Consider the following 72,089-nt stretch of genomic DNA (forward strand, 5'->3'; position numbering starts at 1 on the left):
CTAGTGTTTTAGACATTCCTTTCTTCTGAAGAAGAGAAACTATCTCGACCCACAAAAACTCACCTGAAAGAAAGAAGTCTAAGGAACAATAGCCACAAAGGACTCTTTTCCACATCCAGACACCAGTCACATCCCCCCTCAGGGAAATGAGCCAGAACTGAGAATTGTAATGAATGGTCACACTTTTAAACTGATTTCTGATGACTTGCCATTATGACAATAGACTGTTGTGTTTGTCTGCCCTCAACAGGGAAGTATCCTTCTGCACTAGGCAATGATTAACACAAAGTCACACAAACTCTGTAGCTGCAGAAAATAAGGCAGTATGAAATGCTCAGCACTAAAGAAGGCGTCTATGTAAAACCCCTTCTCTGAAGGCTGAGGAATTATAACAGAAGATAGGATGAAAAGATTTTAAGAGCCATAGGGAGTGAATGAGTAGAGGAATTGGTATTTTCTGAACACAGCAGGACAGTTGCACATATTAATTTAAAGCAAGAGACAGCATGCACAAGAACTGTAAAGCTCAAGGCAGACAAAATCTCAGCAGAGAAAGAGGAGATGTGTTTCAAGTCCTACCCTAACTAAGGAGCTATTGGCAATTGACAGCTGCTCAGAGAGGAAACATCAGTTGTCTTTAAGGGGCCATGGTAGTGTGACCGCTCCCAGCAAACGCTAGAAATCCAAGAGTAAATGGACAGCACAAATTGAATTTCATGATTATGAAGAAAAAAAGGTCTGTATAAAAAAAATAACCAGAAATAAAGGCATAAATACAAAAGTGAAACAACAATTTTATAGTTTTCCTCTAAAAGCTTCCTAGGATATCTTGTTTTAGATGTATTGTTACCTGGTCAGTGTGAACACAGGAAGAACCCTAGTATATTCTTGCTACAAAATCTAGAATTTTTTTTTCACTTAACCTCTTATTTCTTCCTTTTTGTGTCAGTCGGTATGTTTCTATGCGTGTTTGAGTCAGCTGAAAATCTTGGATGCTTTTCTTAGAAACACTATCCACCTCCTTTGAGGCAATGTCTCTCACTGGTCTGCAGCTCATTAGCAATCCAGACTAGCTGCCAGGAAGCCTCAGGAACTGGCCCATCTCCACCTCCTCAGCAGGGTCATAAGCTCTGGGCACCACATCTGGCAATTTTACATGCATTCTGAGGGCTGAACTCAGGCTTTCATGTTTGGGAAGCAAGCACTTTGCACACAGAACTATATCCTTAGTCTCGTTTTCTCCATTCTCCTCCTGCCTCATATATTTTTAAGTTTTTTGGCCTTTTACCTAGAACCATTTCCATCTGAAATTTTAATGTGAGTATAAGTAAATAATAAGAGGGTTGACCTTCTCGACTCTAGGAGTGTTTATAATAGTCCCGGTATAGATGAATGGGAGAAAAATAAATGCATTGACCTCTGACTCAGAAGCTGGGATGGGCGTTCTGTGATTTGTCTGTTTTATCATTATAATTTTTATATGCTGGGTTTACTTAAGGTGAGTAGTTTAAAAAATAACTAAATGGAATGTTTGTTACTTGCAAATGTGAATCAATGGCTACTTGCTGGTAGAGGCTTCAGGGAATAAGGAAAAATACTGACTCTAATTCACGTCTGATCTGCATTGGCTCCACATAATACCATTGATCTCCACTCTGCATGGACATAATTATCTTCCTTCACATTCCTCTCAAAAGCTTTTCATTGACACATATGGGTAACTTAGAGAAAATTAAGCACTCATAACTACTTATCCAAATTGCGTGTTAGTTATAATTGTGACCCACAATTAGAAGAGTCAAGAAAAGGGATTTTAAAACTCTCTTGGGAAAATTCAAAGTCTGTTTGTTATGTTCTCTGAATTCTAAAATATAAGCTAGTCACCCCTTAACCATGTGCCAAGATAGCTACAAGACACTGTACTGAAGAAATTAGACTCCAAATATGGGTGAAATGAGAACTGGGAAGAGGAGAAGAGAGGTGAGAGTTTAGAGAGGAATGTTTATACCAGTGGATACTGAAACAAATTTGAGCAAAAAGCCCTGAAGAGTAGTCCGGGATCTATGTATGCTTTGTTACTTATAACTGAGGCACTCTCAAACTGATGCTAAAGGTCATGGTCCATTGAAGGACTCCGGATTCTCAGTCCTGTCCAACAAACATCTACTCATCTCATGTCCTATATAGAAATTTCAAAGAAAGTGGCATGGAAAATGCAATACTGTCGGGTTTAGAAAATGTATGTATGGGAAACACACAGAACAAACAGAGGCAACTTTCAGTAGACTTTAAGGGACTGAAATGTACTAGGAGGCTAGAGTTTCAAAAAAACTTATCATTGTAACATTAATGAAAGTAAAAACTATCATGTCAAACTTCACAGTCTAAAATTGTAGCACCTATTCTCTGAAGAAAATCATAGCAAACCCAGTTGAAGTAGACAGACATGTTGGACACGAAAGATTAGGTTAACTATACACATGAGGAGAAATATTCAACTGGGTTTCATCGAAGAAAAATTGATTATTAACCATTCATAGCAGGTAAATTTGAGTAGTTTAAAGTGTTTAGCCTAGTATATCCATTTATTCATTCATGCAGTAAGCATGTCCCTTGTGTTCTTTGTAACTAGAGCAATGGGTTATATTCTTAAGATAAAAAAGAAAAGAAAAAGATTTCATAATTTCCTTAGGTTCAAAACTAGAAATAAAAATACTTCATAGAATCATTTTAACATGCATATAAAATGAAATCATTGGAAAAAATGTAGAAAAAAAGGTAGTTGAAGTAGTCAGAAAAGACATTTGTGTGACAAATGATAATATATGATACAATAAAGCAAGATTAACTTGAGCTGGAGCAAGAAAAGCAAAAATTTGTTTTAGAAAAGCCTAAATTGATTTGAATAACATGGTTGGAATGGACATGGAGGAGACCATTACAACCAGTGAGGCAAACCGGATGTCAACGAGATATAGATTTTGTAACACATGAAAAAGAAACATATACTTGCATCGTAATAGAGAATAGCTGTGTGGAAAGATGAGATTTAAGATACATCTTTTATACATGTATTCACCTCAGAACAGCCTGATTAAAATCTACAAGCATTGAGAAATTACTAGGTCAAATAAGTGATGTTCAGTGAGAAGAAAAAAGGAGAATTGCAAGTATTAAAGGTAATTTATATTTCATGATTAAAATGATGGACAACAGTCAAAACTGGATTAACAGGAGAATGAAAATTTAAAGTATGGTGACCCATATACAAGAGTCAATATGTCAGTTAAATAAAAACCCCAGTGATATAAAAGAATTACTAAAATGGTGAGCTAAAACCATATAGATTAGTGGTTAAAGAATGGGATGTTTGATATTAAAGTTTCACATATGGAATCATAGGTGATATTATGATGCAAACTCAGAGAGTTTTAATGGGAGGAATATGATGACTGGAGGTTGATGACACCTTTGTGTGTGTGTGTGTGTGTGTGTGTGTGTGTGTGTGTGTGTGCGTGTGCTAAAGAAGTTGAGAAATGTGGACCGGTGAACTGACTTAAGTAGCTCTTCAGGATCCTCCATGCCTTGAGCATACCAGCTCAGAATTACTGAGATGTTCAGTCTCATGACAAACAGCTACCAGGTTCTTAGAATCTCTAGTATCCAAACAGGGATTATTTGGCTAACTATTGTGTATGCCAATCTAAAAATTCCTTTTAAATATATCCATTTTATCAGTTCTTTTATTTTAGAGAAACTGACTACTACAAGCAGCATCTCAGTTTGTTTGTTCTGCATTTTCATTAACAGTTATAACGTTTAGGGAGAAATTCCCCCACTCTTATCTAGTCCACCTACTTAAGTGAATTAATTCAGCAATTATAGTTCAAGTGTTAAATAGTTGCTTATTCTGTATTTCTTTGAATGAGTTTAAGTTTATTGGCAGCATTCTTATCGAACACAATACCTCAGGAATTCTCAATGTGTATTTCTTTCTTGTGTTGCCAATAACTGCATGTCAATTCCTATGGTGATGTTCCACATGAGTTAACAATCCATTTCCCAGAATGAGAAGAGCAGGCTTCTGCAATATGAAGAAAATATGGATCCGCACTGGAAAAATAGCTCAGAAGTTAAGACCACTTGCTGCTTTCACAGAAGCCCTTTTCAAATATCATAGTATTAATTTTAATAGCTATGTATTGTGTGAAAATTAGTATTCCCCGAAGAAGATAGAAATAACTTTTAAAAATTGCAAACCCATGTTTCATGTAAATATTTTACCTTTTGTGATTTGAGAATAATACTGTTCAATTTAGAGATTGTCTAAGCTAGAGTTTTGATTAGACACTGACCACAGCAGCTCTTATAAGAAAAAGCATTTAATTGGGGCTGGCTTACAATTCAGAGGTTTATTCATCATTATGGCAGGAGGCATGGTAGCATGAAGACTGAGAGGTAGCTGAGAGTTCTACACCCAGATTAGCAGGCAGCAGGAACAGAGGGAGAAATTGAGCCTGGCTTGATCATCTGAGTCATCAAAGCCCACCTACCAGTGACACTTTCCCTAACAAAACCTTACCTACTCCAAGAAGGCCACACATCCTGTTAGATCCATTCCTTATGGGCTTATGGGCGCCATTTTCATTCAAGCCACCCCATGCCACTCCCTGACCCCCATAGGCTTGTAGCCATAACATAATATAAGATGCATTTAATCCGACTCCAAATGTCTCTATAGTCTGTCATAGTATAAGCACTATTTAAAATTCCAATATTTAAAGTCTCTTCTGAAACTCATACAAAGTCTTAAAGTCCCTTTAAAACCAGATCGAAAATTTCCAACATATAATGAATGACACATGATATAGATTATTGTAACAAAGTGAGGGAAGGGGGCATGAATAGTAAACACAAGTCCATTGAAAGACTGGCAAACAGCTGGGCAAATTCCAGACTCTCTATCTCCATGTCTAATGTCAAAGCGTTCTTCAGATCTCCAACTTCTTTTAGCTTTGTTGACTGCAACACACTCTTTTTTCTTGTGCTGGGTCAGTTCCCTAGTAGCAGCTCTCCTCAGCAGGTATGCCATTGCTCTGGCATCTCCAATAATTTGAGGCCTCCTAGGCAACCCAGACTTGGCTTTCATAGCTTCCCACATGGCCTTTTGAATCCTCTCTGCAGGGATACCCTAACACATGCATGGCTTCACCTGCTTTCCTTAGTAATAGAGGAAAATTGCATAACCCCTTTCTTGGATCCACTGCCAAAATCACATGGTTGAGGCTGCCAAGTTCCATTACTTGCTGGTTCTGGAACATGGCAGCCCTTATTTAATTACATAATCACCAACTTTCTGGTTCAATGGGTTTCTTCACTGCCCAAGCTTAGCTTTCCTGTCACTGACTCTGCAGACCAGGCTGTCCTTAAATTCAGACATCCAACAGCTTCCGCCTTCCCAGTGATGAGACTGAGGGTGTGTATGCCAAATCTTGGCCCTAAGCTTTCCTTTAATTCCTTTTCACAAGTTGGGAGCTTTGCCAGGTGAGACTTGCTCTGAGGTCACCATTCCTTTATTCCACTGAGCATTAGGCTTTTAAAAACTCTTCTTACACTTCCTGGTGCTCCTTTTCCCCTCCAAGTGTACATTTTGCATTTAAAAAAATTTTTTTCTGACTTAGCTTGCTCCTTTTCATTGCAAATCTGTATACGCTTGGCCAACATAGTCAATACCAGGTTGGTTTGAAATGTCCTCTGCTAATACTGTTAATCTATACTTCTTCAATTTAGCCTCAGACATTTTTTTTGGACAAGTGCAGAAAGCAGCCATGTTCTTCATCAAAATATAACAACAACAGTCTCTTGGCCACATACTAATATTCCTCTCCTCTGACTCTTCTTGAGCCAGGCCCCCACTGTTTAAATCACCCTCATACTACTGTCTTCCACGCTCCTACTATTATGGCCCATTAAATTCTGTTGCAAGCATGCAGCTGCTTTTGTAATCCAAAGGCCACGTTGCTCCAAACAAAATCATAGGCCAGTCTATCAAGCAGTAATCCAGTCCCTGCTACCAACTTTAGCCTTAGAGTTTATATTGCAGCGAACAGACACCATGACCATGACAACTTTTTTTAAAGGAGAATATTTAATTGGGGCTGGCTAAAAGTTCAGAGGTATAGTTCATTATCATCATGGTGGGAAGCATGGGGGCATGCAGACAAACATTGTGCTGGAAAAGTACCTGAGAGCTTTAGATCTCTAGATCAGCAGGCAACAAAAAGAAAGAGTGAGACACTGGTCCTGGCTTAAGCATCCAATACCTCAAATCCTACCCAAAGGGACACACTTCCTCCAACAAAACCATATCTACTACAAATAAGGGCCACATCTCCTAAGATTGTCACTTTTTAAGGGTCTATGAATGCCATTTTCATTCAAACCACCAACAGAGATGCTTAATTATTTGTGTTTAAAACTTTCAAGTTAAGCTTAAATCCACTAATGTAGTCTTACTGAAATAAGCATCTCCACTCTGCTATTTCTTTGTAGGAAGATAATAAAATTTGGACCACTAAACTAGGCACCATTATGCAGTGACACCCTGTGGCCTACCATGTACTATCCAAAAGATGATACGTATAGACTTTACTGACATATTTAAAATTTTATAGGAAGTTGTTGAAAATGATAATAAAACAGGAATGGTTTATTCTGATACATTGCACATTCACATGTACTGATTTTGCAAAGCAACATTTACTCGGAAGGCTAACGGAAGACTTAAAGAATTGTTCACAAATGACCACACCATTGCACATTAGGTTGATAAATATGTACCCAGATGGTTTTGTATATCTATGAACTGCATTAATATGTAAATCTCTGAACATGGATTGAAATTCTGAGTCCATAAACAATAATCTACTATGTATTATTCTAAGCATCATCTATCTACAGTTCTTACTGCATTGTGGCATCCTTCTATGGTTTTCAAATGTAAGAAGAACCATGGAATTTTTTTTTTTGTAAAAATAATTACAGGCATACTAAAAGGAACATGAAAAGGAAGTTGTATCAGATACCATTATACTCAGTCATTCACAGATTAAAATAACTTAATAGGAACACTTACAAACTGCATCTTCAGAGACACACTGGCTTCTGTTTAAGAACATGGAAGCCTTCCAATTATGGGCTGTTTTTTCATTCAAAGGGACAAAATTCTACTATCTGTCTGTTCTATTTTTTTACACTCTGTTTACTTTAACTGAATATGGCCAAAAACTGTCTCTACACATATTCTAATTTTGGACAAAATCTTTCTCTTTGTGCATTGAGAATCCTAAATCATTCTTACAGTAACTACCCTAGTTCTCAGCAAATCACAATAGCCATCTATATTTATTCTCATTCAGTTGACTGGTTGTATCTGGTTAAATGGGATGACTAACAAATTGTGGCCAGTACAGATGCCTTTGTATATCAATTTCATTTTCTCTATACCACTTCTAAAAATGTTACCCAGCCATATGGAAATCTGCTTCCTGGCCTATCTTGTTCTCAAAACATTTCTTGCTCAATTTTATACATCTATGATGGCATGAATAAGAAATGTCTCCTATGGGTTTAAGATTTTGAACCCCATTTCTCCAGTTGGTGACACTGCTTGGGGAGCGTGTAGAGCCTTGTTGGAGATGTACATTTCTGAGATGGGCTTGAAGAGTCCATAACCTTGTTTCATACACAAATCTTTCTCTCCTCTTATGTTTATACTTAAAGATAGAATATTTCAGATTCCCTCCCAGAACTTCTGTTGGCATGTCCCCTTTGACATTCTGGGCTCTTCATCTGGAATATAAGCCCAAATAAATGCTTCCTTCTTATGGAAGATATTATAACCACAATAACTCATATAAAGGAAAATATTCGAGGGAGGCTTGAATACAGGCTCAAAAGTTTAGTCTCAGAGCAACAGAAAAGTAAATAATAGAATCTCATTTCATTTTCTCCGAAAGTTTTAGTACTTAGTGGAACAACAAAATTAAAAGACTATTCCCTAATCACAATAATTTGTTGTATGAGACAGAGATGAAAACATTAAGAAGTAGAGAAGGAAACCTATGAGGATGCTCAGACAAATCTGAAAGAAAAAATACCTTATATATTGAAATGAAAGTCAGGTTTATAAAATGCAAAACACATTTTTTTTCAGACTAAAGCTGGTTAAATGCAGCTGGATTTTTTGTTTCCTTTAGAAGTGTGCACAGCTCTAGGTGAGGATATAAGAAGTGCATATATCTTGAATGCTTGGGGCTAGAGAATACTCACGCTAATAATAAAGTAACTTAGTTATAATATGGTAAAAGTTACAAAAAAATCAGTCTTCAAGTCATCACAGTGATTATTTTGGATTCCTTTCTTGTGATTTCCTTGTTTCAAAAAAAAAAAAAAAAAAAAAAAAAAAAAAAAAACAAATCAAAAACCAAAGAAAAACACTACAATACACAAACCTAAAGAAACTGAATAAGATGAAGGACTCTAGGGAGAATGCTTAATTCTCATTCAGAAGGAAAAATTGAGTAGACACCACTAGAAGCAGTTTAAGAGAAGGAACAGGAAGGGAGTCTACCATAGAGGTCTTCTGAAAGACTTCACCTTACAGGAGATTGAAGCAGATGCTGAGACTCACTGCCAAACTCCAGGGTAGAGCACAGAGAGTCTTATGGGAGAGTTGTGGAACAGAAGGACCTGGAGGGGCCAAGAGCTCCACAAAGAGACCAATGGAACCAACAAAACCCTGCGGGGGGGGGGGGTGCTACAGAGACTGATGCACCAACCAAGAATCATGCCTAGGGAGAACCTAGACCCTCTGCTCAAATGCAGTAGCTGGCATCACAGTCTCTTTATGGCTCTCATAATATGGGGAGTAGGGGCTAACTACGTCATGGACTCTGACCCTCACACATCGATCACTTCCCCCTGGCAGGGCAGCCTTGCCAGGCCATGGAGGAAGAGGATACAGGCAGTCCAGATAAGAGTTGACAGTTTGAGGTCAGATTTTAGGGAAGAAGGGCTCCTCTTTCTGAGTACTTGGGGAGGGAGGCAGAGCGTATGAGAGAGGAGGCTACAATCAGAATGCAAAGTGAACAAATAAAAAATATTAAGAGGCATTAGAGAAGTCCTTTATAAGATCACTTTCCAAATGAATAATTGGCATTTCACCACATTTTTCCTACATCGTTCTATTTTTTCCTTTCCACTCCAACTTCCCATCAAATATATTAATCATGTAGATAACTGTAAATCTCTCAGTTCCTTTCTGTTTAAGCTCTTTTGCTTTTCCTTGATTTTATTTTATCAAGGTCTAACAGGTGATTATCTTTCAGAACTTTTTTTGCAGTAAAACCATATATATTTAGCTGCACAAAGTAAGTCAAGGTATATTTGATAAAGTTAAACATTGTCAATTTATTTTATTGTGTTCCTCTTTCTATGAATAAATCTTGGCCTATAAAACACTTTTTTCCCTCTAGTTCAAGCAAACCCACAGATGTCAAAAAATAAATAGTGTCAATTATTTTCAAGAGAAGAGCAACAGTTGTCAGTCTCTCCTCTTCTAATCAAAAACAGAGTAATGAGCTTTGGGAAGAGTAGTAAGAGAGAAAGGCAATAGAAAAATTTCAGAAAGATTATCTCACAGATAATGTTTTATATTAAGGGGATATTAGTATGTACTCGCTATGAACCTTCAACAGATAAATCTAATATCTTGTTCACTGGGTCTGTTTTGAATGTCATGGTTTTCTGTTTTTCATACTCAGAGGAATAGGACTGAGTTATAACTGCACAGGTAATGAGTAGGTAATTACCATACCATACCACACTAAATAAACTATATCATAGTATGCTGCATTATTCTATATTATAGTATATTACTATGTTATGATATATTATAATGTACTGAGCTGTGCCACACTATACTGTATAATTATATATATATTAAATTCAGTATTCACCTAACCATATGAGATATGTCAGTGAAACAACAAAAGGTGCTGTGTAACGAGCTTACAATTTTGCTTTACACTTAAAACCAAGCAGCAGACTCCCATGGTGAAAACTAACAGTGAACAAAAAGCATAGCCTGTGTATCAAGTCATGGTAACTGTCAGCCATACAGCAGAGTGCCTATATCTCCCTCCCCCGAAGTCATGATGACGGGCTAGACAGAATTTGCCTAGGAAGAAGACATGGGAGCTAGCATAGGTCATTGGCTTGATCTCAGTGTTGAGTGATGATGGTCACGCTCAGGTCACACTCAACAGGGAAATCTGGGTGTGTTGCAGGTGTACAGACAAGTATGACTGACAACATTTCTCACTTTCATTGGACCTAGGGCAGCCCTTCCTCCAAAGACTGAGGTTCACGTGCCTGTAAGACTGTGGTGTAAGCCAGCTTACCTTCAGTGTTAGTGTGCAAGGAACTGTCTCTAACACCTTTCTCTCAGCTTGGAAAGCAAGTCTTTATACTAGCACAGAGATAATCACAGTGAGCCCTGTCCCTGGTGGGATGGTCTATGGGTTCATCCTGAAACACTGTCACCTAACTATGGGCCAGCATACATTTCTGAGACCATGAGAGACCATGTGACGGTGATACTTGGCTACAATTCCAGAAGAATGTAAGCCGCCGTGCTTCGGGGCCTCTTCTCAGCCATAATAATCAGTCTAGGGCAGCTATTACGAACAAACATTCATTCAGTGTAGGTAGACTGTAGAGTTAGCACAAGATTTTGTCATAGAACTCAGACTGTTGCCATTTAACAGTGCACAGGTCCCAATGACCCTCACCATTATCAGATCTGTCCTAAATGACAGAACATCTGGGACAACCCTGGTGCTAAATGGAGACACACATCTCCTTATATAAGAGATTTACAGTGCTATCATTTGTGACCACCTAACATGTTTTTATTAGTTACTTTTTATTGTTCTAATAAAACTATGACCAAAAGTAACTTAAGGAAGAAAATAATTTTGGCTTACTGTTCTGGAAAAAAAAATCCATAATGAAATGGAGGCATAGCAGGAGGTGGCACAGAGAAGGATGGAAGTGGGTCAGTGGGTCCTCAAGGCTGTAAACTCCCAAATCCTACATCCAGTGTCATATTTCCTCTACCAAAACTCCACACCTAAACTTTCTAAAACAGAGAGTAAATAATCATATTCATGAGATTTTGAGGACATTTCTCATTCAAATATCACAATGGTCTTGAGCCACAAATAAGCATCTCACAGTTACAGTGTGGACCTCAGTTTTACCCCAGTTAGCATTGGGGAGCTCTATCCTCCAATGTGTCCTATGCTTCTTATGTTGGGTGCCATGGACATAGAAACCTAATTTTCCTCAGAGTAAAGTAGAACCCTATGATGTCTTGATTACTTTTAGGTTCTTCTGTGGTTAATGCTGTAACGTACCTTGTAAATTGGGACAAATTTAGGATTGGGTTTGCATCTAGTGCTGAAACTATGGCATGACCCAGGAGCAGACTTTAAACAAACTGGGATTTAATAAGCCATCTAGAGCAAAGTCTCAGAAGTGGTTCTAGGATAGCAGAAGGTAAGGAGCCTGCTGAGAATGTACTGTAAAACAAGCACAAAGCAAGCTAGTTTGCAAAGAGTAGAAGGAATACATGTCTCCACAGTAAATAGATGATGTCACGTACCAACGCCAAAAGTGATTACAACCCCAGGATGTTAGCATCTAAAATCAGTAGTGGAACCTAATTGTATAATAATTAGTATAAGAAAATTATGCAAAGACAATTTAAAATGTCTATTTTAAAATTATCCAGTGAGTTTGGAATAAAAATCATTCAATCGTCTTGTACCATAAAAGAAAATGTATGAGATCATCATTGTTTAGATTGTATGTGAGAAAATCCATGCCTTTCGCTGGATGATTCATTCTGCTTAACAGAATAATGGCTAGCTTCACACATTTTAATTTATAAGTGATAAAATATTGTCAGAACAACTTTTATGTAGAAAAGCATATCTAGATCTGAACAAAAATAGAAATATAATGTCATTTCCAACATTGATTTTTGTCATTCCACAATATATACTTATACATGGACAATGCACTGTACTTCATAAATACATACAATCAATACTTTTCAATCAAAAACACCACTTTAGAAAAAATATTAAGGTCTTATTACATTTCCTTCATTCAAGACCTTAAAATGTACTGCTAATTTTCTTTAAAGTATCTAAATTAAGAAGCATTCTTATGACTTAATGCTTAATTTAACTCATAGGTAGAAGAAAATCTAGAACCTAAAATAGGTAAGAGAGAAGAAATATTTTTTATGTTATCCAGTATGACTGTGAAAGTTGAAAGAAAAGCTGAAGTCAATTTAATCTAAAAATAGCTTAAACAATGAAATAAAATCTATCTAAGTTTTCCAAGAAGTCAGTGTTGGCAGATAAAATTAAAAAAAAAAAAAAAAAAAAAAAAAAAAAAAAAAAAAAAAAAACACTGTATTTGTATTAGAATATCTCAGTTGGCAGTTTAAGCCTGTGGGAATGTTAGCCAGTCTTGCTGAGCTGCCTTTTGTCATTTCTGCAATAATAAATGAAATGAGCCTGGAGAAACTTGTAATGTGTTTGCAAATTCAAATAATGTCCCGATGGTAAACACACTTCTTGTAGTTCAAGTCAGTTGTCAGTTTAACACAATGAGAGTTTAGCTAAAAGTTTTGTAAATGAAAGCACCTTTATATTTCTAGAAGAAAAAACACAAAAGTGGTAGAGTGAAAAGAGCCTGCTGTTGAGACATAAAGGACAAATAAGATTTTTAATTGGATCACCAGGCTATGCTGTGGGTGGAACTATCCCTCCTTAAAATGAAAGAAAGAAATCATTGAAATTTAAAGGAAAGTTACAAAATTCTTAATTGCTGGACTTAATCAACCAGAACTGTATTCCCAACACAAACTAAAAATGATCAACAACACAAAATATATTAGATATAAAGTGAATAATAGAAATAATTAGACATAAGGTGTATCCCATAGCTAATGCTAAGGGTCAACTTGGTAGACTCTGGATTCATCTAGAGGACCAGCCTCTGGCTGTTCCTTTGAGAGTTTATCTTAATTGGGCTAATTGGTGTGAGGAAAACCTTCACAAAAGTGGGTTGCTCTATCTATGGAGCTTAGAGTACTGGATTGATAAAAGGAGAAAATAAGCTGGACCTGTGTGTTCCTCACTCTTTGCTTTCTGATGTACATACAGCAATAGTGTGACCAGCTATTCAACCTCCTGCCACCTTGAAGCATCCCCACTGTAGTGGGCTGTACCTGGATATGTGAGCTGATCTGTGAGCCCTTTCTCCTTTGAGTTGCTTTTGTCTCAGTATCTTATAACAGCAACAGGAGAAATAAGATAGAATTTGGTCCAGAGAAGCAGAGCCATAGCTATAATAAACTTGATTGTGACTAGAAATTGAAAGAATTTGTCTCTGTGGATGAGAAAAGCTACTGAATGCTGGAAACAGCCTATTGGCCAATAGGATAGGATTTCTGAAGATAACCACACTGAGAGAAATGTGGACTATAGAAGCAATTTCCTGGGGCTAGGAAGGAGAACAAGGATTCAGACTTAAATGGTAATTTATGTGAAACATTGGCCAAGAATCTGGCTTTACTCTGTTAAAATTCTGAGTAAAGATGAATGTAAAAATAATAGGGGTTTTTTTGGCAGAGCTAAGGTCATAGTAGTATCACATTCAGGTTGGTGGAGAAGAAGCAGCTATAACTAATACTCATTAGATTTGCACCACATAAGAAAACATCCTATGCTGTCTTGAGGGCAAAACTCTAGCCAGATGAAGCTCCATTTTATAAAAAGGTAAAAAATCATTTAAAAGAAGCAAGCTGAAGCTGAAGGACATCCCGGTCCCTTCAAAGCTGTTGCCTAGTGAAATATTTTCCAGGATAAGCACACAAAAACTGGCACAGCTGTGGTCCAAGAACACTCTACATCTCAAGCTGGCCTCAAAACTGGGCAACAGCAGGTGGGAGCCTAAACCACAAAGCAGAACTTTGCTTAAAAAAAAAAAAAGAAAGAAAGAAAAGGAAGAAAGAAAGAAGAAGCAATTAAATAAGACAATCATTTCAGTATTATTAATAGAAGGAGCGCAGTAACTACTTTGTAACATTTTCATGTTTTTGTATTTGCATGTGTGTGTGTGTGTGTGTGTGTGTGTGTGTGTGTGTGTGTGTGTGTGACTGCATGAGTTTGTGAGCCATGTTCATACTGGTGTCAACAGAAGCCAGAAGAGGGCAAAGATACTTTGAAACTTAAACAGGCATTGGAAACTCCTACCCCACATATGTGCTGGAAGCCAAACATAAGTACATTCAAAGAACAGTAGGTGTTCTTAATGACTGACCAATCTTTACAGCCACAATAGTTTACTTTTCAAGTACCTTCAAAGCAAAGTGAAATGCTTTTTAATGTGGCTACTAACCATCCTAGAATATTTGGCGTTTCAAAGGCTTGTCAGGATATCAAGAGAGACCTCGGTTTGGATCCCCAGCATCCAAAAAAGTCCAATGTTGTGGGAACATCTGTAATATCAGATTTGGTAGGGACAAAGACAGGAGGACCCCTGAAGCCTCTGGCTGGCCAGCCTATCCAAATGATTAGGCTCCAGCTGCAATGGGAGAGCCCATCCCATCAAATAAGGTTAGAGAGCAGTAAGGAAATTCAGTCTTGAAGCTTCATATACATGTAGTGCGGAGGCACTCCATCAAAACGTATACACACACAAATGGTTAGAATTTGTTAATCATTTAATTTTGTTTTCTTCAGTTATAAAGTAATTTGAACATTCATTCAGAATATTATTCATACTTTCCTTTGTGTACATACTCACACAATTAAATAAACGGCTAGGTATAATGATAAAAATCTGTATAAGGTATACCTATATTTAAAATTAGTTCTCAGGAGGATAAAGTAATGTCTCAAATTCCATTATTGCTAATAAAATCTATCTCTATGACATCCATACAATAAGGTTCTCAGTGCTGTTACATATTTCACAGCCCTGTAAATATGCAGACTGCAAGATGGTTTTTAGGCCAACTCTGATCATTCCACCCTAGTTTAAGAAGGCTACTGCCTATAAGTGAAAAGATTGAACATTTACATGTGTATTGCAACCATAAACCTTTATAAAGATACCAAAATAATTAAGAAAGAAAGTATTAAAAAATAGGGAATAGTTAAGTACCCTTCAAAGATGACCATCACAGGCTCCTTTGCAAGTCTGTAGAATTAATTTCAAATACCACCTAGACTGAGTTAATAAATATATGACATATTGAATATAAAATGTATCCTGTAATTTTAAAAAAATAGAATAGGAGCTACGGCTTAAATTTTCTAGTTATTTTTAACCTATTTAAGTTTAATCCTAAGAACACAGTTATAATTGTATCAAAGCTAAAGATACAAAATGTTACATAAGTATACAAAATGAACTGCTCTCTCATATGTATTAATTTTTCTATCTTAAATCATAAGTGGAAAACTTCTGCCAAGTTTTGCTTACTATCCAGTGCAAGGCTTTTAACTATACGATGCTAATGTATTTCTCCTGCAGCAAAGATAATTCTAACCACTTAGAAAGTTTTCACGAGTAGTATCACATGTAACTAGAAGTCAGGTGCCCTTTGTTCTTAAAGAAAAGATAATCTGTAAAAGAAACAGTTCAATGGGCAGGGGAAACAATCAGAGAAAAGCCTACCATAATTGTCTTCTGAAGCTTCATCCAGCAGCTAATGAAAACAGCTGCAGAGACCCTTGGCCAAAAGCAGGCTGAGCTCGGGAAGTTTTGTGGAAGATTGGGAGAAAGGGTTGAGGGAACCAGAGGGGTCAAAGACATCACAAGAGGACCTACAGAATAAGCTAACCTGGACCTATGGGATCACAGAGAGAATGAATCACCAACCAAAGAACATACATGGGCTGGACCTAGAACCCCTATACACATGTAGCAGATATGCAGCCTGGTCAACCCAGGCCCCCTAACAATGGGAGTGTATAGGCTGTCTCTGATTCTGTTGCCTTTGATACATTTCCCTGAGTTGAGCTGCCCTTTCAGGCTTCACAGGGAAAGGATGTGCTTTCACTTACTCCTGCTGAGACTTGAGGTGCCAGGGAGGGTTGTTATCACTTGGGGACCTCCCCTTCTTCGAGAAGAAGCCAAGGGGAGCATGGAGCAAGGAGGCTTGAGGGTGGGACTGGAAAGAGGGGAGGGAGGGGTTGGGATCAGGCTCTAAAATGGTTAGATAGATAGATAGATAGATAGATAGATAGATAGATAGATAGATAGATGAGGGAGAGAGACAGAGAGAGAGAGAGAGAGAGATGCTTAGAGGTTACAAGCTCCAGCTGCTGCGGTTGCTGTTGCTTCTTCTGAATATGTGGTTTGCTGTTTAAAGGGTCTTCTGGAACCCTGACAATTGCCCCAAGGAACTGAGTCTAAAAAATATCTACTTCTCCAGTCCCTATTAACCTTCATTCTTTCCTATCTAGGCTAGGTTGGAGAGTAAGTAGAACCATTAAAGTACTCCAAATAAAGTCAGGTTTTAAAAGATCAAAGCCTACAGAATTATAAAGATATCTGATGTGGTAAATTACTTTTCTTCTTCCCACTCAACAGACATGATCTAATGGCATGCTTTCATAGAGTTTAAATTTCAATTTTAGATGGCTGTATCTCTGATTTCAAAGGAAAGTTTAATTACCAAAGGAGAAACTTTAAACACATAAGCAGTAGGAATATGTATTTAATAGATCTTTCTTTCCAATTAAAACTTAAGAATGAATAGATGTAGTTCTTAAGGTGATAATATATAAATATTGTTGACACTTTTATAAATGTAAATTTATAAAATTTATAAATTATATATATTTAAATTTATTATAATATTTATTTAAATTTAACTTTATAAATGTAATATATATAAATTTAAACATTTTCTTTTTTAAAGAAATCTCAAGCACTTTTTGAGGTGATATGCCCTTTTAAACCTCTATTATAGTGGTGACACAAATATCTTAAAAAAATGTTTCAATGAGCATATTTTAAGTTATATATTACATTTATCAATACTTATTTGAAGTTTTATCCATTCAAATGGAATATTCATTATTCTAACTATTGTAAGTCATAAAGATTAGTTTTTAGATGGATTTAAATTTTATTATAATGTTCTAGAAATTATGCTCAAAGTTCTCAAGTATATTTTTCAATAATCATAGATCAAGAATATTTTTAGGGCTGGGGAGATGGCTCAGCATTTATGAACATTGGTTGTTCTAGCAGAGAAGCAGAGGACCTAAATTCAGTTCCCAGTATCCGCACGGCACCTCACAGGGATCTGTTCCCCTGCTTTCAGTGGCTGCAATCTTTAGAAGTCTAGGCAAAACACCAATGTACAGAAAAGAAACAAAAACAACCAAAAAGAATATTTTCAGTTTTAGTGAAAAGTTCCTTTTCCTTTATTCTCATTAACTGTAATTTTGTGAATTAGATAATTGCAAATATTAAACGAAGTAAAATAAATATGTTTCTGATGTGGCAACATCTGCCATTTAGACATCAACATGGGGCTCAAGCACAAATGTTTTTAAATATTTTGATATTGTTCCCATGAAAATGATAAATCATGGCTATAATCCAAGGCGCTATGGCTAAAATAACTAATTACTTCACTGACTGAAAAAAAGAATTAGCAAAAACACCTTGATTTAAACATTTTTTTTAAACAGGAGGAAGAATATTTGGTTTAAAACATTAAATCTGTTTATCTTTATCCCTGTTTTTACATAAAATTTGATTAGACCATTGTTTTTTTTTAAATAGAGATACATTTTCATGACAGAAAAAGATGTGCATAAAATGTTAAAATTAAACTGCATATATTTAGATAATCTGCATATTCAAATATGCGAAGGTAAATCAAAGATAACCTTCACATTTAGAGAAAAATCAGTGTATGCACCTAATTTTTCCTTTTCTTTTTCTTTTTTAAAAGTTTTTCGGTGGGGATCCAAGATGGCGGCGAGCAGGGTGGACCTTGTTTAGAAACCGAAGTAATCAAGTCAGAGATTTGAACTATTTTCTTAACCAGGAACACCAAGCTTCCAACTCCACCACAGCGGGAGAATTCCACTGTTCAACAGAAATAAACTACAGAAATCCTGCACAACACACCCGGGAACGCTCAGTGAGCACTGACCAACTGGCAAGGAGTCAATGCGGCGGCGGCAGCCGCACAAACAGGTAGCGGGGATACAGTCAAGATCCCGACTACTGATTAATGGGTTTGGTACAGTGTCTGGAAGACCTGAACAGTAACAGGTCTAAGGGGATCAGAGAGCACGGTTCTGGGGGTCCACAGTGAGACCCTGAACCTGCGCAGAGCACGGACCCCCTAGAGAGCAGCCTCTGTGCCTGCAGACACTCATATGGGTAGCACAGACACTCAAATGGGTAGCGCAGACGCTGGCAAGGCCACTCCTACTGAGGTGCTTACCTTGGAGTCCCGAAGATCTGGACAGTAACAGGTCCAGGGGTAACAGAGAGCTTGCTTCTGGGGATCAGCAGTGAGACCCAGGACCGGCGAGCAGCTACTGCGGTTGCAGACTCTCAAGCGGGTATCCTGGAGCAGGCAAGGTCCCGCCAGCTGAGGTGATTGGCATAGTGCCTGGAAAATCAGGACCACACTAGGCCCAGTGGGAACAGAGCGTATTTCTGGGAACCCACAGAAAGTTTCAGAACCAGTGCAGAGAGCACGGACTGCCCTGAAGAGCAGCTACCAGGCCTGCAGCCACCCAAGTGGATAAATAGAAGCAAAGACAAGGCCCCGCCTACTGAGGTGATTAGTGTGTTGACCCACCTGCAGGTGTGATTGGCATGGTGTTTGGAAGATCTGGACCATACTAAGTCCAGGGGGATCAGAGAGCATGTGTCTGGGCTCACCAGTCTGCAAAGAGTCCCAGAGCTCGACAGGAGACTAGGCAGGTGGGGGGTACACATGCCAGCTGCAGTGCTAAAGTTGCACTTAAAGCTTGTCTGCTCTAAGAATTTAGAGGAAGGGTGCATTCTTCCCAGCAGTGGGACAGGTGCCTGCCATCATTAACCTGGAGCTTTGTATCTGAGACTGAACTGTGGGTGGTGTATCTCCAGGCTGGAACTACTGGCCCGGGAAAAACATAAGACCAACCCGCTAGTCCCGAGAAAGCCCCAGGGCCCAGTGTCCAGGTGAGCAGGAGTGCAAAACCTAAAATCAGAGCCTAGGGTGTTAGCCTCAACTGCGCCCCCTGTCTTCCTCTCAGACCATTCGTGGGCCACTAATCCGGCCTTAAAGAAGTTAATAGAAGGAAAACTCCAAACCAAAGTGACAAACTACAACCGAAACTATATGTGATTTAGGTAACTATACTGTCGCAAAAACAACCACATAAGTACTTTACTGCAACCATCATCAAAATCATGGGACTTAACAGTCACTGGTCACTAATATCTCTCAACATTAATGGTCTCAATTCTCCAATAAAAAGACACAGACTAATCGAATGGATGCGTAAGCAAGACCCAAAATTCTTCTGCATCCAAGAAACACATCTCAGTCACAAGGATAGGCATTACCTCAGGGTAAAAGGCTGGGAAAAAAGTATTTCAAGCAAATGGACACAAGAAGCAAGCTGGCGTAGCCATTTTAATATCTAATAAATTAGACTTTACACCAAAATTAATCAAAAGAGATGAGGAAGGACACTTTATACTCATCAAAGGTAAAGTCAAAGAAGATGACATCACAATTCTGAACATCTATGCCCCCAATACAAGGGCACCCGCATTTGTAAAAGACCTATTAACAAAGCTCAAACCACACATCAATCCCCACACACTAATAGTGGGAGACTTCAACACCCCACTTTCACTGAAGGATAGGACATTGAAACAAAAACTAAACTGAGAAGTAACATCATTAACCAACGTCATGAATCAAATGGATCTAACAGATATCTACAGAACTTTTCACCCAACCACAAAGGATTATACCTTCTTCTCAGCACCCTATGGAACCTTCTCCAAATTTGACCACATAATAGGTCACAAAGCAAGCCTCAACAGATTCAAGAAGATTGAAATAATACCTTGTATCCTTTCAGCTCACCATGGTCTGAGACTGAACTTCAACAACAGAAATAACAAAAAGCCTACACACACATGGAAACTAAATAACTCTCTACTTCTTGACACCTGCAGGGAAGAAATAAAGAAAGAAATAGAAGACTTCCCAAAAAAAGGCACTAGATTAATATTTTTGAAGGCCATAAAGCAATGATTATCAAAGGATGCTATGTCTTAGATTCTGTTAGTTCATAGATTTTCTTGTATGCAAGCCATAGTTGTTGCTAATTAACGTAAGTAATGGTTACTGAGCAAGTAATCTACATAAGTACTTGTCTAAGCTCTTCAACATACATTAAAACATTGACATTTGGCCCTTTCTCATTATGTAGTTTATCCTGGAATCATTCTCACTTTCAAGGTAAGCCTTAAAAGCAGAGAATGAAGACTCCTGTAACAAAGTAACTGGCTTCAGGTCCAGGTCCAGAAAATGTGACACCAATATCTATATCTTCAATTTGTGCTGTGATGATAAGTTATGTGGAACTAACTTGAGTGGATAATATTGCCTTTCTTTATTTTTAAAATGCCAGTCTGTTCTTATGGAAGTATTTTGTAAATATCCTTAACATCATCTTTCTGTGAGTGAGATGCACTCATTAAAGTCATCATACCTATTTACCTGAGAGCTCATTTGATAGTTTTCATCTTGGTCTATGATTGTTCATCACTATGCATTATTGGTCCACAATCTTAATCCAAGGCCCAAACATCTCACTAAAATTCTTCATGGATTTTAGGAAGTAACACACTGATTAGGTATTCTGAAGATACTTGTTGGTTTCTCATATTTTTTTAACCATCTGGGAATAAGGGTCTTTTCAGGAGTGTAGCTGTAAAAGGAATATTTGATCTATATTTTTCCAAACAAAATTATCTATTCAATTATGAGATCCATAATAGATGAGGATATTTTAAAGGATGACAAGTTCATCCCAAGAATGTGCTACTATCCCTCTAAGGTTCTGAGCTATATATATGACTTATATGCAATACATGACTTGAAGTTATTTTTTGTTAATCAGGAGTGCTGATAATATACACTGCTATTCTGTCACATATATTGTAAGTACTAAAAATGTGTATTATATCAATGGAAAAAATCATCTGAGCAAAGTGGACCTGTGACTTATCCAATATGTTTACTTGAAATTATTCAAAAATAAAAATGTGGGATTTTAACTTTATTACGAACTTTTTAAACAAATCTTCCTTGATAGGAGCTGCTATATTGCTACTTAAATTTTTTGTTTTCAGAGCATTTTGCATGGCAATTAATTTTAAGTTTGATTGGCTGTTTTTAGTGTGTGTTATCATTATAAATTCACTTTTCCTGTTCCACTTCCTATCACCAAATGTGACCTTAGTCTGGAAAACCTAACTCTGTCACTGAAGGCTACATGATACTCAGAAGTTAGACATATAGAAGAATCCTCTACTTGATTACATTCCCATCACTAGCCATTTAAAAGTACATAGTTTAAAAATCATTTCTTTTACATTTTGAGATTTCTTCTTCCCCTTTCATCCTCTACAAATGTGTCCATCGACCCCTCTTAATTATCTTTCAAATTCATGGCTTCTTTTTTCATTAATGGTTGTTACAAATATTTGTGTTGTATCTTCATGTATCATGTGATCTTCCGTGGGAAAGTATATTTTTCTCACTTTCAGCTTTCCTTAGTTGAATTGCTAGTAGTTCTCTTGTATGGTTGAGGCCTCTTGGGCTTTCCTCCGTCTATGTTAGCATGTATTTTAATTTTTGTATTTTTGTCTTTGTTAAGCTCATGGTGAAGCATTCATGTTCCAATAGCTGGAGATATACATACACACACACATGTACACACACACACACACACACACACACATATATATGTATGTGTGTGTGTATATATATATATGTATATATATATGCGTGTGTGTGTATGCAAATAAACTCTAGCATGTAAGGCTCAGGGATCATTCCAGAAAAGTGGCTGGAAGATTGCAAGATCCAGAAGATCAGGGAGTTTGCTATGAAATTAAGATTCCTGATAATGTCAGAGGCTACACACCTGTAAAGTTTCACCGACACAGTATTTTTTATTTGAACAGATGGAAATGAGAACATTGATAATATTTACATGTATGAATACATTGTAAGTTGTTTATGCTCCAGGTTGGTTGAACATTCTTATATCCTCGAGTGTGTATCATTTCTTTATAAACTCAAAATTCTTTCCTCTCTCTGAAATACTATTGTTATATATTTTCACTATACTCTACAGTAGCACACTCTTGTGCTTTTTAATATCTGTTATTGGTTACATTTACCAGGTGAAAGAGTAATAGAAAGAAATAGTGTTGGAGATTTGAACATATGTGAGTACAACTGGTATTTGTATAAACCACATATAATCCTTGTATAAGCAAAAAGATCAGAGTCTTTGTTGTAGCGACAGTTGTTTTCTTGTCAGTGGAATAAGATGACCAATAAGAAATACATCCTGAGTCACAGGACACAGCACTGCTATTCACAAACTAAAGATCATTAACTAGATTCAATATCCTGCTTAAACATCATTTGACTTTCTCTAACTTGAGAATAAAAATAAATTGCGACTTAAAAATATTATGTAGAATTGTAAAAGGAAAACTTGGATATATAAATAATGAGTACAAATGTCAATCTAAATGACAACACAGCTCACAGAAGTCACTTGCCTATAAATAATTACTTGCCTAAGCCTCTTACAATTGTCACAGCAGTGCATGCTGGTCCTACCTAGGTCACCATAGACTGACAGTTAAGTTCACATTCTCTGTGCCACTGTTGTCTAAACCAACAGATTCCTTAGCTCCTTAAACCACATTAGCTTGATAAAGCTATGTCCCATTCAGTCAAGGTGCCCCTAGGAGCCCATCAACTAAAAGTTTTATTGCTGTTATTATTTGATCCATAATTTTTTAAACATAAGAATTAACAATGATAATATGTTGAGTTCTTGAAGTTAGTAATTGCTATTTTGTACATGTTTATCTCAGATACAACCCTGTTTGTATAAATTTAGAGTTTAAAAATATTTATATTTATCCCATAAATATGTATTATATTATTTCATATATAAAAATTCTCATTATCATTTTCTTTTTAAGGTCACAAAGCTAAATGCTAGATCTAAACTACCAGATCAACCTTTTTATTCCTCAAACAACAATACCATCCTAATTTTGAAGCATGAGAGGAGAAAGAAAATTCATAGATAGTGACTGTTGATGGGCAACCATATAGAATTCTTCATAGCACAATGGATCAATTACTTAGTTCATATTACATAGACGGTTGTAATATTTTTCAGGCTGGTCTAAGTATACAATGAATGGAGAATATACTAATCAATCAGGAGGATATATCTCCAAGTCAATGAACCTCATTGCCTTGTTTGCTGGAACAGTTCACACTAGCTGGCTTAGCAGACAGACACACATAAACTTTTTATGTGTCACTACCTCTAGTCAGGTGCATATCAAGCATCGTTCCTCAGCCTTAGACTGAGTTAAACCAATTGTAAACCATGGTCCCATGAGTGTGAAGCAGGACAAGTAAAGTGTGAAAGAGCACAGCAGCTACAGAATTTATATCTCAAAATTAAACATTTCTTCTATTATGAAAATAGCCATATGGAACAAAACATTTTAAGAGGAGGCCGAAGTTGTAAGATTCTAGTGCAGTTTTTCCATGAATGACACAGCAATTACACCAAGTGGGTAGGTAATGCATCTTATCTACATAAGGACAACTTGTGGAAAGAACACTGAGGATGCTCTCAACTTCAAAACTGCAAAGAGGAATCAAATTGCTAAGCACAATAATTAGGGAGCAGTGGCTTAGGGAGATATGGTAGAGAAATGATGTGCTTTGGTTCAGTTTTCTCATACTTAAAAAGTTTTAACTTCCTACTATCATCATAGAAGAAAATTTCTTAGACAGATTAGCTTCCTCGGAAATACAGCAGAAAACATAAGGGATGTATATCAACTGTCAATCTTCAAAGGTAGAAACAGATATATTGTGCATGCATGATTTGTCCATATTTGATGAGCAATTGGAACATGTTTCTTTTCTTTTCATTTAAACTTTTAAGAGTACACCATGGTACTGAATGGCATTTGTACCCTTGGTTCCATTCAGAGAGACATAAGTTCCATTGATTTCTCTGTTAAAAGCTACAAAATGATGTATTTTGCATGTTCTGTTTTCTAGTAGTAATGTCTACACCTAAAAGGAATAGAGAGTACCTTAGGAAGGCCTTTCATTATAGCTTTAGTAGGTACAGAGATATGTATCATTCATTTGTATTTGTCAAGTCTGGGAGGCAAGGACTTCCAAATATCATTATGTAGAAGGAAGATCATCAGGTAAGAAAGTGTTGTTTTCAACGGCATGTTATAGGAGAAAAAGAAATGCTAATGTCCGGAAGTGTCCCAAAATTATCCCATTGTGCCTCATTATTTTACAGAAAACTCATTGTTTAGCTGATTGGTTGTAGCTTGGGTAACTGTAGTGTTCCCAGGGGCTCCTCATCTCTCAGTGCCATCCTCTAGTATCTCTCCAGCAATGCTTTTCTTATCGATACAATGTCTTATTAGTGCACACAAGGTATTCCCAGAAATAGGAAGGGTCTAGATTAGGTTTTCATCTTCCAGTAGCATGGAATTTTGAGAAAATAAAATCAGGAGGTAGGAAACATTATCCCGAAAGTACACTACTCCAGAGATCCTAGACTTGGTTCTAGCCTATAGGTTAATTTTCATTCCAGACTAGACACAACCTCTCTTTAGGGTATAGTTTCAGTGGCCCAACATTCAATGAGCACCCCTACATTATTCATTTATCTTCAGGGATTCTGTGTCCTGGAGATAAAAAAAAAATGCATTGCCAGAAATTGTGACTCTAATAGCAATTAGTGTAATGTTAAAGAATACAAGATTTAATATCTGAAGTAGTGGAACTTTTATAATCATTGTTGCAGTCCACAGTTGCTCATGAAGCTATAGAAGCCATGAGGAATTCCTTTTAAGTCCTATAGGGTGAGTGAGCTTGTTGTGTGTAGCAACAGGGATGTCCATGTATACTGCAATCTAAGGACACTGAAGACCCTAAAAAGCTAGTGAAAAGAGTAAAGACTTCTTTCAATTTATCTAATCCAAATTAGATGCTATGCACACGCAATGGTCATTTACAACTCATAGGAAACAGCTTCGTGGCCTACAATAAAAAGTGTTTTTTATTACATTTATTATTCCAGTCCAATTATGCAATACTGTCCCTGTAAAACATCTGGCAGATTTCGCTGCCATCACCTAGGGTAAGTATCCTCAAACATTTCTTCCAAAAGAACTCATGGATTGAGGGATTTCACAGAGGCAGTCATTCTTTGATCCATATATTATCTCTTTTGAGGAACTATTGAATATATCCTATTAATCTAGTCTTTAAAATATATATAATTAAAGATCTCAACATAAAACCAGAGACACTAAGTCACTTAGAAGAAAAAGTGGGGAAGAGCCTGGAACATATTGGCACAGGAGACAACTTCCTGAACAGAACACCAATGGCTCAGGCCTTAATGTCAATCATTAATAAATGGGGCCTCATGAGGCTGAGAAGCTTCTTTAAGACAGGAGACACTGTCAAGAGAGCAAAGCGACAGCCTACAGACTGGGAAAAGATCTTCACCAACCCTACATCTGACAAATATCCAAAATATATAAAGAACTCAAGAAATTAAACACCACCAAACCAAATAACCCAATTGAGAAATGGGGCTTGGAACTAAACAGAATTCTCATCAGAGGAATATCAAATGGCTGAGAAACACTTAAAGAAATGCTCAGCCTCCTTAGTCATCAGGGAAATGCATCAAAACAACTCTGAGATTCCATCTTATACCCATCAGAATGGCTAAGATCAAAAATTCAAGTGACACCACATGCTGGCGAGGATGTGGGGAGAGAGGAACACTCCTTCATTGCTGGTTGGAATGCAAACTAGTACAGCCACTTTGAAAATCTATCTGGTGCTATCTCAGAAAAATGGGAATAGGGCTTCCTCAAGACCCAGCTATTCCACTCCTTGGAATATACCCAGAAGATGCTCCAGCACACAACAAGAAAATTTGCTCAACCATGTTCATAGCAGCCTTATTCATAATAGCCAGAACATGGAAACAGCCTAAGTGTCCATCAGTAGAAGAATGGATAAAGAAACCATGGTACATATACACTATGGAATACTACTCAGCTATTAAAAACAAAGAATTCCCGAAATTTGTAGATAAGTGGATTGAGCTAGAAATATTCATAATGAGTGAATTAACCCAGAAGCAAAAAGACTCAAATGGTATATACTCACTTATATCTGCATACTAGCCCAAGGGGCATGTCCCACGAAAGCCTTCACTTACCAGGAAACTGGGACAGAGGGGAGGACATCCTACTGGGACTCTAAATGAGAGAAGCATGGGAGAATAGCAAAGTAGAAGGATCCAGAGGGTCCTAGAAACCTACAAGTAGAACATTATGATAGGCAGATTTTGACCCAGGGGTCCCGCTCAAACTAAGGCACCAGCCAAGGACAATACAGGCGGTAAACTTTAAACCCCTACCCAGATCTAGCCAATGGTCAGAACATTCTCCACAGTTGAGTGGAGAGTGGGATATGTCTTTCTCACGTACTCTGGTGCCTCACATTTGACCATGTCCCCTGGAGGGGGAGACCTGGTGGCACTCAGAGGAAGGACAGCAGGTTGCCAAGAAGAGACTTGATACCCTATGAGCAAATACAGGGGGAGGTAATCCCCCTCAGGAACAGTCATAAGGGAGGGGAATAATGGAAAAATGGGAGGGAGGGAAGAATGGGAGGATACAAGGGATGGGATAAACATTGAGATGTACCAAGAATAAATTAATAAAACAATGCAATAATAGAATAAAATAAAAAATATATAAATACATATGTGTGTGTTTATATATACTTCTCATTTTGTAGAATCTATGAACAATGTTCAAATGTATTTTATTTGATTACATAACAAATTCTTTTCATTATAAAAGAACGAAGAAGGAAACTGGGATTTTATGTGAACTTAAAGGCATATATAAAATAAGGGGGAAAATAACACATATCACAGCTTCTGATTATCTGCCTGTTCTAACCTGTGTTTAATCTAAAACCTGTATTTATATGAGTACCTGTCCAATGCTAAGAACACCAGAGAGCACCTTCAAGTGACACGGGTGTTGTGCCTAATGGAAGTTGTTGTAAGTTCTGGCCTTTTAAGTCTTTCTTGTCACCTTGAACTGTGACTCAAACTATCATGAGTAATACTCCATCTTGATTTATCGCTGGGCCATTTTAGGAAGCTCTTTCAAACTACAGTTGGAGTAGTAACTCATTATAGGGCCACAGATATGTATGTGTAACTGTAAAATGTGAAATGGTTTGCATTGTGATAATATGGATTTATTTTTTATTCCTATGTGTGTGCATATGTATAAAACTTTTTTAAAATACACACATACATATGCACACAGAAATGGTTTTAAAGTCAGTCATTTTTGGTCAGCAAGAAAAACATTGAGAGGACTCAACTTCTGTGGGCATGCCCAAACAGTTGCAGCTGGACTAATGCCACAGCTTCATAGGTAAAGATGGACACCAGAAAAAAATGAATAAAGCTTACATTGGTTGTAATTTTTTTTTGTCTAGTGGCTTTCAACATAACAGATCATTAACAGTATTTTACGAATTTCAACTTGTTCTAGATGGTGTTAAAGTAATAGCAGAATTTCAAGCAAATATTCTGAAACTCATCACTGGAGTTTGCATAGGGGAAAATTTAAATAACTAATTTAGTTACACTTTTTTAAAGAAGAGGACACAGGGTACTTACATACATCTATGTAACAAGGTGGAAGGCAGAGAAAAATTAAATAGTTATTTTGCTGATATTCTATTGCCAGTCTTTTGTATAAAAACAATTTACTATTTTAAATTTGCTGTTGCTGCTGTGTTGGTCTCCTCCTCCTCCTTTTCCTCCTCCTCCTTCTTCTCATTTGACATTATGCACTAGTCTGATGTGGTATTATACAAATGGTCTCTATTGTACCTTTGAGATTCAGCTCAAGAGATCCTACGATTTCAGGCTCACTGAGGTCCTGCATAGTGTGTCTTCTTATTTGTATAGATTTAATAGTGCCTAGTATCCATTGCACAAGAAAATGTTAACTATAGATTTACCTATCCTCAGATCCGATGTGCACCCTTACATTCTTATGTCTTATTCAGCTGAACATCCCTAATGCTCATAACTGTACATAAACTCCTTACTGGCTGGTATATAGTAGGTGCTGAATAAATTTTGGATGCATAAGTAAATAGCTATCTCTAAGACATTTCATCACATACAATTTCAAGTTTTCTTTTTTCTCTTAAGCTATAGGGTAAGATATTCAACAAAATGTGAAATTCAAAATGGATGTACATTTTTCTACTATATCATAATTTATGATAATGGAATTGAATAATTATCTTTTCAGCTTAATTATATCTCTCTTCACATTGCTATTGAATTCATTTCCTGAATTTAATTCACCATTACTTGGACAACTTATTGCAATTCTGTCATTTCTATTTCTCAGTGTGTTCTCTGAAACAGAATAAATGTGTTTAGAAGGATGTATTATAATTTTCAATTGTCATAGTTCCATTCATTTATTCAACATATCCAACAGGCATTCCTTTCTGTATTTTGACAGCTTCAGTTCCGCTGAAATATTCATCATGTTCCCAGCCTTGAGCAGAATATTCTTTAGAATCTTCTGTAAATTCAGAATGCATCTAGAGGATAAGGCATTTCAAGTTACTCCAGCTACTTTGCATTGAAAAAAAACATTTATCAAATTAAAGGGAGGTTGTCAGAGGCACGAGAAAGTAATGGTGTTCTCTGCAGGAAAAAGTAACTAATATGTCATCTGTACAATAACATTTTATGAAACTTTTATTCCTATCATTTCTAAGAAGGAGAGAAAGGGTAACTATTTTATACGAGTACATAGAACTATATTAACATTCTAATATACTTAATTTGTTGTAAAATAAATTTATTTGGCATGCTCTGGTTGTATTTTATTTGATCTATTGTCCATTTTTAATGCTTAAGGCATGAAAGTTAGACATCAAACACTTTATCAACCATGCAGTCTATAAAATCAATTCATTCAAATTATATATCTTATCCACAATCAAAGGACATAATAAATTTATTTATTACTATTTTTAGAAGTTATCTGAATATATTTATAAGAATATTTTATTCTTATAAAATATAAATTGCTTCTATGTCAACTCAATTAAGCAGCCAAATTTCACAACATTCTGAAAATAACAAGTAATTTGGTTGTAATTCCATGGCTACTAGAAAAATACTGAGTTGGAACTCAATGCTAATTTCTTACTTACAGAGGTAGAAGTTTTGAAGATATAATTTCCTTATGCTTTTGATATATTAATCTCCACAGGATGGCATGATGATATTGTCTCCACGAGATAAGTCCTATACTTCCTGTGGGTGCTACCACAGGAAGAAACCTGATTTTAAGAAACTAAGTCTTTTATACTAATCTGCAAATGAACGTTCTCCTCTTTGCTACAGATGGATATGCTGACATTACTTGAAAGAATATTCTTTAGTATATATTTAATATAGCATCTGTGGAGGTATTACTATTATTTCTCATTGCTATGTATAAACCTCAGCCACAGAATTCAGAACAAGTTTCCTCAGTGCCTATGCTCCCAGGATTATGCTGAAAGGAAATGCACAATTGAGCTGTCATATATGGCTAACTCTTTTCATTTTTAAAGCTTTATTATGTTATGTATGTGAGTTTTGCCTACATTTACATGTGTGCACCTTGTGTGTGCCAGGTGTCGTAAGATCAGAATAGGATGTAAAATCCTCCGGGACTAGAGTCATGAACTACTGTAAACCTCCACACGGAAGATGAGAACTGAACTTGGGTCCTCTTTAGGAGCAGCAAGTCCTCCTACCTGAGATATTGCTCTAGCTCCTTTCTCATTTTGTTTCACATTTTGTATGAGGTATAAAAATATTCTCAGAACATTATACTCTAATTCTGTCTCATTACGTTGTGACTCAAGTAGAATTCTTCAGGAGGTCTAGAAAAGGAGGAGGATTAAATTTGAATACATATACATAATATAAATATAAACTACACTTTGGAATAAAGTAGAACCTTTGACCTGTAATGTCATGTGCCGTATTTATAAAACTTCCTTGGGAGATTGCTAAATATTATTTTGGGTCCTAGCCACAGCCATAGTGGGCAATATATTTAATATAGTGACACTGGCATTTTTTTTTTTTTTTGCCATCATGAAGGCAATTTTCTCTGTGCTAAAATTTTATAGCTTGGAATATGACTTTTAATATTCAACAAATTGTAGACAAACGTATGGATAATATTTTATGAATATTAGTCACACTATGTGGAGAAACTTGAGTACTGTAAATAAAATCCATATTCACTGAAATTTTTCATTCACTTATTGAAGGCATCTGCACCTACCAATTTTTAGAGTAAGCCACCAAAAGTCTACTATAAAGTAGAAATTAACATTTATCTTATCAAAGCAATGAAATGTTTAGAATTCTTCTTCACCTAAACTCAATTCTTTTTTTAGGTTCTATGTTGGTGTCAACGCATTTTTTTTTTTTTTTTTTGTCAGCAAGTAAGAGTACTGTAATATGTGCTGAGGGCCTAGATCAGTTCCAAGCAGGCTCTCTGGTTAGTGGTTCAGTCTCTGTGTAGCCTTAGTAGGAGAGGAGGTGCCTAGTCTTACCAGTGCTTGATATGCCATGGCTGGTTGAAATCTATGGGAGTAGTGCCCTCTTCTAAAGAGAAGTAGAGAGGAGGAGGGAGAGAGGAGAGGAGGAGGGAGAGGAGAGGAGGAGAGGAGGAGGGAGAGAGGAGAGTAGGAGGGAGAAAGGAGAGGAGGAGGGAGAGGAGGTAGGCAGGAGAGATTGTAAGGAGAGGAGGGAGTAGGAACTGTAGTTGGGATGTAAAAAATAATAAACAACAAAAGTTTTTAAAAAAAAAATTAAAAGAATACTGAAATAGACTGTGGGGAATAACATAAGTTGATAGAAAAGGTGATTCATTGACAGTGCATGATGAAAACTTTCACTTTGCTAATTTTTGAAAAGCATGCAAACAAAAGTTCTTATTTAAAAACTGTTTTCAACAAGGCCTGTACTACATTGTAACATTTTGTCTCAAAGTTAAATGTAAAAGATAATGAAAGATAAAGCTTAACATTAGACTGCTTGTGCAGCATCTCGGAACACAATTCCTGCCTCTCAATCCAAAATATGGTATGTGGAATAAATAAAATGCAAAGGATAACATAGTGTGTCATTCTATTGGGGCAAGAATATCTTCAGAAGCAATAGAGAGCATAATGTTGCTTTTCTTGTCCTGGAGGACACTTAAAATATCTACTACAGAAAACAGTTGGTTGCTCCCACGACATTCTTGCCACTTTTGCACCTGAGGGCAAGTCTGGCTTGTAACCAGTCATTACTGCAGCTTTAAGATTTTACAGCTGGGTGAGAGTGATGGTTGTTTTTAACAGGAATAGAACATTTCAGCACTGAAATTAGCCAAAAGAAATGAGGAATCTAGGACGATTTTTCCATATACTATGATTCAAGTACGTAGTATCCTCAACAATAGGGTCTTTCTGTCAAGTTCTACAGGATAATCAGTAACTGGCAATAGCATATAAAGGAGCTTTTTGACCTCACTTGACCACTGAATCATCTCTCTAGCCCTCTGTTATTATTTTGTGCTTGCTATCTATTTATTTATACATACATACAAACATACATACATATACATATACACATACATACATACAAATACATACATACATTTATGGAGATTATATGATTTGGGAGACCAAAAGACAAGTCAAGGGAGTGGGTTCTCTTGTTTCTCCATGTGGGTCTTTGGGATGAAATTCATCTTACTGAGCTTGGTGTTAAGCATTTTACTTACTTAGTCATCTTGCTGATCCAATGATATGTATCATCTTACATAGATATTGCATTAAAACACGAAAATACAAGGCTGTGGAGATGACTTAGAGGTTAGGAGTACTGCCTGCTCTTCCAAAGAACCCAAGTTCAAGTCCCAGCACCTATATGATGGATCACAACCATCTGTAACTCCAGTTACAGGGAACCTGATGCCTTCTTATGGCCTATGACTGCACCAGACACATACATGGTGCATACGCATACACACAGCAGGCAAAACACTCATACACATACAAATAAATAAGATCTTAAAGCAAAACGAAACATAAACTCACCAGGTAAATGATTCCATAATTTCAATGTGTTAACATATGAAAATAGTTTTTTAAAAAAATCTTATAAGGAAACTTTTGTTTGAGTTCCAAAATAAAGAGGGAATATTTTCACTGTTTGTTAAATAACCATTTATCTTTGAATTTATATTATTTTCTATAGTCTATTACATTACTCATATTGGATGATAATAAAATGCAAATGACATAATGCATAAAATACAGACATATAATTAACAGTTAAGTGATTCCTTACTCTTCTACTTAGTTCATTACTGCTAAAAGCTCATGTTAACACTAAATAATAGGGAAATGCTTGTTGCAATATGATTGTTATAAGATTAGTCAGTTGTTTATAACATTATGTTAAATGATCCTATATCTTTTACATTAAATGATATTATTCTTACATTGCCCTGTTAGATGAGATTCATTTTTATTAAAGAAAATAAGATATTATTTCTATAATGTTTTATAAGCTTCTTATATATTATATAAATGGAATATTACAAATATAGAATATAGAAAAGGCAAAATATAACCAATAGCAGTAGTTTCAGGATGCTAAAATCAAAAAACTTTGTCAGTCAGTTTTTTTTTTTAATGTGTGCATGAGTAGTTCATGCATTGATATTACTGATTTCAAGGTTGCAAGACAGCTGTTCAGAATAGCAACCTGTAAAGTTACATCCAACTGCAGGAGAGACCATCCCACTGCACTCCAGAACAGTGAATGCTTTTGCTTTCTCCTTGATTATACTTCAAACACTCTTCTGAAATGGTTAAAATGATTAAAATTGTAGTTCTGCATCACCTAGGCTTGAGTCAGCACTTATCTTTTGGCCCTCTGATTTCTAATATTATGAGTTATAAAAAGCATCCCACCAGCATCAGTACCACCCAGAAGGAAAAGGGGAAAATAATTGTTTTTTATGTATTGGTTAAATCTTTTCTTTATTTGTGTTGCCCCTTCCTCTTTCACTGGGTCTGTTAACATTTTCTAAAATGTAGCACCTCACTTTCTCTTGCAACACTCATATCTGATTGTTAATTTCATATTCTATACGTTTGTATTTACAAGTTTAGCCATAGCTTCTGATCTTTCCCCATAATACAATCAGCAATAATAAGTTATAAATTCCAACAATCATTATTTAACTATGTATGACTTTTATATTTTTAATTTCCACGCTTTTTTTTCCTGTAACATCACACAGGCAATCTATTTCTTTGCTTGTATTGCTCAAACTGATGTCGACAGGATTTCAAGTCTAAACAGCCACCTAATAACTGCCACCATAGATAATATCCATTTATTCAAAAGTTGATCTGATCACAGATATTATATATCACCAAGTGGATTTTTGTGTTTCTTTAATCTTCTTTTACTTTGTGGTTTTATTACTTTTTCCTAATCAGTTATTTTCCTGTTTTATATAAATTGATTGTGCTTTCTTTATTGCTCTTTTTAAGTTTTATGGGGAGAGTGTTTTATTTCATCTTGGATTTGAAAAGGCAAGCCTTTGTGGCCCAGGCTTTTTATTCATATATACTTATTCACATATTTACATATATATATATATATATATTTGTGTGTGTGTGTGTGTGTGTGTGTGTGTGTGTGTGTGTGTGTGCAATTTAGGGTACTCTAATAAAATCACATTTACCTTTCTGGCTAAACCCCTCAAAGTATTGGACTTTACTGACATGAACAGAAATTATACTGTGAATATTTCTGCTTTTATTCAGCAGAGAAAGAATGCAAGGTAAATATTGTTTTGAATTAAAAAAAAACATTCTTTTTCCTTTATTTGATCACTTCACAGCCTGATCGAAGCCCCCTCACCCCTCTTCTCCCAGTCCCATCCTCATGCCTCCCCCCCCATCCCTCTCTCCTTCTCAGAGAAGAAAGGACCCCCAGGGGTACCAACCTACTCTGGCATTATTTTAAAGTAAGACAGCATTTTAAATGATTTGTAAAATGCAACAGCCAGGACACTTCTTGTTTAAACATTTCTGAGATTTAACATGGGTATTGTATCTTAAATGTAAGTCATTCAAGCACGATAGAAAGTACTTATTACAAGCCAAGAAAGGTAGTAGCCTTAAACCTGTGGATTCATCCTCACAGGTAGACAAATAGCCTATAAGGAAGAGCACACTGGCTCACATTGAACTATCTCTGAGAATATTGTAGAAAGGACAAGTGCACTTTACATTTCAAATATGTAGGAGGAAACATTTTTAAGTAACAGTGCATCTGTCTGAAAATCTTTAAAACTGGCCACTGTTTGCCACATAGATTATAATAAATGAAACAATTTCTCTTTTATAACTTGTGTGCATGTTTTAGTTTGCAGCCTAGAACCACAGTTGAACAAGTATGTTCACTAAGCTTTCCATCAGTGTTTCTGCTGCACAAACTTCACTCTAATTTGTTCAGTTCACCAAGGTAACCGTGCACCATCCTCTCCTATGCACAGCAGATGCCCTGGACCACACTTCTCAAGATATGTGTTTGGTGGTCATATTTTAAAACAAATTTATGAAAGTAATGCACAAGATAAACATCTCATTATTTGGAAATTAACCATTTGATTCTTTTAAGTTGTCTAACTTAATTTTGAAAAAATAAATGGTGCATAAGAAAGATAGCACTTTTTTCTAGGTACCTTCAACTAAGTTGATCCTTCATTAAATCAATAAGTTCTGAGAAATTAATTTGAAAAAATATGCCACACCCAAGAATAAATTTAACTCACAAAATAAAAGTCAAGTTTTTCAATAAATAATCTTCCTTGAACTTTTATCATGAATAACATAGAATTATTTCAACAATAAAGTGAAATTGTGTTATGTTTGTGGGTAGGATATAGAGATAAATAAACAATGGAGAGAAGATTACCTAAATCCTAGGACAAGGAGAGATTTTTCATTAAGGCTTATGACCATATGGCTGGTTTACCCAAAAGATAAAAACACCTCTGTGTAGATAAAAACTGCTATCCCTGAGAGCTGCCCATTGCTTGATTCTTCGGGGAACATATATGTTAAACTATTATATAAAGCAAAATTATATACTATTTTAACATATGTATATTTTAAGAATATTCACAAAATATCACACTTTTACCATATTGTAGAATAAAACAAATTAGCTTTCCCACTTTTTAATTAATTGATTTTTATTCACTTTCCATCCCAATCATAGCCCCCTCTCTTCTCTGCTTCTGATCACTTATCCCTTTGTCTTCCCTATTTCCCAGTTTTTTTTCCAGAAAAAGGGGAGTTCTCCATCACCCACCAATGCAAGCTCAACAAATAGCATCAGGACTAAGTACAACCTCTTCCCCTGTGGCCTGACCAGGTACAAGGGTGACCAAAAATCAGGTAACTGAGTCCACATCAGAGACAGCCCTCCCTCCCCTTACTAAGAGACCCACATGAAACTGGAGCTGCCAGTCTGCTACATCTGTTTAAAGGGCCTACGTCTAGTCTATTCTTTGGTTGGTGTTTCGGTCCAGTAAGATCCTCTGGGCCCTTGTTAGTTGGCTCTATTGATCTTCTTATGGGCATCCTGTCCTCTCCAGATTCTTCTAATCACCCCGCTTCTACTTTTCCTCAAGACTCACTATGCTTTGTCCAATGTTTGGTTGAGTCCCCATATCTGTTTGGATGCACTGTGGGATGTAGCCTCTCAGAAGATAGCTATGCTAGGCTCCTGTCTAAGAGCATAGCAGAGTATCATTCATAATGTCAGGAGTTGGCTCTCTTGGATACGGCAGCTCTTAGGTTGGACCAGGCATTGGTTGGACATTCCCTCAATCTTTGCTCTATCTTTATCCCTGCACATCTTGTAGACAGGGTAAATTTTTTTGTCGAAGGTTTTGTGGATGTGTTGGTGTTCCAGTTCATCTACTAGAAATCCTGTCTAGTTTGAGTGTGCCCTCTCAGTCTCTATGACCTCTATTAGGTATATTAGCTAGACACCCCCATATCCTCCCAGAAGCCTACCCTGTCCTATTTCTCCAGCTTGTCATAGAGATGTTACCACCTAAGGTTTCTATTCTCTCTCTTCAGACCCTCTGTCCTTCTGACCCCAACTCTCACCAGGTCTGATTTCTACCCTAATTTCTCTCTGCATTCCCTCTCCTACCTTGTTCCCTCTCTTCAAACACTTCTGCTGTCTCTTCTACTTTGCCTTCTGAGTGAGATTTAAGCATCTTCCCTTGGGTCCTCCTTGTTACTTATCTACTTGGGGTCTGTGAATTGTAGCATGTTTTTCCTGTATTAAATGGCTAAAATTGGGTTATAAGTGAGTACGCACCATGTGTGTCTTTCTGGGTCAGGGTTACCTCCCTCAGGATGATATTTTCTAATTCTATTAATTTGCCTGAAATTTACATGATTTCTTCATTTTTAATAGCTGAGTAGTATTCCATTGTATAAATGTACCATATTTTCTTTATCCATTCCTCAGTTGAAGGACATCAGGGTTGTTCCCTGATTCTGGCTATTACGAATAAAACTGCTATGAATATAGTTGAGCAAGTATCCTTATTATAGGTCGAATATCATATATACAGGAGTGGTATACATGGGTCTTGAGATAGCACTATCCCCAATTTCTGAGAAAGCACCAGATTGATTTCCTAAGTGGTTGCACACGTTTTCAATGCCACCAGCAATGGAGGAGTGTTCCTCTTTCGCCACACCCTCACCAGCATGTGCAGTCACATGAGTTCCTGATCTTAGTAACTCTGACAGGTGTAAGATGGAACTTCAGAGTCCCTGTGGTTTGCATTTCCCTGATAACTAAGATCGTTGAGCATTTCTTTAAGTGTGTCTCAGCCATTCAATATTCCTTTGTTGTGAATTTTCTGCTGGGTTCTGTACTCCATTTTTAATTGGGTTATTTTGTTTGTTGGTTTTTAATTTTTTAAATTCTTTATATATTTTGGATATTAGCCCTTTCTCAGATGGAGATGAGTGAAGATCATTTCCCACTCTGTAGGCTGCCTTTTTGTTCAATTGACAGTGTCCTTTGCCTTTCAGAAGCTTTCCCTTTTCATGAGAGTCCATTCATTAATATATGAGTGTAGTTTCTGAGCTGTTGCTGCTCTGTTCGGGAAGTTGTCTCCTGGGCCAATGAGTTTAAGTTTCTTCCTCATTTTCTTTTCCAATAGATTTAGTGTATCTGGTTTTATGTAGGCTTCACATTTTTAAACCTGTGTTTCTCACAATTGCTTATTTTTGTTCTGGTTGTGCTAAAAGTTGAACACAGGCTCCCTCCTGACAATACTAGGCAAATATTCTTCCACTAAGCTGTAGCCCCGAGCTCATTTGTGTACATTTAAGTACATTCATTGCTTTATTTTCCACAGTTCAATTTCATTCAACTTCATGCAACTTAAATGCAAGAAAGATAGAAACTAAAATTCAGAACATTTTCACCAAAAGCAAAAATATTCAATGTATGGTTTCCAAAAACGAGAAGAAAGACCTGACACACCTCCAATAAATAGATGGCTGTGGTCCTAAGGACATATATGAAAAATATTAATTCACATGTATAAAATTCTATTAATATATGTTAAATTGTATTTATTTGTGGTAAAATGAATGAATTAGAAAACTGAATAATTATGTGAAATGATAATATTCTGTGGTATTGACTACAGTGCAGCCTAAATGTCACCTTAACTTTATTGTCAATTCTAAGGATTCCCTCTCAATTAACATCTGCTTGCCATCCTCCCACCTGATTTCTGGCAACTTCTAGAATACTTTTATTGTCCAAGGTCTGCCCATTCCTGATTTTACATGCACCCATAGAGTATATAATGTTTGTGTCTAGTTATTTTTCTTCAGAAATGCATTTCCAGGTCTTTTATAAGTCATCGCACATACTCACTGTTTTAGGGCTCTGTAATAGCCTTTGAGAGTTTTCCTGGTAAAGTGTAGCTATTCACCTGCTGATGACAATTTGGATAGTTTCCAGTATTGCCTATAATGAAGATAGTGTATATGGAACTGTGAGGAAAAGAGTCATGGTTTTTTCCATTTCAGTGCCCATCAGTGAGTGGAGAAAATTATTCGAGTAAAAATATAAAGAAAAATGTTGTTACTGCTCCAAAAGTACATGAGACACTCAAAATCAAATTTGAAAAATCAAAGGAGACATCCAGAACAAAATTAATTACATACTTAAATTTAAGGGAAGATGTATGTTGGTGAATTTTATACCAGAATATTGGATCGTGTTTTTGCTGTATAGCCTATTAAATTCAAAGTTGTAGCATACAAAAAATAAAGTTTGGAAAAAAGTGTTTAATTTTGGTATGCACAAAGGCTGTGTGTTATGATCACAGAATGGAGAATGGACTGAGGCTGCCTAGGACAAGTTCCCAGCAACCTTAACCTAGGGGAAAGCCCCACAGTCTGCCTTCACATGAGAAGCAGGAATCTTGGAAAGAAGCTGCTCAGAATACAATAATGAGACAAAAAATTGAGACACACCTATCTTAAATCCATTAAATAAGCCTGCATGGTGTCACATGCCTTTAATCTCAGCACTCAGGAGGCAGAGGCAGGCAGATCACTATGAGTTTGAGGCCCGCCTGGTCTGCAAAGTGAATCTAGAACATCCAGGACTGTTACACAGAGAAACCCTGTCTCAAACCAACAAACAAACAAAAAACTAAAAAAAAAAAAATCCATATATAATGCTACAGCTGGGGCAAGCAATATGATTTCAAACAGAAAAGTCATTTCACCATAAGTAGATTCAATATAAACACTGACACAGGGGAGGAATAGAGGGCAAAAATTAGGAATTTAAGGAAAGTTGTTCAAATTCATTACATATTTTCAACCCCTGTATAAATTATACTCCCTACTATTTTTATGGATGAAATAATTTTGTTATCATGAAATTTAAGAAAAAGACAGATTGTGTATACTGAAAAGTTCAATTGAAACATGATCTTAGCCAGGAGGGGGCTGGTGGACATAGTCATAGCATGAACAGGAGCTACTGGGAGTGGCCACTGTTGGATGAGGGAGATTTAGGTTTCTTTAAAGGTGTGACACCTCAGAGGATGATCACACTTTAATGAAAGGCCATACTTCCAGTTATACAGGGTAGCACAACTTGGACATTATGGTCTGAAAAAGAAGGTTGTGAGACACAAAGTTGAGTTCGTACAGAATGAGTTAGGCCTGGGGAAAACATAATCAAAATACAGATTCTGATAAACTTAAAGAACTAATTATAAAGTGAAAAAAATATCCAACCATATCTAGTACTAATAGTAAAAAGTGAGAATATACACTCTCCCTGTTCTTACCCAGCTTTGCACTTGACTCCTTGTCCAACATGCTGAAATAAATGGAAATGCAAAGACATATAGTTTATAGATAAAGACTCCCCTATTGAAAAAAAATGCTATATTGAAGATTATAAATGTACAAAAATCAGCAAGCACTAGTCAGTAACATACCAAATTCTTAGGATGTAACAAAAAATAATTATTTTTATTAGAAGTTCCCCAAATTCATAGAAATATATACATTAATTCTAAATTCACATTAAAGACAAAAAAGAGTAGAATAATCAATATAATTCTGAAAATAAGCTCATTCAAGTTCGCTCTACCAAAGTTTAAAATTTACAACAAAGTACACAGTAATCAGCACATATATACATACATGCACACATACATACATGCACACATACATACATGCATCTATACACACACATATAAATATACAGATATACAACATAGATAACAGATGACTAGCATCTGCCTTATTTTCTGACAAATTCAAAGGAAATTTGATAGTGAGAGAATAAGCAGGAACGGATAAGGAAACTGTGATGTATTTGTACAATGGAATACTACTTAGCTATTAAAAAACAAAAACAAGGAAATCATGAAATTTGAAGGCAAATAGATGAAATTAGAAAATATCATCCTGAGTGTGTTAACCAGGACCCAAAAAGACACATATCATATATGGTCACTTATAAGTAAATATTAGCCATATAGTACAGGATAACTATATTATAATTCATAGACCCAAAGAAGCTAAGTAACAAAAAAGGCCCAAGGGAGGATACTTGAACCCCACTCAGAAGGGAAAATAGGTTAGGCATTGAAAGTGGAGGAAGTGAGGGACCTGGGTGGGAGAGGGTGTAGGGAAGGGAGCAAGGGTGGGGATCAGATGTCGTGAGATGATCAGGGTAGGAGGTTGAGAGGGCTGGGAAAGAGAAGAAAAACCAAGTGGGGAAGACATTTCTGGAACAAGCTGGAGACCTGAGACAAAATAGGCTCCTGGGTGGCTACAGCGGTGACTCTAGCTGAGACTCCTAACAGCCTGGGACATGGAAACTGAAGTGGCCACACATTAGCCAGGCAGGACTTCAAGTGAAGGGAGGGGGCACAAGTGCACCTACAAAACATTCGCTCCAAAATTTATTCTGCCTACAAGATGTGCAGAGATGAAGATGGAGAAGAGACTGAGAGAATGAGGAACCAAAAAATGACTGGTCCAACCTGAGTCCCACCCCTATAGGAGAGAGACAAGCCCTGACACTATTGATACTCTGTAATGTTTGCAGACAGGAGCCTAACTTAACTGTTCTCTGAGAGACTCCATTTATCAGATGATGGAAACAGAAGCCGAGACCCACGGCCAAGCATTAGGTGGAGCTAGGGAGTCTTGTGGAAGAATGCAGGGCAAGACAGAAGGACCCAGAGGGCACAGAGCTCCACAAGAAGACCCATATAATCAACTAACCAAGGACCATAGGGTCTCACAGTGACTGAACACCAACAAAAGAGCATGCATGGACTGGACTCAGGCCTTTGGACACATATGTAACTGATCGGCAGATTGGTCTTTGTTTGGCTCCCCTAGCTAGTGGAGCTGTAGCTGGGCTGCCTTGTTGGGCCTCAGTGGAAGAGGATGCTCTTAGTCCTTATGCAACTTCATAGGTCTCAAAATTAGTGTATGAAGATAATAAATACTGAAGTTGAATTGTGAAATTGAATGTACTCCAATAATAGATGCCAAATTTCCATTAATATTATCGATATCCTTTTCTAAAAAAAAAAAAAAAAAAAAAAAAAAGAGGGTCCATTCTATCTCAGACAATCACAGAGTCAAACATTTTGAACAATGCATATTAAATTATGTCAATATCTTGTTACTATATATTTGTTTTGTTAACTTTTCTTTTGAGACAGGGTTTCACTATGTAGTCCTATCTGTGTTGGAAATCACTCTTAAGACCAGGAAGGTCTGGAACTCACAGAGATTTGCCTGACTTTGCCTTCCAAGTGCTGGGATTAATGATGTGTACCAGCAGAGCTCTGCTGTTCTTTTCCTGAAGGTTTTTGTGTATTAGTTCAATAATATGTCCTTTTTTACATAACAGGTAAGTTTAATAGCATTAACTTTATCTAGACTTATAATTGCTGTACTATATTCCTGATATTCTTCAACGCATGACCTGTTTTATGATACTCTCATTGCTACTGCTTAAACCAGAGCTGGTTCTTGGAGGAGATATGACATGTAAACATAGATACAAAAGTATTTTAATAAAATAAAAAACATTTTACTAGTAATATAAATATTTTACTACTGATTTTAAAATTCTTCCATCTGGAAAATATTTAAAAGAACACTTTGTACAAGAATACTTGATTCTGGTAAATAGAATCAAGAATTCCATAATTAAATGAGCAATGTTTATTTAAAAGACTAAAATAAAGTATTAGGATAAAGGCACACTTATTATCCAGAAATAAGTATATCTAAGATATATACAATTAATTTTAATATGCTTGTCATCAACCTCAGCAACTGAGAACAATATGAAACATTAAACTCTATATCAAAGTCTTTGATGAGGTTGAAGACCAGATAGTTTAGTCTTATTAATTAGGCTTAGTTCTTTATGGGATAAGACACTTTTTGGTATGAATAGATGTGTTAAGTTGATGGAGATGAGATATGATAGATATTGATTTTCATTCAGAATTTTAGACTTACCAAGATAGGAAAGATGTTTTCTTCCAAATAAATTAGCCAAAACACCATGAGTATAACATTTATATAATTTCTGATTGTTTCATGGTCCTTCTTGATGTATGTAGTTTATGTTATTAATGTATAATAATATAAGTATATATGCCAGGGAAAAAAAGAACTGTAATGGATTTACCTTTAACACGGCTCTGAAAATTGATTGCTGATGTTTTGTTTTATTGATGTATAATTTAACTGCTTTCAAAATATATGAATAAATAATCAATATCAAAATATTATTTAAGCATAAGAACAAATGCCTTACTATGGAAGAAATTAAAATCTATGTCCCTATACCACCTGAAATGTACATAGATATTTTCCTCTCAAGTGACATATATCTTTACCCCAAATGTGCTCTAATGCTGAAAAAACTACATCTTCCATTAAAAAACAAATAGCAACATAAATTTCTATTCTTTATTTTGTTTGTGATACCATCATATATAATAAATATTTAAATTAGCATTGTTTGAATATATTAAAATTATTCCGAATATGGTCTTACTGGTTATAAATATTATGCTGGTTTATGACTTACTATATATGTAAAAATTTTAGTGATTACATTAAAAAGGGAGCTTGTGAATTTGATTGAATATCATCTGTGGTTAGCACCATTAAATGATAAATCCCCTTCAAGTTGGTTGCTATGAATACTAGATCATAATTTACATAAATGTACAAATAATTTATGACATGATTTTGTATCCTACCTCATACTTGAAGTACTTGGGAAACTTTGTAAGATTGGCCTTCAATAAAGAATCAAAATGCACAGGGAAATCCTTTAGTTTTCTTTGATAAGGGGCTTCTACTTGAATTTTATGTTTTATCACAAAAACTTTAATAAATATGCCATCTGTAGGCACTTGACCCAAATTTTTTCTATGTATTGTTCTAAATGTAATATTTGCTAAAAATGTAATGTAAATAAACTGAGTAACTGTTGACATTTTTCTTCACATTTTGAAGAAATCAGTGAATCCTGCCTTACTATTTCTTCCTTAATTATCCTTTAAGAGTAAATTTTATCACAATTACCATTGTTAAGAGTATGTCAAGGCATTATTTTTTACATCTAACATAGTGCTTTGTATTGTATTCTGTGTATATTCTGTGCTGTGTATTATACTGAGAATTATATTATAACTGAGAATACATCGGATGATACTTACACATATTTAGTAAAAATGGGTCATTTAAATAGGACAATCATGTATGTCACTAACAATAAAGTTGACTTTTAATAGAAAACAGATTTTTAAGGTCTTTTGCAGTTTCTTGGTTTCTACTGCATTTTCAGACATGAAAGCCATGGTTTAGAAAGTTTTTTTCCCCAGTCAAATAGACTAAAATATAATTCAGATGTTTCATACATCATGAAGCAATGTGGAAAAAACACTTAGCAAACACATTTTCATCAATGATACTACTGACACAATCCAATGGCAGTTGCTTTTCCAATTCAATCAGCTTACCAACCCACAAACCACTGGTTCTCTAAGTCGTTCCTCTCCATGGCAGTACTTACAACTCCACGCTGCTGTGTGGACTGTTGATCGGCCGGAAATGGTGGTTCCTTTGGAGTCCGTGTATTTACAGATCACAGAGCTCTGAGGCTTTGTGTTTAACAATATTTTTTATTCAGTGTTTTATTTTACTTTAGGGCAATGTAAGAAAAAAGAAAGTGTTTATCTTTGCTTTACTTATTCACTATTGTCCCTTGGAAACCTGTCTGTTTTCTAATGAGGAATAAAAAGGCGGTGAATCTGCAGGGAAAAGGAAGTAGGAGGAGTGGAAAGAGGGGAAATTGTAACAAAGACATATTACATAAAAATATTTTCAGCAGAAGAAAAAAATGAAGTAAAGAGTTCCACAAACGGGCTGGAGAGATGGCTCAGCTGTTAAGAGCACTGCTCTTCCAGAGGTCTTGAGTTCAATTCCCAGAAACCACATGGTAGCTCACAACCATCCACAATGAGATCTGGTGCCCTCTACTGGCATGCAGGTGTACATGCAGGCAGAGTACTCTACATAATAAATAAATAAATATTTTTTTAAAAAGGAGTTACACAAACTGATAGGAGAAAATCAAAAACAAAGAAAAATATCAAATATTTCTACTCAAAGGTGTACATAATTTACATAAATTCACTCTATACTAAATGTTTATCACTTTTTCTATAGTCATCTTCCAGTATTAAGAAACTATGAAACATAAAAGAAAATTATGGATTGATATTTTTTATTTTATTCTTCTTTCATATATATGCCTACCACAGTTTTCCCTTTCTCCACTTCTCCCTGTTCCTCCCCTCTGCTCCATGTTCATTTCTCCCCATGCCGCACAGCTTCTATAGCCAGCCTATTGTGCACCAGATGTGGCTGGAGACGGCGAAGCTTAACCATGGTGTGTGGGTACAATGCAGGGCCTTGGTAGGCAGTGAGTGTGTAGGCATAGAAGCCAGGAACAGCTTCAAAGAATGGTTTAGTGTGCTGGGGAAAAGGTTGGTCTTGATTCCCCTGTAGAGGTATGTAGAGTCTCTAGGGCAAAGTTGCTGACCAGATCAGGGGTATTGAAAAATACATTTTCTGCATACTCAGGGGCTAGGAAGGTCTAGGGGCAAACATACAAACAAACAAACAAAACAAACAAACAAACAAACAAAAAAACTTAGTAAGGTCTCACAAGGAGTGAGGTTTGGTAACTGTCATGGTGGTAAATTTTTAGGAAGGTTGACGGTGAGGCAGCTGACTTTCCGGTGCCAGGGTGGGAGAGAGGAGGGAGCCAACACCTGCTGTCTTCATATGAGGTATCAGGGTTGAAACTCTCTTTGACCCTTCATCCATTAGTGCAGGGCCATTAATGTCCTACACTCCCCTCCCTCGTTTCTCCCTTATATCCACTCTGCCTCCATTTCCCTTCAAAAAGAACAGAGATATCCACCAAGCATGGCCTAACAAGTTATATAAGAGTAGGGATAAACCCTCATATCAAGGCTGGAAGATACAACCCATTAGGAGGAAAAGGGTCCCAAGCACAGGAAAAAGAGTCAGAGACACTTCCTGTTCCCACCGTTGGGAGTCCTACAGAACACAAAGCTACACAGCCATAAGGTATATGCAGAGGACCTAGCTCAGACCCATATAAGGTCCGTGTTTGTCACTTCATTGTGAGACTCTTGGAGTTCTGCTTACTTGATTCTCTGGGCCATGTCCTCCTGATGTCCTCTAGCCCTCTGGCTCCTACAACTCTTTTTGTCTCCTCTTCTGAAGGATTCCCTTGTCTCTGCCTAGTGTTGGCTGAGGATCTCTTTATCTGCTCCCATCACTTTCTGAATGAGGTCCCTCCGATGACAACTGGGCTAGGCACTGATATATGAATATAGCAGTGCAGCATTAGGACTTTGTTTTTGCCAATTGCGTTTGGTTCTGTCCCGTTTCTATGGGCAGTTCTGGTTCTGGTTCCTGGACATTCATGCAATGTCAGGTGTGAGCATCTGAGGACCCTGAGTTGGTTCAGTCATTAGCTGCCCCGTCCAACAAGTTCTGTGCTACTATTACCCTATCACATTTTGCAGGGAGGACAGATTGTATATCAAAGGTTTTGTGGCTGTATTGATGCCCCAGTCCTACTGCTGGGTGACTTGCTTGATTATAGAAGATGATGAGTTCAGGCTCCTAATTCCCCATTGTGAGGTTACCTCACTTGGGTCACATATAGATTTCAGGGTGTTTCCACTGCACTAGGTTTATACGTTGCACCCCCAAGCACCCCCCAATTCCAGGTGTCTCTTCCAGGGCTCTCACACTTCAATTCTCCCTCTGCTTGAGCCTCCTATTCTGCTCCATACTTGGCCATAGCTCATCAAGAAAACCTATTCTATTTCCCTTCACTATAAGGGAATGCATCCACCATTGAGCCCTGCTTGTTACTTAGCCTCTCTCATTCTGTGGATTTTACTATGATTATCCTTTACTTACCAAGTAATGTTCATTTATAAGTGAGTGCATACCATGTTTGTCTATCTATATTTTCGTTACCTTCCTGAGCATGATTTTTTTCTAGTCACATCCATTAGCTTGCAAATGTCATGATGTCATTGTTTTTAACAGTTGAGTAACACTCCATTGTGTAAGTGTACCACATTTTCTTTATCTATTCTTCAGTTGAGGGACATCTAGGTGTTTTCAGTTTCTGGGTACTATGAATAAAGCTGCAATAAATATGGTTGAGCAATTGTCCTTAGGGAAGGACTGAACATCCTTTGGGTATATGTCTAAGAGTGGTATAGCTTAGCTTTGAAATAGATTGATTCCTGATTTTCTGAAGAACTTTTAAATTGAACTCCATAGTGGTTGTTCTAGTTTGCACTCCCACCAGCAATGGATGAGTCTTCTCCTTGCCCAATAGCCTTACCAACATGAGCTGCAATTTGTGGTTTGATCTCAGCCACTCTTATGAGTGTAAGATGAAATTTAAATTTCCCTAATAGTTGAGAATTCTGTTTATATCAGTGCTCCATTTTTAAATTGGATCATTTAGTTTGTCAATGTCTAGTTTCTTCAGTTCTTTATATATATTGCATATTAACCCTCTATTGGATGTGGACAGGTGAAAATGTTTTCTTATTCTGTAGGCTGCAATTTTGTCCTATTGAAGTTTCCCACTGCTTTACTGAAAATTTCAGAACGATGAAGTCCCGTTTATCAATGAGACTTCATGATGTAAGGTCCACTCCAAGAAATGAAACCTATTCCTGACCCTGATGAAGTTTCCAAGAACTTGAGTCTAGGTAAGTCAGGAGTCTAGGGAAAAACATACTACTATACAATTATTCTGATAAAAGAACATAGCATTAAAATTATTCCTAATGGAATACTTCTACAAATCATAGCTAAATCAGTACGCATAAAGCCACCCATAATCCAGCAATCTACATCAAGAAAGCCTCTTCTTGCCGTACATGAGTATTAACACAGAGCTCCTGAAATAGACAATGTACAGAGAATGAGAGGCATTTGAGTACTTAGTCCTAAATGAAATATTCTTATCAGGAATTTTCCTCATGCCTATGGAATCTATGCAGAAAAGAAGGCAGAAAGTTTGTAAGAGCCATAGATGATGGATGACTCCTGGGAAACATGGTCCTTCAACTACAACAGTCCTGAGGCATATAGGAACTCACAGAGATGGGCAGTACACAGAAGCCTGAATAGTTTCAAGATGGATGGGTCCCAACAATTAGAAGAGGAACTGGATATGAGCTGCCACCCCTAACCAAGAAACTATCTGTAAGTATACTCACTGGCAAAGGGAAAATCAGTTTTCATCAATGGAGTCTCAATAGGTATGTCAATATTTCAGGACAGGTCTTGTGTCCAAGAATTATTTATTAACACAAACAAATTTAATGGTATTTTTGGTGGTGTTTCTTTCTTTATAGATTTTTTTTGCATATTTTTGTCTTATTGATTATTTTCTTGTTTAATTTGGTTTTGATTTTCTGGGACTTTTTTTAGTGTTTTTAGGAGATTGTTGTTTTGTAATTTGTTTGTACCTTCTGATTGTTTAATATAGAAAGAGAACAAAGGACATAATGTTTCATGTGCAAGGGGCAGGAAAAAAACTGAGATGATTTTTTTTTGGAAGGGAAAATATAATTATAATATATTATATCAATCTTTTCTCAGTTAAAGGAGATGGCACAATGATAGACTCCATGTCTTTTTTACCTATCTGCATAAGATGGTCTTGACTGATAGAAAAGACATACCACAATGATTCACATGCATGTACATATTGGTTCCTATATCTGTCTCTCATCACTCAACTAGAAGAGTAGGTGATGGAGATTGATTTACATTCAGAAATTTAGATACACCAAGATAGGAAAGACGTTTTCTTCAAGGCTGTCAAATACAAATAGCCAAAACACTTTTAATGTAACATTTGTATAATTCCTGATTGTGTCATGGCTATTCTTGCTATAGGTAAGCTATTGTATATATGTATAATAATATAAATGTATATGTAAAAAAATAAAAAGTTTTTGTAAAAAGCTCCCTCCAAAATAGAAGAGTAAGACTTCTGTTTATTGTGCTTATTTAGGAACCTAAGACTATAGGATTTCCTCCTGAAACAACACTTCACTATTTCAAGACCAGAAAGATGTGGTGAATTCATTTGACCTCTAACATCATTTTAAAAAATATAATCATAATCACTTCATTGTTTAAACTAAATCAAATGATGAAATTTAATCTGAAAATTTTTGGTAGTTGCAGTTTTATATGGTATCTAGATATGGACATAATGATGATTTTTGTAAAGAACTATACAAATAATGCATATATCATGAAATGTAAAGATATATTTACAATATAATACTGTTTTGCATATATATGGGTAAGCCAAATAAAGTGCATATATTTTAACATGAAAGAAATTTCAATGAAAGGAAAAACCAAAGGAAAACTTCATTTCAAGTTTATTTGGTAAGAAAAAATTCTTCTCATATCTAAAAAGTAGCTTTGACTACAAAGTACTATGTGTACCATACAGATACAAACATTTTTATTATTTATACATTTTCCTATTGTTATAATTTCACTCAGTAAGAAAATGTGTTTCTTTGAGAATGGACATAGTTTGGGGGAAATTCTGTCTCTCTACTGAGAAAAATTATAAGGATTTTATTTTAGAATCTCTAAATCCTAGAAGACAAAAAATTTACAAGGAGATTAAAAATAAAATATATTGACAATAATAACATGATTAAATCAATCTAGAGCCAGGAAAGTTATGTCAAAATAACTGGCCCAGGATGGACATCCTTTTGCAATTCTTTGCCTTTGGGGGGTAAGATCCCTTGAACTTAAAATAGAACCAAAGAATCAAAGAAGAAGAAAGAGGAAGAGAAAGAAGAAGAGGAAAGAAATAATATTGATGGTTAAATAGTGAGACTGTGAGAAAATATAAAAGATCAGCTTTTAAAAGAAATCCAACAGATCTTAGATTAAGAAAGAACAACTGTATGAGGTTGCACTTAATGAGTAATACCAGTGCCAAAGAAAAATCAACGAAGAAACCACAGTGAAGACAGGAGGGCAAAAAACTAAAGTTGGAGGGGAACATCAGGGAAATCTAGCCCTTTCCTCAATCCTATTTGCATCATGTAGCCATATCCCTCACTAATACTTATAGGGTATAGATTCAGGGATAATGAAAGTCACTGCCTTCAGTTACATGGCTGAGTTTGGTCCCAATGTTCCTGTGGATATCTCTAACTCAATGGTCTTTCAGATGATGCTGATTTAACTAAATTAATCACAGAACCACAATACAACAACAAATAAATTCATAAACCTCAGAGAGTGATAGACATGGGAATGTGGATGTTAATAAGGATGGGAGCAGAATTACGATGAACAATTATACCACCTTGTACACTGTACATTTATAGAATTGTCAAATAACCACCTTAATTATTAAAATAAATGAGAACACATTTTAAAAAAGAAAAAAATTATATTGACAATTAAAGTTTGAAAATGTGGCAAATTATCAAAGAACAACTTTAAGTAGGAATCCAGTAGTGGACTAGACTGAGAGACAAATGCCATGGGTTGCCATTATAGACTATTAGCAGTACAAAAATGAGAATCACAAAGACATGAAAACCTAAATAAGTTGACAACTACTAATCAACTTAGAAATAGTCTCATCTTTGTAGTTATAAGGTTTAAGCACCCTTACTTATTTTACATTATTTTTAAGACAAGATATAACTGTGTTGTACTACTGTACCTGAAAGTCACTATGCAGACCAGGTTAGCCTCAAACTCACAGAGATCTAAGTGCATCTACCCTCTGAGTGATGAGACTAAAGTGTGTGCCATCATAGGAGGCATATTTTTTTATCTGATTAAGGGAATTTTTAAGACCCATTATTTTTTTAGTAATAAGTAGTTGTAAGAAACTTTGTCTTTAAGATACTCTTTAGGCTTCTTTGCAAGGTCAAAAGGTAACAGTATTACTTTGGAGAATAAGCTTTGCATTCTTTTTTGTCTAGATAAGGTAGCCTTACCAATGATCAGATGTCTAAAAAGAGAATTAGAAAAAGTTTATGTATTTGACAAGGAGATATGAATAAATCTTATTGTCATTCTAGCTTTGATTGGGCCTGCATTTTGTAGTGTGTGAAGGAAAGAAGAAGGCTTGGTTATTGTTTGTTTAGTTTGTTTTGTTTTTGCTTTTGCTTTTATTTTTGTTTTACCTCTACCAGTATTTCTATGGCCACGAGAAGTTATAAGTGCATTCATTACAGAAATACCATAGAATGCAGCTGTAGAACTAGACTATGGGGCTAGAAATGTCCCCTAAGTTTGAGGTGCGTTCCCTCAACGCCATTCCTTCTTATTTGGTCAGGAACATGGCAATTCTACAGGTTGATGTTAACAGCAATAACTGTTGGGTTTTGGACATTTCTGTCAATACTGATTAGTATAAAAGTTTATTAGCCAGGAGTCCTGGTTTAATGATTAGGGAAGCGAACAAACCTCAATGTTAGAAACCTAACATTTATACTTGCTATATTAGGACTCAACTGAGGTGCCTAGGAGCCATCTGTACTCATCTGAGTGGGGCTTGTTTCAGGAGCCTTGAGTATAATTGTCGTTTAAAGGCAGTTGGGTTTGGATTGGAAAGTTAGTCTCCCTTTGAAGGATGAGGATCACCTTTTACAGTGATTTTCTTCTTTGAGAAGGTGGTAAAGTCTGTTTCTTATAAAACTGGAGATATTTTCCAGTTCCATTTTCCTACAGCTATGGTAAGCATTTCTCCTTAGAATCCTCTCCATTTAGCCTTTCTCTTATGTAACAGGTTGTTATCTGTCTCAGAAATGTATTTTCCCATGGTAAAGGAAATAAGAATTTCTGACTTACATCTGAGCCCAGCCAAAGCTGTTTTGAAAGAGAGTTGATGAAATGGTTCAGGAAAACCTGTGTATATATTCAATTTCTTTGGAAATGTATTCTTCTTCCAAGGTTAATTAAACAAACGAGGGTTATGTGTGCCAAGGATATTGCTTCTGATACCAATGGTTTTTTTTTTTTTTTTTTTTGTACATCTTGTGTATGAACAAACAAAACCTTTTAGACATTGGTACCTCAAAATACCCAGTAAATGCACCTTAAGAAAAGGTCACAATTTGAAGGTAGAGTCCATCTTAATAGGGGGATCAAGACAATAAGTGTACAGAGTATATGATCACATTGTATCTACAACCAGGAAGCAGGAAAGTGTCTGTATTTACCTAACTTTCTCCTTTTTTTTTAGTCCAGGACCCTTCTCCTTGAACTGGTGGTTTCCACATGTAGGCTACATCGTCACATCACAGTTGACCCAATCTATAATCTTCCTTAGAAACATCCCCAGAACTTTTTCTCCTAGAGCATTGTAGATCTCATCAAATGGAAGGTGAAAGTTAGCTGTCACAACACTTCAATGAAATAGAGCATGATTTGTTGTCCTATAAAGGGAGAGGCAAGTAATAAGCTTTTGCCACCTCTCTAGGTTAATATCTAAAGCAGAACTGGAGAAAAAACTCACAGATGAATATTTTCAATAGCACACATATTGTCAGTTACAAAATAATAAGACTTGGGTTTCATTGGTTTTTGTGGGGTTTGTTTGTTTGTTTGTTTTAATGTAGAGATTCTTTTTTTCTAATCTGTCCTCTGCTTAGTGTGACCAAGTATAATAATCTCCAGATTTTACATCAAAGAAATATATTGTTTTGTAGTTCTGGAGACCAGAAGTTTGGAATCAAGCTGCTATAAAGCTCAATTGCTTGATTACTTCTTCGAGGTGAGTGCAGGGGAATCACTTGCCCTCCTGCTCTCTTACTTACTTTCTGCTTATTTGTTGATAATTTGTTTTTTTCCATAACTCTAACATGCTTTTAAGCAGATCACATATTCCTATTATGTATGTCACGGCCGGCACAGCTCTGACATCACAGATACCTGGAAAGGACAATGGCAGACAGAAACATAAGACTTTGGGTTCATTTCAAGAATGAATCAGTTTAATTTTTTCCAAGTGCTCTTTACATATTGTTTTCCTGTATTACAAGCAGAGCTTGAACAGTCTGTTTGACCTATTACTAATGTCTTCCTTCCATACTCCCTACCTCTCAGGCTGTGCTTTGTCCTGGAGGTCATTCCTCCTAGGCCACATGTCCCATTAGTTTAGTACAGTCCCATGGCCACTTCTGGGTCAGAGTCTGTGCCTAAAAGAGGAATAACAGACCAATGTGACCCCCTTTCTGGTTTTGTAGCATCATGATTACATAAGCTTTCTTTTTCTTGGGCAAACTATCTTCTTTGTATGAAGAAGCAGTTTGTCAAAGTAGTAAAAGAATAATAGCAACTAATATTCAATTCATCAGGATTTTAGCAGCTTGATCATTTAAGTATTAAATGGATTGAGATGTTTTACAGTATGATGCGATTTATTTGCAAACTGTTAGCTAGAAACTGTTAGCAAATGAGAATGTCCTAATCAATATTTTTATGTACATATTCAAGGTCAATAGTACAGTTGTGTTGAGACCATGCTGAATTTAGACAGTTCTTAAACAATTTTCATAGATATTTAGATTCATTGTAAGGCAAATAATACTTACAACTATAAGTAAAATTATACTTGCAGTAAATTGTCAATAGATTTAATAGCTTGCCTTTGTTGTGCAATCCAATCAATGCAATCTTTAAAGACATTCAGTCTGTCTGAGGAATCTATGTCTACTCTTTCCTTGGTTCTTTTTTTTTATTCTTAACATTTTTAACTGGGTCATTTTTGAACTTGGCTGCTCATACTCCCTGTTTGAAAGCCAACGCTCCTTCCTTAGCAGAAGTTATAATTCCAATGAGTCTTAGGATGTCAGCAATTAACAATCTTATGAAATTTTTAATTATACTTTTTACTGCTTTCTATAATTCCCCAAACAGTGTTTGTATTTCTGAAGATTCTTCTTCTAGTTATATGGCAATTCACATAAATTAAGGTTGCTTTAATAGCATAAAAGTTTAGTTAAATGTATTTTAAAGGTATTGCTAATACAGTGAGCTATGTGGCAAGAGGTGCATGGAAATTGGTACACTGTTTCTGCATAATGAAAAAAAGTTCAATAATGGGATAAAAATGAACATGCCATGCAGTTTACATGTAGTTAAAATTAAAAAAAAAATGTTCTTTGTTACCAGGGTGTTTTCTTCTGGTGCCGGTACACCTTGTGGCTTTACTGGTCCTCTTAAGATTCCTGTCTGGTCAGTTTTGGCCTCCTAGTTCAAATCCAGATCTTGCTCTGCTAGATTCTTGTGACTGCTTGAGTCATTTTGGTGTTTCTGACTTCAAAAGAGGGTAATAGTAAACAGAGATGTAGAGGTCAGGCTCACTTCAGGAATGAACCATATCCTTTCCCCATTGCTGTTTATACATCATTTATCTAGCTACTATGCATAGCTAGCATTGCAAGCAGAGTTTGAGCAGTCTCTTTGACTTCTTTCTTACCTGAGTTCTTAATGCTGGCCTTCCCTGTCTTCCTGGCCTTGTTTTGCCCTAGAGGGCTTTCATCCTAGCCATCATCTCCTGACTGGAGTGTTCTCCAGTCCTGTTGGCTATATCTGGGTTAAGGTCTGTGGCTGAGAAAGGAACTGAAAAACATCAGAATTCCAACATATGTGCATGTCTGTCCAAATTACCCCTGTTTTAATTATAGTAGTTTGGTTATTGACTCATTCTATTCCATTATGGCCTCATCTTAAGAACTTAAGCCTATAACATTGGAGCATCTTATAGAGAGTTTTGGGTAACTATTCACATAGGAAACTGTCTCTGTCATCTTCTCATTTGGGAGGTAGAGGCAGGCAGATCTCTGTGAGTTTGAGGCCAGTCTGGTCTACAATAGCATGTCCACTACAGCCATGACTGTTACACAGAGAAACCCTGTCTTGAAAATTCTACAAGAAAAAAATAAGAAAGAAAGAAAATCTTCTCATTTGGAAAGTTACTAACCTGAACTCCTGGCATACTCAGGTAATCAAGTTTATTCCTTCTCAAATTTCTGATGGAGTTGAAGACCGGATATCTTAATTTTATTATGAAGCTTAGTTGTTTAGGGGTTAAGCTGTTTTTAGGGGTAGATAAATGTTTTAAGTTGATAATGACCAGATGTGATAGAGATTGATTTACATTCATAAATTTAAACCCATCAAGATAAGAGAGTTCTTTTCTTCAAGGCTGTCAAATACAAATAGCCAAAACACCAAGGATGTATGATTTATATAATTCCTGATTGTATCATGATTCTTCTTGTTATAGGTAATGTATTCTATATATATCTAATAATATAAATGTAAAAAAATAAAAATTTAAAAATAAAGAAACAAGAAAAGAACTTAAATCTAAAATTTATCTATTTTTTGTCTTGGCTCACTTTTAACCTAATGGTTTAAAATTTCAAATGAATTTTTAGGAACATGATTTAACTTACCAATGGCTGTGTTTAAATCATAGTTTAGACTTCTTTAAATTCAGCCAGGACAGGGACAGTAAAAAGTGGCTATGCTGCCCTATAGAAGTTAGGAACAGAGAGAACCCAGCAGTGTTCCCATGCTGAACACAATGCCCAAGACAGGCCATGGGAATCTTCTCACAGTGAGAAAGGCAAAGGATGCTATTGTTTCATTTGATACTTTGTTGCAATGAACACTTCTCCCTGCTCTTCATTTTATCACAGTCACAAAACATTATTTTTAAAACCAGAAATGTTGCATTTAAAAGCTATCTACTTATTTGAAGCCTTTCTAGCTTTAGCTATGAAGTTAGGAAGGATATCCCAAATCAACCCCAAAGAAAGAAATGGGGGAGGGGGAGGAAGAGAAATGCTGTGCAGGAAATGAAGGGGGAAGAGATCCCCGACTTCAATCAGAGAATGTATCAAGGCTTTTCTATAAGCAAGGGTTTTCTGGATGGGATGATTAAACACATTTGAATAAAAGTCTTATAAGCTGGGGAGATAAAAAAAAATTGTAGTTTTCATTAGAATGACATGAGAACGGTTAAACAATACATATCACTGTGCCATATTCCAGAAAATTATTTTTCAGTTAGGCTTAAGATTTCTATATCGATATGGTTTTAAGCCCCAGTATATTCTTAAATTCAAAATAGATTAACTGTTTCAATTTGAAAATCTAAGGAGACTCTGAAATATTTTAGTACTACATTTTCTAGTGTTTATAATTATGAATAACTATAAATCTGTTGCTTCAAGCATGTTGTTATTTTGTACTACATGGAAGTTTTTACTTCATTTCAGAACTATACAAAATTTTTTGCAGAAAACCATTCAATCACCATTGTTCAGAATGAGTTTCAAATTCTGTTTTATTTTAATCTTCCTCTGAAACCTGTATGCTTTGTTTTGGTTGTATATAATTATGATGTTCAGAGTTGATATTATTTAAGTTGTTTTATTTAATTACAGTATCAATTAGCTGGTGGAATGGATGATCCCCAAAATAATTAGATACGAGACTTATTAGAAAAAAATTTCATGAAGGCGTGATGGTGCATGCCTTTAATCCCAGCACTTGGGAGGCAGAGGCAGGTGGACACTGTGAGTTTAAGGCAAGCCTGGTCTAGAAAGTGAGACCAGGACAACCAAGGCTACACGGAGAAACCTTTTCTAGAAAGATCAAAAAACAAAATAAAAAAACAAAAAATAAAGAAAAATCCATAAACACAGAAAGGCTATTGTACTATGGACTAATCTGTCAAGCTCATGAGCATCATTACTTTGCCTAAGACTGGGTCTTATATTTCTGATGACTCACTCACTAGTTGAAGGAGAAACTTCTTCTTCTTGAACACAAATTACAGCATGACACCATTATTAAATTCAGCTCTAGTTCATAATGCAGAGGCCTGAAGAAACCATTGTTTCCAAAGCCATTTGCCCAATTAAAGTGTCTTGGGGAAAATCAAGCCTCAAGAGTAGATGCTTTAGTAAAGATCACCAGCTTATTTTAAATAAGGAAGCACACTGTCTATCCTCACAATGCCCTACTTTACAAACTGCCCTCTATATTCACTACCTCATCCAGTGATCAGCAAGAGAAAGCAGCTCAGGAGGAAGGTGAGCATCCACAGTTACAGCTCCATCTTCACAGGCAACTGTTCAAATGTAACTCAGTCCCTCTGATTTCCACGGATGTAAATCAAGTGGCAATTCTTCCTTCTCTTCATTAAGTTCCTAGTTAAATCAGACAGGAAGGAACCAGTCTTAGAAAATTATAGAGACTATTAAACACTTCTTGCCTATTTATGAGCTACTTTCCTTTTTATTCTACTAGATCATGACAATATATTAAAACAATTTTCTAATAAGGTATATCTACATACATGTTGGCATAAGGCCACAGGATGTTTTATTCCCAGGACCATGAAATCTTTTTAGACTGTTGAACATTAAAACCAAGCAATCTTTCTTTGGAAAACAGCTATCAAACGTAATAAAAGATGAAGTAATATATCCTGTGCCAACTCTGAGAAAAGGAGATCTACTTTGCCAGTTGGTCTCATGGGAATAGCTTCATGCGACTTATGCTGTAACAGTCTATCACAAAAACATCAATCTGAAAGAACCACACCAGGAAGCAGACACTGGGAACCTTATTGGACATAAGAACCAAAGAATGTTTTTATCTGGTGAAAAAAAAATCTCTTCCATGGTGAGGGCTTTTGGTTCGGTTTTGGTTTTGGTTTTTTTGGTTTTGTTTCTTTGTTTTGACACCCCACAGGTGGAAAAACTTAATTTAAAAAAAGTTTGTATTAATTTTAACATATACATTTATATAGCTACACAGGAATAAAATAAACTACATACAGCAGGAAGAACCAGGAGACAGTCAGGAGTTACAAAAACACTACATTCGTAGTGATTTGGCTATTTGTATTTTTCAAACTTGAAGAAAGCGTCTTTCCTATCTTGTCTGGTCTAAATTTCTGAATGAAAATCAATATCTATCATATTTCATCTCTACTAACTTAAAACATCTACCTTGATCTAGAAACATCTTAACCCCTAATGAACTAAGGTTAATTGTAACACTAAACTATCCTGTCTTCCACCCCATTTTGAGAAGAGATAAAATTTAAATACCTAAGATAACCAGAAGTGCAGGTTAGCAGCTTCCAAAATGAAAAAATCACTGAGACAGTTTCAATCATTTTTTCATTTTGGGAAAACTTAATTTTTATAATTCATAGAATGCCTATATCTTGAGCTAATCCTTTCTACACAGTTGTCTCTGCCTATATGGCTAATTAACATATATGGAATAGCACATAGTGTAATACAGTGTTGCTTACTTCTATCAGATGAGAAAATAATCTGTATTAATTAGTTCTCTTTAATGCAACAGAACCCCAAAACTTAGTAACTGAAATGTGGATCATTGTTTTCCTTATACACTTGTAAAAACCAGAATTTCGAGTGCCAGTATGATTGAGTTCGTGTTAATTGCCCTTTTCCTGGTTTTCAGGGGCCTGGGGGAGTAAGTAAATTCTCTAGTGTCTCTCCTTACAAGTTCACTATTCATGTTCATGTGACTTTACTCACATGACCTAAGTGCTGTCATTCCAACATTGCCATATTGAGTATTGAGACTTCAATATATGGACTTGGACTAAACAACTTCTTGTTGCATAATTATGTAGGCTCAAATTTCTTATCAATTATATTTATTATGAACTTATTAAATGAGTCTACCTCCCTAATAACCCTACTAACCCAAACGATCAGAAAAGGATATTAAAAAACATTACAATGAAACCTTAAGGATATCAGTCCCTGGAGTAGTCAGCAGGGTTTCAGCAGACCAACAATTTCTCCAAAGTTGCTGCTGGAACCTGGAGCAGCAGCTGGAACCTCAAGCCTCAGCTGGAGTTCAAAGCCTTGAAATGTTAGCTGGAGCAGTTCTCTTTAGGAGTCTCTTGAAGTGCAGCCAAAAAAACCAAGTCCCAAGAAAAAGCCTCCTCTCCTGTTTTTGGGTATATATATATATATATCCTCTCAGTCTTCTCAAGGGTGTTTTTTCACCATGCTCCCCCATGAAGTAGTGTGACCTCTATGTGGAAAAACATCTTGCTTCCTCACATCTAAATGGTAAACATCCCTCCCACACTTGGGATCAAAACAAAAACAATTTTATCTCCCCTTCATAATCAAAATAGGAGTAAATGAAATATCTGTTTCTATGTCCATTTAGTTTCTGAGGCAGTTAAACAAAAGGCAGGAGTGCTGAATTTCTATGATTGTTGGATAGGTCCATAATAAAAGTAAAGAAACCTCATTAGTCAAGTTCATTGGCTTCTACCTTCTTACAGGTGCTGTGAGGGATGGCCAACGGTCTAGATGTGAGCAGGAGAATGGAGCTGGGGAGTCTGAGTGTTTCCGTTCTACTTAGTCAGTCAGAAGGCAGTCACAGTCCAAGTTGACCACAGAGAAGGCCTCCATTTCCCCTACACAATGAGCAGCCCAGTAGTGTGAAGGCATAGAAACTGTCCAATCAGCTACACAGATAACCCATGAGATGATAGAGCTGTGCAAACCTTGATCTGTAGCATCCCACTAGTCAACTTTTGAAAAAAAAAAAAAACACAAAACAAAACTTGCCGCAGACAGGATCCCAGCTACGAAACGCTGAAGCTTCAGTGTGTGAAGGGGACAGCTAAGATCTACAGATTTTGTAGTACCAGTAGAGTAAACACTTTGAAGCGGTTCGAGAAGGTAGCCATATATGCCAAGTTCTTTCACATCCTCCATCTCTAGCTCAGCAGAAGAATGGTCTGGATGCTGAGCCAAGAGAGCAGGAGTAAGTAGTTCAGCCGGAAGGCCTAGAATCCAACATCAGCAGCAGGTAGTCAGAGAGTATCAGGGAAATGTGTGACAAATCTATGCACAAGCTTGGGAGCAGTGACAAAGTATTTCACTGTCCTTTGCAACATGGGAAACTTGCCATGTATAACACAGACCTAAGCTTTCTGCGACAGGTGAGGGAAGAGAAGAGGCACCTTCTGAAACAGATGAAGAAGTTAACTTAGTAAAGCAACATGCTCTTCCCCTGGGGAGGACCAATCCAATCCACCATGAACTAAAAAAGGTCAAGTCCCAGAAAAAGAACATATTGGGGAGATGCAGCCTGTGCAGTCAGGAGTAAGACATTTGAAAAGCAAGTAGACAAAAATTTCTGCGTAATGAGTAAAGTACAAGAAAAAGTACATGGGGAGTACAAGTTTATCATGAGTGAGTGAAGCCATATGAGCTACAGATGTAGGAACAACTGACTGAGTCCAAGCTCAAGAACAGCATGTCTAAAAAGAGCCTGCCAAGAGATGGAAGCCCTAATGCAGATCAAATTGGCAGCACAAATATGAAAAAGCCATCCAAGTGCTGGAAATGTTTTGGTGGCATTGCATGGAACAGTGCCAGATAAGAAGCCCTCTAGGATATGGATTCATCGATGGATGAGTGAGAATGGACCTTTAAAAAGTTTAACAAGAGCAGATTGTGGACTAGAACAACAGCATCCTGGATGTTCTCTGTGATAAAAATACTGAAATAAATTTCTGATATAACCAATTCAATCCCTCAGTAGCTGTCCTCTTATTATGAGATAAAGTTCTAGGTTCTAGATTAATAAACTTCTGTAATTTCCTGAACTGTCCTGGTTAAGTCAGTTTGACCTACATTCTGCTTGATTCTTTTACTCTATCTCATTTCATTAAGTAGGAATATATTTATTTAGAGAATATTTATTTTTTTCTTGTTCGGTCTCCTGATCTTTAAATGTCATTCCTCTTCCTCTTCAACTTCTGTTTTAGTGATTTGGTTCACTTGAGTCCATTATGGGGAAACACATGCCTGGCTTTACCAACTACAACTTCTGGGAGCAAGAACTCAACCAGCAATGTGGAGTGCTTGCTCATCAGACAAGCTATTATGTGCAGTGATGTGCTAGAGTGCAACCTCGGCTACTGAGAGCCAAGTGTGTACATCTTTTCCGGCTTTATGCTCAGTGGTAGCTTAGACAGTCCTTAGAAAAGAAACTACATCAAGAATGTTGGAAAACAATGCATCAGGACCTCTTTTCAGCGGAGAAGTTATATGGTTATAAAGGGTTAACTGTGAGGTCTATATTTATTTTATATATATATATATATATATATATATATAATTTATTCATATTACATCTAAATTGTTATCCCATCCCTTGAATCCTCCCATTCCTCTCTCCCTCCTCCTTTCCCCCTACTCCCCTCCCCTATGACTGTGACTGAGGGGGATCTCCTCCCCCTGTATATGCTCATAGGGTATCAAGTCTCTTCTTGGTAGCCTGCTATCCTTCCTCTGAGTGCCATCAGGCTCCCCCCATCCAATGGAACATGATCAAATATAGGGCACTAGAGTTCATGTGACAGTCAGTCACCACTCTTCACTCCACTGTGGAGAATGTCCTGTGCATTGGCTAGATCTGGGTAGGGGTTCGAAGTTTACTGCACGTATTGTCTTTGGCTGGTGCCATAGTTTGAGCAAGATCACTGGGCCCAGATCCGCCCATCATAATGTTCTTCTTGTAGGTTTCTAGGACCTTCTGGATCCTTCTATTTCCCCCATTGTCCCATGCTTCTTTCACCTAGAGTCCCAAAAGGATGTCCTTTTCTCTGTCCCACTTTCCTGGCAAGTGAAGACTTTCATGGGACATACCCCTTAGGCTAGTGTCTAGGTATAAATGAGTATATACCGTTTGACTCTTTCTGCTTCTGGGTTAACTCACTTGTTTTGACCATTTCTAGATCAGTCCATTTGTTCACAAATTTCGGGAATTACTATGATGCCATAAGTCAGAATACCAACCTGTTGGCATTTCACTTTCTGTAACTGTGATATCAAAAACTACATTGGATGTTATGGATATGCTTTTATTCAGTGCTGTGACACACCGCCTGGAAGAAGCAGCTTGAGAAAGGTCAGGCTTGGTTTGGCTTTCAATATGAGGCTGCAGTCCTTCCTGGCACGGAAGTTATGATGGGAGGAGTTTGAGGCAGCTGACCATATTGCAACTACAGACAAGAGAATAGAGAAAGATGGATTTTTATGCATAGCTCAGATTCTTCCTTTTTGTTCAGTCCTGGACCACAGTGAATGGATGGCACCACCTGCATTTAGGAGCAATCATCCTACCTGAATTAGCCTAATCTACAAATCCTTCTCAGATATGCCCTGATGTGGCTCCTAGGTGACTCTCCTGTCACATTGACAATAGATCTAACTATCATATATGTCAAGTATGTTTTTAGTTTCCCTAGAACAATAAACTCTGAGAACTCACAGGATTAAAAGATATTTGCAATTAGGCACTTTGACCTAGATAGGTAGCATCAAATGTCCTATATTTTGAGATTTTGCTGTTAAATCAGCAGTAAAATCGAATATACATTTATTTCTCAACAGCTTTATAAATGTTTTGTTCCCAAGTTTTACTTAACAAGATGTGATAAATATTGTATTTCTTCCATGTAGATTGTCAATAAAAATTATATTTGATATCTATGTGTTTATTTTTTAAATTTATTATAATTTATTCAGATCACATCCCAATTGTTATCCCCTCGCTTGTATCTTCCAGTTCCCACCCACCATCCGTCTTCCACTCTATTCCCCTCCCCTAGACCGCTTAACCAATTTAGCTTTTTCTTTTATGCTGTTGATAATGTCTGTCATTTTCCTGTGATTATCAGCATTTTTACCTCTGTGATCCTATTATTCATGCTTTCATTGGCCACTTTTTATATTAAACCCTTAGCATAGTAATCAGTTATTTTAAATCCAATCCTCATAACCTCAATATATCTGCACTTTCTGGTTCTGATGCTTTTGTCATTTCTTCTACTGAGTTAATTATCTTTCAGGAAGGTCCATGGGTTTTTAAAGCCAGATAGTGAAATTTGAAGTTATCTAATAGAAGCAGGCTTTGCTGATTATGTCATAGTTACAAGATATCAACGACTAAATATTCTCTAGTGTTCTTTACCACAAGTTGTCACGTACTCTGGTGCCTCACATTTGACCATGTCCCCTGGAGGGGGAGACCTGGTGGCACTCAGAGGAAGGACAGCAGGTTGCCAAGAAGAGACTTGATACCCTATGAGCATATATAGGGGGAGGTAATCCCCCTCAGGAACAGTCATAGGGGAGGGGAATAATGGGAAAATGGGGGGGGAGGAATGGGAGGATACAAGGGATGGGATAAACATTGAGATGTAACAAGTATAAGTTAATTAAAAAAATTTTTAAAAAGATGTCTGGATGTGAATTTTCACATTTCTAATGTCCAAAAAGAGCAGGTTTGAATAGGTTTTCAGTACTATTTGATATCAGTATATTTCCTACTGTCTGGAAATTTTAAAAAATGTATTCTAGGCCGAGTGTACATGTGCAGTCCACAATACATTTGCTATGGCAGAAGTCTGATTTGAGCATGAGTGAGAGGAAAGCAAGATGGCTCAGGGATAACAGGGGAAGTGCCACACAGATCAGTGGATATTTCTTTCCAACAAGGAAAATACACTAAGAATCACCCAAATAAGTCCTAGCAATAAAAACATAAGCTCTTTTAAAACACCTAAAATCATTTAACATCGGACAATGTGTTCATATGGGAGAATAACGTTTCCTTTTATGTGTTTTAAATGTTAGTTCAAGATAAATGTGTTGCTCTGCAATGATGATGGCAACCTGTAATTTAAGCTACAAAGTGGTTCACATTTTCTAGAGAGGTGTTTGCACTCAAAACTGTACAAAACTCAAACAGAGAAAGCTTTCTTGTAACCATGCTTGACCATAGTTTGTAGACACTTGGCATGTGTGGAGAGGTATTCCATCACATTTTGAGTCACAGCAATACCCATTTTGAATTCCATCAGTCCCTCTATAATATATAAGATTGACTGTGTTTTGCTATACCTTTGCATGTGCTGTGGAAGCTCATGTTAGGAGGTTTTTCTTCATTTATATCTATGACACTACCAATAAAAAAGTGAGGTGGCTGTTTGTTGGCCAGCACAAATCACTGTTTTCATATTAATAACTATATTTTTAGCCCAGTTTTCATTTTGTGAACTCTTTTAATTTGTAGTTAAAGTTGGCTTCAGATCCCCATTTAAAGCTTGTTTCACATTTGCCATGAAGGTTCACCCTAAGCATGTTCACTTGACAGCTTTATGCAAATTACATCATAAAGTGTCAGAGGTTCTCTGCCTGCTATGTGCTTCCCACTGTATTGTATAAATTCCCTTGATGTTTTACTGAAGAAAGGAAGAAAAAATATTTTTCCCTTTTTTTTTTTTTTTACTTTTATTAACCCAGAAAGTAGAAAAAGTCTGTGTAGTAGACTTTTCAAAAATGTATAAAGCATATAGGCTAGTCTGGGTAGGGGTTCGAAGTTTACTGCCTATATTTTTTTTTTTTTTGGCTGGTGCCATAGTTTGAGGAGGACCCCAGGACCCAGACCCGCCTGTAGTTTTCCAGGACCCTCTGGATTCTTCTATTTCCTCATTCTCCCAGGCTTCTCACACCTAATGGACAGGACATTGTCCACCATTAAGTGGAGAAGGAGATCTGACTTTCACACAAACTCTGGTGCCCCATATTTGACCATGTCCCTTGGATGGGGATGCCTGGTGGCACTCAGAGGAAGGATAATAGGTCACCAAGAAGAGTCTTGATACCCTATGAGCATATACAGGGGGAGGAGGTCCCCCTCAGTCACAGACATAGGGGAGGAGAATAGGGGGAGAAGCAGGAGGGAGGGAGGAATGGGAGGATACAAGGGATGGGCTAACAACTGAGATGTAATATGAATAAATTAATAATAAAAAAGGAAAAAAAATACAAAAAAGAATAAAATAAAAAAATAATAATAACAATAATAATAATAACCTAATAATACTAAATACAGTTTAGTAATAGATACAAAAAAAGCATATAGGTATATTGACTTATAAAAAGTACACACACACAAATATATATGTATATATGTGTATATATGTGTATATATGTATATATATATATATAATTTTGTCATATAAACCAATACCTCCACCAGAATAGAGACATTTAAAATGGCAAAATAAATAAGCTTTTAAAATTTTTATTTTTATTTGTAACTGCAGATTTTTGTGTGTCTGTGTGCAATCTTGTTGATGTTTGTGAGGTTGGGGCAGAGACTAGAGGTAGATGTGGATCCTATCGAGCTCAGCTGCCTCCAGTTGTGAGCTGTAGGCTGTGGCGCTGGGAGACACACTCAGATCCTTTGCACTAGCAATGTGAATTCATAACTATTCAGCCATCTTTCCAGCCTTCTCGAATCCATGAACTTATTTTCTAATTTTATGTAAGAAAATGAGTCTTAATAAAGATTTACAATGTATAGAAGTAAGTACATCTGCAAATTAGTGGCTTTTCATGGCAAAACTACTGCCTAAGGATGACAATATCATCAAAGAGTACATATGGTTTCTGCAAACTTATTTTTCAATATATTTTTAAATAATCAATTTAAACTGAATGCATGAATCAATTCTTCTTTTTCTGCTGCACTGGAGAAGCTAATATTTATATTTAAATTTTAAGAATCTAGTCTAGCAGGTGTGGTGGGGCATGTCTTTAATTTCAGCCCTTGTGAGGCAGAGGCAGGCAGATTTCTGTGAATTTGAGACCAGTCTGGTCTAGAAAGTGAGTTCCAGGAAAGTCAGGACTACACAGAGAAACCCACAGGGAAAATGAATCTATTTTCACATAAAACTTTCTAATTTTGATGTGCAACTTATGCAAAACAATCTTATTTCTTTAGTTTAGTATTTGTGCTATTACTTAAATATTTCTTCCCTTATTTAAATAAAGCTTCCCTCCTTGCTGGGAGGGATTCAGTATAAATGATTTTATGAATAGAAAATATGATATAATTTTAAATATACAATAGGAAACTTATCAGTGATTTTATGCTGGTTTGAATCCAAGCACAATCTAGCTCTATATCCTTCCTTAACACAGACATTTCTTTGTGCTTTCTTTCTTTTTGTCTGTTTGTCTGTTTTTGTTTTATTTTGTTTTTCTTTGAGCTTTTTTAAGTTAAATTACAATTCTCTCCTTGGCCTGATAAAATTACTTGCTATTGATTCTAAACACAATCTAACCAAATTTTATTTCTCTACTTATTAGTTGATGTGCATTTGGAATATTTCCAGAATCTGGGTTATGAATTACAGTGTTATGAATATTCACATATTATAACTTTATGAGTTATATTTTCATTTATGTTTGGTATTAAAAAGTGAGCCATATAAATAACTACATGTTTAAGTATTTAAGAAAGCACAAAACTATATTAAAAGTGTTGTATATATTTATGTAAATATGTAAATATTTATACCACTAATGTGACACTGTTTCTTTGGTGACATGAACAAGGAGTGAGGCAAATTTCACCTGCATTGGAGTTAAAATAAAACCACCCTTTTAGAAATTCAGCAATTTTAAAACACAGAGCCACTTGAAATTATATCTCTTATAAAATAAAAACAAAACATGTTTATTTCATAAAACAAATGTAAGATTGAAATACTGAGCTTCAGGACCTTGTAACTCTGACACACTGGGATCCATGGGGTGGGGGTGGGGGCTGCAGGAGGACAGGAAGAAAGCAGGTTAGCCTACAGTTCAGTGAGCAAACTGTACTTCTGCAGTAATTGCTCTCTTGGGTCACCTTTAATCATTTAATAAATGCTGTAAGATTTGAGCAAACTCGTGTTTAATAAAAGATGGGTGTGAAACATGCAGTTTAATTTCATATTTATTGTCTGTTGAGTTTAAACTGCTGACATCCATGTGCTCAGAATTTTCTGATAGTAAAACTTTGAGTCTTTAAAACACATTTTGAAAAGCTTTGTCCTACAGACCTAAAAGGCAGATTTAAATACCGATATTAAAATATCCATTGCTTTGGCCATATGTATAGTTAAACTTTGGGCTGTTTGACATGTTTGGGTTGTCAGCTTCTAATTATTTAGACTAACCGCTTGAGGTAGGACAAGTTGCAACCACTGATCCACAGTCCTGAACTACTAGCCATTTCCTTCTGTTCAACTTTCATGTTTGAGGCCTTTGGGGTTTCTCACAAAATTCAAAATACAAGTTTATAAAAACAAATAAGAACCTAAGAGAAATAGTTTATTTACAACATGTGTCATGTTTTATTGTATCTTTAAAAAAAAATCAGCTCCTGAGTAAATAGTGAACAACAACATGATGAATATACATTTAGACAGTGACGTGAGCTTCAGTAACATGAGCTTCAGTAACATAAGCTTCAGTAGAAGTGTTGGGCTTCTAGCTGCATAACTAAAATATTTGTATTAATGGAATTTAAATTACATTGATATTCTCCATACTAATACATGAATATTTGTTGAGATAGAATAGGCAAGTTCATGTATACCTACTGATCCTCAAAGAATTATTATATTCAGGCCTTTTATTTAACCACAAACTTCCAAATAAGGCTCCACTTTATTCATATAACTACCAATTTACTTTAAAAAATAATGCCATGGAAACACACATTTTACAAAGCTTTATCCATCCTATCCTATGCTCGTATATCTGAGAAATATTGTGCATTTCACTACTCAGAATTTTAACTCTTTAACTCTTAGTTGTCCTCTCACCTGTTGGTGTGAATACAAGGGAAGAAAAGAAGAAAAGAAATTAAATAAAACCAAATTATCAAATATATTCAAATCAAATATTCGCAGAAAACATAACAATGACAGTGGACAGGGGAAATTAAGGCATGTAGAGCAAAAGAAATTAGCGACCTAAAACTGCTCTGAGGGCGAAGAATGGAAAGTCTACCAGTAGGCACACAGGAACACAGGCAAGGATAGAAAAAGGTGGGGCAGTTGGCCAGCTGAGACGGCCATGAGGACAATTTGGAAGATGTGATGCCTGGCATGGAAGAAGAGAGACAGCAGTGAGAGAACCAGAGAGCTAAATTGTCCGTAAATGCACAGAATGCTTGAACAGTGGAAATAGTCATGGACTTGAGAATTAGATGGAGAATTATTAGTTTATAGAAAATTTAATAAGTTTAACAGACTTACTTGTCTGGTGTTCTGAATTGTGAGTCACTTTTGTAGTGGGTTTTTTTTTTTTTTTTTTTTTTTTTTTTCATAGCTACAGGTTCCACCATTTACCATAAGGCAGTCTGTGCTCCTCTGGACTGGAAAGTTGGCAGAGAGCATGTTGCAACCAGGCTACACTGTAACATTGATTAATAAGGCTCTGTGCCCTAACTTAGAATAGAAAAGATCTATTTATTTATCATTCCCATGTATGCCTTAGATACAAACAGTTAGGATACATTATGCCGTAGAGTAGAAATGTTAAGATAGGAGCACACGTGTCTTTGAAGATATTCAGAAATAATGTTCATATAAGAAGACAATGAAAGATCGGATGATGGTTACTTTTATTTTTAGGACATGATAAGGTGCCATGTCAAAAGATGGCCTTGTCCAGAGCTGCATATTCTATTCAATAGTTCATACAGAAATTTTATGAAATAATTTATAATCTGACTAAGAAATAATCTTTAAGTGCCCATTGAAAACCTATTGCAATGGCTCAGTGTTTAAGAGCACTGGCTGCTATTCCAGGGGACCTGGGTTCAATTCCCCAGACCCACTGGGTGACTCATCACCATCTATAACGGCAGTTGTAGGGGGTCTTATACCCTCATTTAGCCTCTGTGGACACCGAGCATGCATGTGCTGCACATCCATTAATATAAAATAAATAATACAAAAATTGCCACAAAATAACCTTTAACTTTTCAATATGTTAACTAAATTAATTAATTAGATATTGCTGTGGGGCTTTTGGTTACATTACATTCTCCTGAAGTAACAGTCACCTCAAAGGTGGATGCTATCAACTTTATTATTAAAATATTAAAGATTAAAAACATGACTGATTTTGGTAGTACGGTCATTTTGACAACATTAGTACTGCCGTAATAAAATCAGCATGAGAGTGTTTGTCATCTTCAGGTATCTTCTTTAATTTCTTTTTTCAGTCAAAAAATTTCATTTCTTAGATGGGTTAATTACCACTTTTTATGATATTATGAATGGTATCATTTTCCTGATTTTATTTCTCAGAGTGGTTGTCTTATGTATATAGCAAAGCTCTTGATTTTTATTTCTTACTTTTGTATAAAGCTCCTTTGTTGAATGTGTTTATCAACTGGAGATATTTTCTGGTGAAGTCTAGTATCTTAGGTATAGAATCATAAATGTAAATTAAGATATTTTGACTTCCTATTTGTATATCTTTATATCCTTCACTTACCTTACTGCTCCACTAAGGCTTTGCGCACTATATTATACATAAGCAGAAAAGGGAGTCAGTCCTTCTTGTCTTTTTATGATCTTAGGAATGCTTTGGGTTTTTCTTTGTTCAGCATGATGCTGGCTTTAGACGTGCTACATATCACTCTTATTATATTGAGATGAGATATGTCCTTAACCCTTGATTCTTTGACATTTTTATTACAGATTTTGCTAACGGCATTTTCTGTATAAAAAACAGGTAAATGAATGGAACTGCAGACAACAATTCTAAGTAATGTAACCCAGATCTCAAAAAACAAATGCAGCATGTTTTCTGTTATTTGTGTATATCAACTTATAGTCTTTAGATACATATGTTTAATTTTGAATGACCGTAGATGAAGGGAAGGCACCTTGGCAAAGAGTAAGATTTCGAAACAGATCAGATAGTACACAGTGGTACGAACAGTAAAGGGAAATAAGGGAACAAAAATAGAGGACGGTATGAGCATATACAGGGGGAGGTAATCCCCCTCAGGAACAGTCATAGGGGAGGGGAATAATGGGAAAATGGGAGGGATGGAAGAATGGGAGGATACAAGGGATGGGATAAACATTGAGATGTAACAAGAATAAATTAATAAAAAAATAAAAAATTAAAAGAAAAAAAGAAAAAATAGAGGATGAGTTAAAAAAAAAAGGTAAATTGTGGAAAAAAATAACTGACACTAAAAACTTTTCAAATGTTAAACGGAAGCTTTTGAAGTGTTGGCCAGTGAGGTCCTATAGACTGCAAACATTATAGGCTGTTGCCATTGCTCTTTGTTATCCCCATAACTTGGCAATTTAAAGCCTCTTGTATGCCAGGCAAGTGGCCTATCACTGAGCTATAGTCCCAGACTTTCACTGGATTTAAATCTCGTAGTTATTTTGATGAGGTTTATAGCTAGTTGAGTAATAAATTGCTAAAAAGTTAAATATTCTTAGAAATGAATATGCATTAAAATGAAAGCTATTTTGTTTTATTTTAGTTTTATAAAAAATAAAGATCAAAACAGTGTATTAACAAAGTCATTATTTATTAAAGTTCTGTCCTGAGCTATATTCAAGGAAAGTTCCCTGTGGAGAATATGTGTACATATTACATATGTAAAATGAATTGCTCCAATCTTAATTTTGCTTGGGTGAGCTGGTTTGTAACTACTCACCAGGCATAATGTACCTAGTTTCAGCAATAGTTTTATTTACTTAAAAATGAAGCTAATGACCATTAAAGTGAATATCATATTTAAGCATACTAACCTATAATTTCTGTGCTTATTTTTGAAGACCTAAACATAATTCTGTAAATCAGTACCACGTATAAGATGTTACTTAGGACAATATAAATGTACAGTTTTTAATATATTTATGCAATTATAGTAATTATACAACTCAATGAGTATCACTGTAATTATATTATTTATAAAAATATATTTGTTCCAATATTCAAGCAAAAATCTACAAATTCAAACTAAATGGATACAAAACTAAAATCAATTAATACTAAGTGCAAACAAAATGGACTAGATAGAATTTCATGTTTCTAGATCTCATCTCTCTTTCACTTTCTCTCTCTCTCCCTGCCTCTATTTCCCACCTCTACACACACACACACACACACACACACACACACACACACACACACTTCAAGGGAGAGGGAGCTGAAGTGACCTTAATCCCTAAAACAGCAAACCCCATTTACTCATCAATTAATGACAATTCATAATTGGCTCCCAATCTGACTTCCTGCTTTCATAGTCTCTCGCTTTCTCTTTCATTACTGCAACCAGATGATACAATATAAATACCCTTCACAGATATAGATGCCAGATTTTAAAATATAAATCTTTGTTCTTTATAATAATCTCTAGCATTCTGTTATAACAACAAAAAAGAAAAGATGTCAACTGAAATTTATTAGCAGGCAAGCTTCACACTTGAATTCTGATATCATAAAGATAGAAAGGGAAGAGCCCACTGGCAAATAACGAGAGACCTGCAGTCCAACACACACTAGTTCTGGAAAGCAGAATCAGGAAATCAGTAGAATTCAAGGTGACTCAAGCCAAAATGCTAGTTTATTCATCAGAAAGAATTGTAGGTGCTGGCATGCTATTTATACTGTTGAAAGGTTTTGTCCGCTGAAACCTTCCATCATGTTGAGAACGAGATGTCTACGTCTTACTCTGCTTACTGTGTTTTAGACCAAATGCATGACCTTGGAGGGACAGTTAATCTGCAGACTCATTACCTACTGGCTCACTGGAAGGACAACAAAGAAAGATGCAGACACAGAACATAACTATGACAATACACAACTTTATAGTGCTTCCGACCTGGAAAACAATATTTTAAAGGCTAAGCATGGTGTCCCTGATATGCTGGGCTTTTTCACTCCTTTGAATCACTGTCCCCTCATCTTGTCACGTGGCTAGTTGTTGGCTTCCATTGCAGCAGCGTGGCTTCCTCTCTCTGTGTTCACCATCTCTCTTCTGCTGGCAACTGTGAAGATTTACAGTTTGTCTAGCCTGTTGTTTTCTCTTAAAATCTAATAAAGTTATCCATGTGATCAAAAATAAAAATTTCAAAAATTCAAAAAATATAAAGTTGCTATAGTGTCGTGGGTTCAAAAGAAATAGAAAACCCTACAACCAGGAATTGTTTTTAACTTAAACTTTTATATCTATAAAATAATTA

This window comes from Acomys russatus, chromosome 12, assembly GCF_903995435.1.
Source record: "Acomys russatus chromosome 12, mAcoRus1.1, whole genome shotgun sequence".
NCBI classification, from domain to species: Eukaryota; Metazoa; Chordata; class Mammalia; order Rodentia; family Muridae; genus Acomys; species Acomys russatus.